General features: G+C 35.1%; 7 protein-coding genes and 1 long non-coding RNA gene across 19 annotated transcripts in view; 3 read left to right on the top strand and 5 right to left on the bottom strand.

Moving 5' to 3' along the window:
- LOC131011757 (uncharacterized) overlaps positions 1-849 on the top strand; it is a 2385-nt gene extending 1536 nt beyond the window's left edge. The window contains exons 4-6 of the long non-coding RNA XR_009097101.1: positions 15-82; positions 157-361; positions 462-849. This is a non-coding gene — a long non-coding RNA (uncharacterized LOC131011757). The remainder of the gene's footprint in view (positions 1-14; positions 83-156; positions 362-461) is intronic.
- Positions 850-13473: 12624 nt separating this feature from the next.
- On the top strand, positions 13474-21074 carry LOC131011755 (putative transcription elongation factor SPT5 homolog 1). Its single transcript, XM_057939591.1, is given in 23 exon segments — positions 13474-14068; positions 15280-15512; positions 15633-15710; positions 15712-15780; positions 15908-16066; positions 16161-16244; positions 16522-16592; positions 16680-17037; positions 17149-17304; positions 17386-17483; positions 17569-17617; positions 17699-17851; positions 17933-18076; positions 18168-18270; positions 18509-18664; positions 18761-18806; positions 18891-18985; positions 19078-19156; positions 19554-19608; positions 19687-19804; positions 19890-20033; positions 20141-20241; positions 20464-21074. Coding segments are annotated over 23 exon segments (3123 nt in total). The 5' UTR covers positions 13474-13740; the 3' UTR covers positions 20710-21074.
- A 1006-nt stretch (positions 21075-22080) lies between these two features.
- On the bottom strand, positions 22081-24384 carry LOC131011754 (alcohol dehydrogenase 3). 2 transcript variants are annotated; one of them, XM_057939590.1, is made up of 9 exons: positions 24100-24384; positions 23787-23923; positions 23656-23702; positions 23237-23562; positions 23076-23158; positions 22903-22978; positions 22649-22806; positions 22411-22572; positions 22081-22338 (listed from the first exon to the last, which is right to left on the bottom strand). In XM_057939590.1, the coding sequence occupies exons 1-9, from the start codon at positions 24134-24136 to the stop codon at positions 22225-22227; spliced, it is 1140 nt and encodes a 379-aa protein (XP_057795573.1). In that variant the 5' UTR covers positions 24137-24384; the 3' UTR covers positions 22081-22224. The 2 variants fall into 2 exon arrangements, with proteins under 2 accessions (XP_057795573.1, XP_057795572.1); XM_057939589.1 differs by having other exon boundaries at positions 22081-22572; positions 24100-24307.
- Positions 24385-28642: 4258 nt separating this feature from the next.
- LOC131011752 (maltose excess protein 1-like, chloroplastic) lies at positions 28643-31908 on the bottom strand. Of its 2 annotated transcripts, none has more exons than XM_057939587.1 (10): positions 31624-31908; positions 30665-31025; positions 30399-30569; positions 30028-30318; positions 29849-29938; positions 29619-29720; positions 29401-29519; positions 29268-29330; positions 29117-29178; positions 28643-29039 (listed from the first exon to the last, which is right to left on the bottom strand). In XM_057939587.1, the coding sequence occupies exons 2-10, from the start codon at positions 30899-30901 to the stop codon at positions 28957-28959; spliced, it is 1218 nt and encodes a 405-aa protein (XP_057795570.1). In that variant the 5' UTR covers positions 30902-31025; positions 31624-31908; the 3' UTR covers positions 28643-28956. The 2 variants fall into 2 exon arrangements, with proteins under 2 accessions (XP_057795570.1, XP_057795571.1); XM_057939588.1 differs by having other exon boundaries at positions 30698-31025; positions 31624-31868.
- Positions 31909-40118: 8210 nt separating this feature from the next.
- On the bottom strand, positions 40119-41423 carry LOC131009623 (protein TRACHEARY ELEMENT DIFFERENTIATION-RELATED 7A-like). The gene is made up of 2 exons (XM_057937037.1): positions 41367-41423; positions 40119-40780 (listed from the first exon to the last, which is right to left on the bottom strand). Exons 1-2 carry the CDS (start codon positions 41421-41423, stop codon positions 40283-40285), a joined length of 555 nt encoding a protein of 184 aa, XP_057793020.1. The 3' UTR covers positions 40119-40282.
- On the bottom strand, positions 41245-44028 carry LOC131011751 (protein trichome berefringence-like 7). The gene is made up of 3 exons (XM_057939586.1): positions 42851-44028; positions 42100-42258; positions 41245-41868 (listed from the first exon to the last, which is right to left on the bottom strand). The coding sequence occupies exons 1-3, from the start codon at positions 43663-43665 to the stop codon at positions 41589-41591; spliced, it is 1254 nt and encodes a 417-aa protein (XP_057795569.1). The 5' UTR covers positions 43666-44028; the 3' UTR covers positions 41245-41588.
- A 14142-nt stretch (positions 44029-58170) lies between these two features.
- On the top strand, positions 58171-62404 carry LOC131011749 (uncharacterized). 10 transcript variants are annotated; one of them, XM_057939577.1, is made up of 6 exons: positions 58171-58369; positions 58830-58923; positions 59853-60055; positions 60140-60607; positions 61474-61718; positions 61796-62404. In XM_057939577.1, exons 4-6 carry the CDS (start codon positions 60159-60161, stop codon positions 62026-62028), a joined length of 927 nt encoding a protein of 308 aa, XP_057795560.1. In that variant the 5' UTR covers positions 58171-58369; positions 58830-58923; positions 59853-60055; positions 60140-60158; the 3' UTR covers positions 62029-62404. The 10 variants fall into 10 exon arrangements, with proteins under 10 accessions (XP_057795560.1, XP_057795558.1, XP_057795559.1 ...); XM_057939582.1 differs by having other exon boundaries at positions 58173-58369; positions 59996-60055; XM_057939583.1 differs by having other exon boundaries at positions 58173-58369; positions 59876-60055.
- Positions 62405-65119: 2715 nt separating this feature from the next.
- Positions 65120-68810, bottom strand: LOC131011747 (serine carboxypeptidase-like 42). The gene is given in 12 exon segments (XM_057939574.1): positions 65120-65487; positions 65556-65673; positions 65749-65841; positions 65926-66059; positions 66130-66408; positions 66483-66568; positions 66730-66787; positions 66789-66823; positions 66984-67076; positions 67183-67290; positions 68010-68348; positions 68425-68810. Coding segments are annotated over 11 exon segments (1404 nt in total). The 5' UTR covers positions 68242-68348; positions 68425-68810; the 3' UTR covers positions 65120-65319.
- Positions 68811-70932: the final 2122 nt, after the last annotated feature.

The raw sequence follows: 70932 nt of genomic DNA, 5'->3' as shown, positions 1-70932 counted from the left end.
TCTTGCTGGTTTAGGATAATGATGATGACTTGCAAAAGAAGGGTCAGCCTTTCCTTAGTTCTTCTCTCCGATCTTACTGAAGGTGCCACCCACCGTTTCTCATCGAGCAACTAACGCCTATTTATTCACCAAATAATCTTATTTCTTCTCATGCAGGCCTTTACCATAACTTTCTTTGGTGTATACGGGGATAAGAGTCAGGCAAGCACATATCACTAAATTTCTGGCTATTTTGACTAGTCGAATTATAGTGCTCCTTCTTTCTCATTTAGCAATGAGTAGGATAATTTTGCAGCTTGCTACAATAGGCTTGGCTGCTGAAGAAAATCCTTTAATTTGGTGTAGTTCTTGGTGGAATCCTGTAAGCTCATTATTTTCCAAGTAAATGATAATCATTTGTTTGGTTTTCTTCTTTTATTGTACAAAATTTTTTATGCCTTCAATATCAATTTTTCTACTAGGCTCCACCTCCTTGTAGAAGGGCTCCGGCAGATTCTGCCATTGCTATTGAGGTGATGTCTACTAAACAAAATGAAAATGCAACAAATGAAGGTCGGTCGCCTTTAACATTTGTACAGAGGCTTGCTGCATCAGTAAATGAAGTTCCTGCAGATCCGAGCATTTCACAGAAACATGTATATTGCACAGAGATGTCAACTGCTCAAACACGAAAACTTATTTTTTTTTATTTTTTTTCTTTCCTTTTATTTCTTTCAAATAAAATACTTCGAATTGTATGTCTCTTAATGTATCTATCATTAGATGTGATATAGGTCAGGATTGTATTTTATAATTTATCATATTTGGCTCATATAATGTATGGTATGACATTTTATATTTATATAAAAATTGTGATAAAAAAATATTGTTCATATATAATATACATTTTACCTACGCTTATTTATAATATTTATAAATAATATTTTTTTTTCTAATATTCAGCTATTTGAAAAATAAATTACCTACACATAATTTATAAGATTTACATAAATGTTTGATGATTTACCCACACATAAATATTGTCACGTGTAAATACCACGTCATTTCCACATCATCATTGCATTATATCGAAAATATCTTTTCCCGCACATAAAAGATATAATTGGTGTAAATACCACGTCATTTCCACATCATCATTGCATTATATCGAAAATGTCTTTTCCCACACATAAAAGATATAATTGGTGACATATGTATGTGTAGGTAAATGTTTGGTGATTTACCCACACATATATACATGTGTGGATAAAACATTTTCTTTACAAAGTTTTATCCACACTTGTTGACATTTGACTTATGTGTGGGTAAATAATTATAGTGACACATAAATATACTTTTAGCCATCAGCCATCTAGAACCATTTGTGGTGGAGCACAATGATGAATCAAAATGATGAGACTAGTATGATTCAGTCACTCAAATTCGTCTAAAATACAACATTACAAAGTAAACATTAATAATAATAAGGGTTAATTGCCTGTAAATCCAGAACGTATTCTCGGAATTGGTTTTTGCTCATATTTTAAAATATCTACTTTTAAATACTTAACCTTTCATTTTTGTCTCGTTTTTGTCCGATCATTGATTTTTTCTTACGCCGGCGCCGAAAATGACACGGTGGCAGCCAAAATTGATGCGGTGGCAGTCGAAAATTGACGCTCAGGCTATTTTTGACATGTGAAAAAAAAACTTAAAAAAAGAAAAGAAAAAAAAAAACAACCCACATCATCATCTCTCCCAACCTCCCACACTCCCAAACCCTAATTCTCATCCGCCCTACCCGCCGCCGCCACCACCGCCGGCAACAGCGACACCCCTCCACTGCCGCACCACCACGCCTCTAAAAAGCAAAATGGCACCAAATAACAGATTCGAAACCACCAAGAAAAAAGCGAGACAAAAAGGAGACAAAGCAAACCCAGTCACATGCACTGTAAAACACCCCTGCATCGTCTCCCCCACCCGTCGCTGCCGCCCCCTGCTACCACCACTACCGACGCGACTTCTACACCTACGGCGGCGAATTCTTCATCCTCCGCCGCCATAGTTCGCAACACCGGCGCCCAATCCCCTCAATCATCCTTCGCGCTCAAATTCACCCCTTCCATTTCCCGCCGCACCCCCTCAATCTCCTACGCGTTTCCCAAGATAGCGGCTACGGCTGTGGACAAGAAAGTCGACGTTTCCTCATCTTACCACCGCCGCATCGAAACAAAACAAAATCAAAACATACACAAAAATCAAAACACACCAAAATCACCATCGACACAGACACACTAAAATCGAGCAAAATCAAGGCGCATATGGCCTGAATTCGGCTTCGTCACTTCGTGAAACTACCGCCCTCGTCTAAAATCCTACGAGGCAATTTCCTTGACCCACACAATTGCTCTTCTCATTGCGATCGTTGTCTGCCTCTCTTCTCAATTTCTCTGAATCACGCATAATCGAGGCAAAAGAGAGAGGCAGGGGGCGGCGGGTGGAGAAGAAATTAGGGTTTGGGGGTTGGGGGGAAGGGGAAGACGATGGGTAAGGGAGGAGGGGAGTTTTTCTTTTTTTAAAAAAAAGTTTTTTCCACATGTCAAAAATAGCCTAGGTGCCTTTTTCCGGCTGTCACCGTGTCATTTCCGGCGCCAGCGTAAGAAAAAATCGATGATCGGACAAAAACGAGACAAAAATAAAAGGTTATGTATTTAAAAGTAGATTTTTTAAATTAGGAGCAAAAACCAATTCCGAGAATACGTTATGGATTTACAGGCAATTAACCCTAATAATAATAATAACAATAATAATAATAATAAATTAAAAATTGAAGTAAAGTTTACATAGGCATATCGATTAAAGTTCGAACCCTTTAAAAAAACGATTTGACTACTCATTCTTGTTTCAAACCTTTATGGTAATTCTTGCTAATTAACCAAACCCATTTTATTTTATAAAATATCTAATTAGTTAAATATAAGTTGTTACAATAATTGGTTATTTCTCTTAATAAAATTCGAACATTATACAATAAGTATTAATAACACATACTTCCTCCGTCTCACAAAAACATGAACAATTGAGAGTGACACGAGTCTTAAGAAATGTTAGTTGAGAGTTATTGTGAGTGAAAAATGGATCTCACTTTATAAAGTGTTGTGAGAGTAATGAATTAATTGAGGAAAAGTAGTGATGGATCATGATGATTTTTTTTGAATAAGTATGAAAATGAGAGATAAAAATAAGGGGATATTGTACAAAAATGAAAATGTTCATATTTTTGTGAGACGCCCCAAACTGGCAAATTGTTCATATTTTTATGAGACGGAGGGAGTAATATATATAAATACTCGATGATTAACCATTATCATCTTAAATCCTCATAGTAATTAATACTCACTAACTCTCCGAACTCATTTCGATTAATAAAGTGGTTATAATAATTTATTATTTGTCTAAATAAAATCCAATCATTATAAAGTAAACATTAGTGATAAATAGTATAAATATAAAACATGTGAGATTTCAATTTAAGTATGTTATCCAATTTGTGAAGTTTCCGACAAAATCAATCGATGAATAGATAGAATGAGGCCAGGGAGATAGAATGAGGCGAGGGTTCACCACTCAAAAACCGATTTAGAATGTATATGCATAAAATTGATTTTACTATTGATTCTTATCTCAAACTTGTATAATACACTCACTAATTACTTGACCCTGATTAAGTATAAGTTGTTACACATATTGGTTATTCATCACAATAACAACCAATAACAACCAAATATTACAAAGTAAACATTAATAATAGGCTAAATAACAAAAGATTGAAAATTGAGGAAATTTTCACAGGCATGTCAATTATTGGTAGGACCGGTTTAGAATTCATATGCTCGTACAGGTCTCAAACTGGATTAAAAAATAATTTGACCATTTGTTCTCATCTCAAACATGTAAGGGTTGTTTGGTTACTCGAGATTAAATTGGTGGTGATCGTCGTCTACCACCAAATAATTCCTGCAATCTTACCAATAATTAAATGAGTATAGCAATAATTAAATGAGTATAGCAATAAGCAGGGTCGAACCACAGAGAACGAGTAAATGCACTCAATTTCCTAAAGATCAAGTTTGGTGTAGCAACCACGCCTTAGATTTGAGAGATAGATAAACTAAGAAAACAATAAATAAACTAAAATAACAAATACGAGATAAATCAAGAATAAAACGGATTCGGTTTCGAATAAATCCACACTAGTCACTACTATGATTATAGACGCAAAGATAAATTAATTCTCATGGACCAACCGGTTATAGGGTACCATGAATGCAGTGGACGTACCTCAATTTCACTTACTTTATCGATAGTCAGCTGTAGACGCCAGACCTAACTATTTCCCTTATTAAACACAACCTAGCTGTAGACGCCAGACCTAAATTTAATGTTTCAATAGTATTAAGATGAAGGAACCCAATTTAGACAAATTACCCAAGAAACACAAGTAATAATTCATCTACCAATTTATTCCCTACTACCGATACGATACCTTCGTCACTAATTAGTCCGATTCCAATAATTACGGATTGAGGGAACTAATTGACACTAATCTGAATTAACCCAAGGTGATCAGACTCAAGAAAAAACCAGATTAAAGCACTCTGCTCAGGAAACAAATCAAAATCCAATTAATTAAATCAACTAAACACACAATTAGATTTCACAGATTTTAGACTAATGTTTTATTATTCTCACCAAATCAAGAAAATTAGCCACTCAAAAAATAAAACACAAACAAATCAAATAAAGAAAACATACTAATAATTAAATAAAGTGAAATAAATAAATTATAATAATATCACCAGCAGTACGTACGATAATTCTAACTCAAACGAAATCCAAACTATGAAAGAAAACTAATTGCTATGCGAAATTATTCTTCCAGCCGCTGATCTCCAATTACCGCCGCCAATCTCCTGTCTCGCATCCTAAGCTATGTATTGTCTCCAGTCCAGCCGCCAATTCTCTATGAATTGCCCAAGTCCTAATTCTCTGGGCTAAACAAATAACCAACTTAGATAAAAGCCCAACTAATGTTCAAGTCATAATCAAAGTTTAATAACTCGCGACACTTTATGGGCTTATAACTCTTATTAATCTAATAAACTAAGAATAAATGAATTATAATCGCTTAAAGCTTTGATTCTTGTACTTTTGCCTTCTCAACAATTGCATAAAAAATTCTTCAATTTCTTCTTTCATCTACTTAACTCAATTGATATCGAATTCTTTAATTCCTACACCAAAAATAACCTAATTGTGTTTATCAAATTCTATTAAAGCACAAAATAATCCAAGAATATGAACAACCAAAATAAACACATCAATTGGCCAAAAATTAATCGAGATGCAATTACCCCATGATTGTCCGGGATTAATGTTGTCATAGAAGGAGGTTAAAACTCATATGTCAAGGCTAGTTCTACATGACACTGTCTCGAAATTAAGTACTCCCTCGGTCCCACTCCAAATGTCTCATTTTCTATTTTGGGCTGTCCCACTCCAAATGTCTCATTTCCTTTTTTGGCAATACACTCTCTCTATACTTAATATTTAAACAATTTCCACCAACTCACTTTATCTACTTTATATCCACTTTATATACTTTATACACATTTCTTAATCTTCGTGCCCAAAAGAAAGGAGACATTTGGAGCAGGATGGAGGGAGTATTTGGTATTGTCTGTCCAACTGAACAACCTATCATGAAACTAATAAATCCTATATAATCTTGTTTAGGGTTGTCGATCAGTACGGTATTGGTAAGCCGTACCGAAATTTTTGGTTTACTAATTTCAAAATTTATCTAGTTTTGAATCACCTAAAATAATTTTGAAAACCAACTATCAAAGTGGTTAACCGTATCGGCATTCTAGTAAACCAAAAAATCTGAAAAGTTTATAAAAAATAAAAAAATCAGCTCTTTTTTTCAATACAAAAAATCTATTTTTTTAATAATCAACACAAAAACAATATCATAAAAAAATCATCAATATATCATCATTAAATTATAAACCATGTAAAATGAAATATCAATAATTCATATAATCAACAAATAAATCCTAATTAACAATCATATAATCAAGTTATCAATCAACAAAACAACAAATCTTAATTAACAATTATACTATCATTCTATCAACACAAATAAATTCCTAGTTCACAATCATACCATTAAATCATCAATCAACAGTCCAAATATTCAACATAACAAATAAATCATTCATCAAACATAGACATAGTTTCATAAATGGTTAATTACGCGAAATTCATGAACTTTGGGCCGATTCCCAAGTTTTCCATGAACTTTTTTTTTATCAAATTTTTCCTGAACTTAACCAATTGATCAATTTTGCCATGGTTTTTACCTCCGGTGATGCTCCGGTCTGAGTTGGCGCCTACGTGGCATTAATAGAAACGACGCTGTTTTATAAGAGGGTATTGAAAGACGTCGTTTTGAGCAGAATTCACGTCAAACGACGTCGCTTTATTCCGTAGGGTTAAATAAGATTAACCCTAACATGATTTCACCGCAATTTTATTACATTCACCATTCGCAAAGCTTGACTGCACCTGTTTGGAGAGAAATTGACTTGGGAAAGACGAGACTTTGCAAGAACGCGTCGAGAAGAAGACCCTTTCCAGGAGATATTGAAGACGATATTTGACGATGTTTTTGCAGAATGGGGGACAGGTATATTCCTTTGCCACTGTATAGAATTTGTGAACCCGAGCTTTTTGCCGCCCTTATTTTACTCTGGTGATGTTAGAACCCTAACTTTTTGCTGCCCTTTAATGTGTATATGTGCATGTGTCTGATTCTTTGAATTTTGAGGTGGATTGCAATAATTTTCTTTTTTCTTTTTTCATTTCCGCAGTGACGAATTTGGGTTGTACATCCACCATGGTGGGAAGTTTGTCAGCTTAGGGGTAGGTAGATTGTACTCTGGTGGTGAGGTTACAGGTAGATTCAGATTAGATAATGATAGGTTTGGTTATCTTGACCTAGAGGACGAAATCAAGAAGCTTAGGTATACATCTTGGAGGTGTTTAGCTTTTAAGGTTCCCAGAACATTAGTTTTCATGGATGTGTTGGAAGATGAACAGGTAATGCAAATGATTAAATGTGTTACTTCTACAATTAAGTCCATAAGTGTATATGTAGATGATGGGGAGAAGGGAAAAATGGGGAAGATGAAGGCTGTCACTCAAACCATAACTAAGACAGTAACCAAGACTGTCACTACCACTAAGAGTAGTAGTGACAAGGGGAATGGCAAGGTGAACCAATCTAAAGGGAAGGAGATGGTTGCTCAAATTAAGGGTCCTATTATGGTGGTGGAGGAGCAGAATGTGGAGACAGAGGCAACAAAGGGTAAGGAAAAACTAGATTTAGTCACACCTATTTTAGGGATGGATGACCTGTATGATACAGATGAAAATGATGATGATTATGTTCAAGAAGAAGAGGAGTGGAATCAAAGGATCCTTTGGGTGATGAAGAACTAGGGTCTGGAGATGAAGAGTATGAACAGGCACGGACAAATGTGAGGGAGAGTATTGGTGTTGTAGGTGATATGGAATCAGTTAAGGGGACTGAAGAAGAGAGGTTATCAGAATATGAGGATTCTGATAAAGAAGGGGATGTCAGTAGTGACTCTGATGGTGAAATTGTTAGGATAAAACACCCTAAACCTGAGTATGATCCGATGGGAGATATTGCAGACTTTAAACTAGTCTTAGGCATGCGCTTTGAGGAATGAGATGCATCAATGGAGACTCTAAAAAGTGAAAATGCATTGGCATATGATGATTTGCTTGCAAGAGACCCTACCAGGTTTTGTAAAGCATTTATCTCTACATGTTCTGTGAGTGATATGGTGGACAACAATGTGTCTGAAACTTTTAATGGCTACATTCTTAGAGCTAGGGGGAAGCATATTATACATATGTTAGGTTGAGGGAGAGACAATATAAGAAGTTAGAGCATGTAAATAGTGTCATTGATTCCATTGCACCTGCTGTTAGGAAGAAGCTTGAGAAATTGAAATCACAAGCTAGATTTTGTACTTCTCACCCTGGTCTAGGAGGTAAGTTTGAAGTCTCAAACAGAGATGATAGGTTTATTGTTTCTCTTTATGAGAGGACATGCAGTTGTAGGGCTTGGGAGATCACATGTATACTTTGTATACATGCTGTGTCTGTGATTCATTTCATGAAGGAGGATCCAGCCGAGTATGTGCACAAATACTTGAGCATAGAAACCTATCCGAAGGCCTACTCATTCCCACTTGAGCCAATCTATGGTGAAAGGCTATGGCCAAAGGCCACTGGATATCCAGTCGAGCCCCCACAAGTGAGGATCATGCCCAACAGGCCAAAGAAGAAGAGGAGAAGAGACAAGGATGAGCAGGATCCCAAGAACCCTTCAAGGTTGAGAAAGACTGGTGCAATCATGACATGTCAAAGATGTTTACAGGTTGGGCATAACTCAAGGGGATGTAAAAATGATAAAGTAGAGAAACATGATGGTGAGAAGAGAAAGCGTGGTAGACCAAGAAAATACCCGCTGCCTGAACCTACAGACCCTACAGAGGCTGCATCAGGAGGAAGGGGCAGGAGCAGGGGCAGGCCCAAGGGCAGTGGAAGTGGGCGGGGTAGGGGAAGTTGCTAGGGCAGAGATATTGCAATGGAGAGACAAGAGGTATGCTCAAATACTACTTAAGTTTCTTTACCTATTTCCCGCGAGTATTTTATCTTTATGTTGATATTCTCAATTCATGTAGGCAAGCAAAGGAATTGGACACTATATTGGTGAAGAAACAGGCAACTCATATGTTGCCATTGGAAGTTATGTGCAGCAGATACCAAGAGGGGGGGGGGAGATATCCATGACATGCCCTACACAAGAATCTCAGACCAACCCTTGAAGAATTGCTGATGAAGTTTCACCATGTTTTTTGTTGTTTTTGCCAAGACATTTACCATGTTTTCTGATGTATTTTGCCAAGACAATAGCTTCTATGAAAACTGAATAGCTTTGATCGATTGTATCTACTTATGAATTATGTTTTTGCAAAGCATCTCAATCAATCAAGTTTGTTTGTTGTGTTATCTGATGAAGTTCAAGAATCCAGATATTTGTTATTTGACTTATAAACAGTGATACATCTTTAAGAGTAGAATCAACAATTATTGCAACAAACTTGATTTTTGATTCAAAGGAGAAATGCATTGCAGTACATAGTCATTACAAAAAGATGTTACAATGTCAACACACATAATCTATCTTAACCAAGAAATGAGTGCATTACAACAAAAACCACTACAACAACACAAGCACAAAGTAACATTTTGTTCTTCAAAAACATGTTGCTCTTACACTTCTCCAATCTGAGGAGTCTCAACTCGTCCTCCAAAGATCTAATTCTCTTCATATCTTCCTCCACATATTTCTGTAGGCGATAGCATTCTCCAATCCAGAAATTTAATTTTTCATCTTCTTCATCTTGCTTTCTAGGGTTTGTTTCAGGATCCACCCACTCAAAGAAACCACATTGTTTCTGCAACAAAAAATATTGATTCTAAGGAAAAATCGAAAATATAAGTAAACAAGATAGAAAATACAACCAAACTCACATCTCTGTTGGCGCACCTTAAGAATCGTCGCCCAGGATTGAGTTGCGTTCTGGAAGTTTTCATCTCCACTGGAATTCGGCACATGCATTCAGGGAATGACAAGGGTGTGGCCATGGAGGAGGGGCCTGAACATGAGGAGCCCGAGCACTGCATCTTCTTCTTTATCCACAAACCATAAGCGAGGCAAATGAGCTCTGATTCTGAATTTGCCCAAATCAATACCTCAATCGGTGATTTAAATTAGAATTATGACAACACGACGTCGTTTTAGGTGTTATTAAAAGTCGTCGTCTCTTGTTGCCGCCGGCGATGCCACGTCAATTTTCAGATAGCTTAACGAGTGCCATGTCAGCACTCTATTTGGGGTTTTCTCAAAACCATGGCAAAATTGATTAATTGGTTAAGTTCAGGGAAAATTTGATAAAAAAAAAGTTCATGGCAAACTTGGAAATCGGCCCAAAGTTCATGATTTTTCGCGTAATTAACCATTTCATAAATCACATATATAATAAAATAATTAAGCTCTGCTATTGTCGTTGCCACCAATACCACTTGTTGTCGACGCATTCCGACAACACTTGCCTCTCCAAAACCCAAGTGAGGTCATCGCTGTAAAATTATAAATAACAAATAAAATAATAAGTTAATAGCAATTTTAAAACTTAATCAAATTGAGTTCATTGGGTTGGTTGTATTTGAGATTTTTTCAGTTTAAATGTTAATAATAATAATAATAATAATAATAATAATTATTATTATTATTATTATTATTATTATTATTATTATTATTGTTGTAATAAATAATTAATACAAATCGGTATTTTACCAATCAATATCGATTTTTGACCGAATTGATTGACACACAAACACACGCACATATTATATAATTTTTAATATTTTTTATTATTAATTCTAATAATAGTATAATATTACTAACTTTAAAGTTAGAAGATAACCTTCACTTTTAGAATGAACAAAAACCCCCTACCTAACCCACCTTACACCAAGTCTTCCTTTCTCTGCACGGCTGCGTCTCACCTTCATTTACACCGAAGTCGGCTCCTCCCTACCTGCGTACGCCGCCGCCGCTTTGAGCTCCATCCCTTGTGTGTGTATGTGTGTGTGTCTGTTATTCTCTGTGTGTGTGTGTGTGTATGTGTATGTGCATGTGTGTGTTTGTTATTTTTGTGTGTGTGTTTGTATTGTATGTATATGCTTGTGTAGTTGTGTGTATCACTGTAACTGGTAAAAACCAATTATTTATGTTGGTTCAGTCAAGGTTTGAATATAAGACAAAAGTCGGATCGATTTAATATTCATTTTTTTGGCCAGTCAGTCGGTCGAATTGACGGATGCACAGCCCCAGCAACAAGTCCATTTTCCACTCCTAACAAATACATGTACGAGAATCAAGGTCAACAACGTGGTTATTTTTGTCATCCCTTACCTTGGACGTCGAAGCTAATATAGGCACAATGTTGTACCAACACGTTTTCTACATTTCATTGCTCATTTTTTGATATTCGCCGTATATCGCACGGGCGTTTATACCAGTAATAAGGTAGAATACTTTCATTTTTTTACATTTTAAAGTTATAAAAATGATTCTCAATAATTTATAAGTTCAAAAAACAAGTTTTTCAATTTCATAAAGTTTTTTTAATGATATATGTAACAATTAATTTACTAATATAACTCTAATTAATATAATTGTTATTGTGAGTATATACATTTTCAATTTATTCTCTCATTTCTCGAATTATTTCACTAATTTATAAACTCAATTATCTACATGATGAGGATGGAATTATGGATTCCGGTTTTTCTAAAGAAAGGCCCAAATAAGATACGACAAGCCCACCCACGGCTCGAAAATGAGCTGTACACAACTAAAATGGAACTATTATATTCGTATTACTTTGATATTATCACAGGTTTAAAAGTTACGTTGGACAGATATGACGCAACTATAAATCCAAGTCTAGCAGAGCTGAGCATTATAATTCAAAGTTGTGTCGAATCTAAAGAAAGAGAGAAACCTGATCCGATGATGCAAGTCAAAGTGGGAGAAGTAATGAAGATACAGAACAGACTATGTAATAAGAGCACCCACAGTGGGTGACTCGATGGGTAAAGCTCGAGTCACCCCACTGTAGAGGCCTTTTACTCAAGTCTTACTCGAATTTTCGGGTAAAGCTCGTTCGCTTTTTTCCTCCATGCGTGTAGTATACGGCAGAAGAAAAAAAATCTGAACATTACCTGGATTGCGACGCCATTGAAGGAGGAGGAAGAAATGAAGATGGAGTGCAACTGCCCAGAAGTAGGAGGATGTGTAGTTTAGGTTTTTAAAATTATAATTGGGCTAAAAATATTTGGGCTTCTATTTTAAATGAGTAGTAACTGAAAATGTTTGGGCTTGTATTTTTTATTGTACTTTTTTCAATTTTTAAATTTATATTTAAATTTTAATAATTTAAATTAATGCAATTCTAATTTGAAGTAATTGTGTTATTTAAATTTGTGCAATTAAAGTTAAATGAAAAATACAAAAATCAAAACTAAAAAGATCAAGTAAGAGAATGAGTCATCTCACTGCGGCCTGGTCTCTCCTTTTATCAAATAAGCTCCTTACTAAACCATTGTAGATGCTTTAAGAACTTAGGTCCAACTATTTGAATTAATGGGCTTTGAATTAAATGGGCCATTGACATTAAGATTTACTTCCTCCGTCCCACGAATCTTGTTACGTTTGGTTTCGGCACGAGAATTAAGAAGTTGTAGATTAGTATTTTAAGTGTGTAGTTAATAAAGTATAAAAGTGATAAAGTAGGAGAGAGAATGTAATAAAAGTGATAAATTAGGAGAGAGAAAGTAATAAAAATGATAAAGTATGAGAGAGAAAGTAATAATGTCAAGATTCATGGGACGATCCAAAAAGAAAAACGTGTCACGATTCGTGGGACGGAGGTAGGGATGGCAATCTACCCGCGGGTAACGGATATCCGCGAAAACCCGAACCTATTAGGGTGAGTTTGGATAGCATTTGATATCCACAGGATAGTTTCGTGGTTGCAATTCACTATCCATTTAGTTCGTGTGTATGGGTTTGGATACTTACTATCCATACCTGCGAAACCCGTTAACCCGCGAAAATACCCGCCAATTACCCGCCAATTATCCGTGAATTACCCGTCAAATATCCACAAAAAATTTCATAAAATATGGGTTTTGAATATATATTTTGAGATTATGGGCTAGCATATTGTATCTGAAAATAGGCCAAATAGAAACTTAACTAAGGCCCAAATTCTAATAGTTTAATTTAAATTTGAATTTTGTTGAGCAATTATAGAATTTTGTTGGATTTTATATTTTAGTTGATGAATTTGAATTTAAACATTGTTCTTAGTGGATTTCAACATATGGATTTGAACTATGTTATTTGTATTGATTTTTTTTTTTCTATTAAATTTGTTGTAAATTTATATTTAAATTTTGTTTCGTGAGTATCCGACGGATAGCGAATAGCGGGTGACGGATACCCGCCGGATAGCGGGTTCGTGGATACCCGACGGGTAGCGGGATATCCGCGGGTAGCGGGTTTGGATCCCATTCCATATCCATGGATAGTTTCGTGGTTAAAAACTATTATCCATTTAGTTCGTGAGTATGAGTATGGATAGTCACTATCCGTATCCGTCGTACCCGATTGTCATTCTTAGATGGAGGAAGTAGTAAAGTTTAGAAGTAGTTTATAAATAGAGAGAAAGCCATAAAGGTAATTAGTTTTAAGAAATGATGGAGTGGGATATCCAAATATGGAATCGCGGTCCATCCGGAATTAAAATGTTACTCCAGTATTCTGAAAAAATGAATATAGGCCTCGTCTGCGAAATTGTCATTTTTATCTCTCATCTACGCTGTGCCTGTTTCTAGGGCTTTTTTTCTCTCACACAGTTCATCAACCTCTCTCGAAAACTTATATATCTCACACCCCCACTCTCTCCAAATCAAATTCCATTCAATCACAAGCTTTCAATCCTCGCTCAATTGCCAATCGCGATGCCGCGCCGGAGAGACGAATACGAGGACGACGGCGAAGACGAGGAGGAGTATGACGCCGTTGATGAAGAGGATGATGAGGCCGACGACTACAACGACGGGGGGAAGGTCAAACGGAAGCGGGGTAGATCAGATTTCATCGACGACGATGCGGATGAAGACCAGGAGGAAGACCAGGAGGAAGAGGACGACGACGATGAGGATTATGGCGGTGGCGGCAGCAGAGGAGGAGGAGGGAAGCGCCAAAGGAAGGCGGCCTCGAATTTTTTTGATTTGGAGGCGCAGGTTGATACCGATGAGGAAGAGGAGGAAGAGGAAGGGGATGACGGTTAGTATGATTCTTCCTTTATTTTTTTGCGTAGGGATAGAGTTCATTGTTAATTTCGTTTTTGTCTCTTTGTTAATCTACCAATTGTGGCTGGAAATTGGAAAATTAAGGAGAGAGGTTGCTTGGCCAAGAACAGGAGTGAACTTTGGGAAGTAGGGTTTTTGTTCCATCTTTGTGCGTAATTTTACGAACTAACACTGGGATATGTAATTCGCTCTCCGAGGAGATAGGACTATGCCTATTCGTATCATGAATACGTAACATAAACGGCAAAAGTGATTTGATTTGAATAGCCGAACAACCAACAACAAAATGCAGCCTTTCACAGTCTGAAACGTTCAATTTTTGTCCCTTTCAATTTCTTGTCATCTAATAGCATGCGTTATAATTTTCTGGTATTTACAATTTCAGAGTGCAGGTTTTGTGAATGCGGAGTGCTTTGACTATTTAGGACTGAATTGCTTGATAGTTGGATTTTTGCTTTTACGTCTATTCAATTTCCTAAAATTTGGGGCCCTTAATTTTATTGTAGGAAACGAGTAGATCCTGTGCTAGTTTTACTGTCTTTCTTCTTGTGATTTTTAGGTTCTTTCTCATTAAAGCTTCACTGTATCTGCATATTGTTTTCTATATCTTTGTGTTGAGGCTCTTGGCACTTGTGTCGGGACATCTGATAATGCATACCATATGTAGCAATATTAAGTTATTGAAATGCTTGATAGTTAGAACCCTATGAGATTGGTATTTAATCTCATATTTAAATGATGGCGTGTTGGGTTTAGTCTTGCTACAACACGTATGATAAAGCTATATGATATTAGATTATTGTCTTTTTCTATGTAGAGTAACATAGTATAATTAGGAGAATAGATATTTCACTTTCTCAAGCTTCATATGAATAAGAATTTGATCACATTATTGGGTTATTCTCTGGACATAGTTGTTCCTTTGTGCTGCGAGTATCCTTCATAATTTCTCAACTTTCTCTGTGCTGTACTTCTCTGAGCATTTGTCCTCACACTTTGTGAATTGTGATCAACACTTGTAAATTTGACTTGGAACTGGAAGTCTCATAAAAATTTCTTGTGTTTTAATTAATCCCTTAGGATTTTTATCACTTCTCTTACTAGTTTATTTGAAATCCTACCATGTGTATTTTTTTTCCCATCATTTTTCTTGCTGAAGTTATTATCATCTGCATGGATATACAGATTTCATTGATCCGGGAGCTGATATACCTGATGAGGATGATAGACGAATCCATCGTCGTCCGCTGCTTTCACGCGAGGATGAGCAAGAAGATGTTGAGGAGATTGAGAGAAGAATTCAGGAAAGATATGCAAGGAGCCTTAATGTTGAATATGACGAGGAGGCAACAGATGTTGAACAGCAAGCTCTACTGCCTTCTGTCAGGGATCCCAAATTATGGATGGTGAAATGTGCGGTATGATAATGGGAGGCTCCATTATATCTGGATTTAGTAAAAAAAAAAAAAGTTAGAAAAGGCAATCTGTGTTCCATTATATCTTTATTGTCTAATTTGATTTACCTTGTGCTCCTGCAGATTGGCCGTGAAAGAGAGGTGGCGGTTTGCCTTATGCAGAAGTGCATTGATAGAGGACCTGAATTGCAAATCAGATCTGTCCGTAGCACTAGATCATCTAAAAAATTATATATACATAGAGGCAGATAAAGAGGCACACGTGAAGGAGGTATATCAGCTAAATTCATTTCTCTCTCTTTTGTCTCTGTAGAAGTCTTGAGTTTGTGATCTTAAATTATTCCAGTTGTTCTAGTTTGGATGTTAAATGAGACTTTTTTTTGCCTGGTCCACTGCAGGCTATTAAGGGTATGCGTAATATATTTTCGGGTAAAATAATGCTAGTCCCTATCAAGGAGATGACAGATGTTCTGTCGGTTGAAAGCAAAGCAATTGATATTTCTAGGGATACCTGGGTCAGAATGAAGATTGGTACTTATAAAGGGGATCTTGCGAAGGTATATATTGTTGTTGGAATCTTTGTTTCCTTTATATGCCATTTTTCTCTTGTTTCTTAGCATATATGTGAGACTTTGCTTTCTAAAATGCAAGGTTGTTGATGTGGACAACGTTCGGCAGAGAGCAACAGTGAAAGTAATTCCTAGGATTGATTTGCAAGCCTTGTCTAACAAGTTGGTATGTATCTGAATTTGCAGTTGGATTTCATTATTGTGTGACTGTGCAAAATTGACTTAAGGTTTTCCTTTATTCTATTCTTCTATGTAAATTAGAGAATTTCCCTTGGCTTTTTGTCAAATATTTAAGAGGTTATTTTTTTTCTCCTTGCAACTGAAACCATTGCACATGTTGGTGATATAAATATCAAGTCTTAAATAACAATTGTCAGAAAATTATTAACAAATAGGTTTTACTAATGACCTTTATGGTAACAAGCATGTTGACCTGATTTCAGGAAGGGAGGGAAGTCCCCAAGAAAAAGGCATTTACTCCCCCTGCGCGGTTTATGAATATTGATGAAGCTAGGTACAGCTGTTAAGTTCTTTTCTTCCATTTATTTCATCCCCAATTCCATTTACACTTTTGTAATGTCATTTAACTTCTTACTTTCAGAGAGCTGCATATACGAGTGGAACGAAGACGAGATCCAGCTACTGGTGATTATTTTGAAAAAATTGAAGGGATGATGTTCAAGGAAGGTTTCTTGTATAAAAATGTCTCGTTAAAATCACTCAGCACTCAGAATGTGCAACCAACCTTTGATGAACTCGAAAAATTTAGGCAACCTGGTGAAACTGGGGATGGGGACATGTCAAGTTTGTCCACACTCTTTGCAAACAGAAAGAAAGGTCATTTTATGAAGGGGGATAGGGTTATAGTTGTCAAGGGAGATCTTAGAAACTTGAAAGGATGGGTGGAGAAAGTCGAGGAAGATACTGTGCATATTAAACCAAATGAAAAGGGCCTTCCGGTAAGTAAATTTAATATTTCCATTCATGCAATAACTCAAATTCCATATCTGGATGTGGATCATGGCAATTATCAAAAAGAAATTTACCATGTTCCACCTGTTAATTTTCAGAAAACTCTTGCTATTAGCGACAAAGAGCTTTGCAAGTACTTTGAACCTGGAAATCATGTAAAGGTCGTGTCTGGTGCTACAGAGGGTGCAACTGGCATGGTGGTTTCAGTTGAAGGCCATGTAGTGAACTTAGTCTCAGACACAACAAAGGAGCTTGTACTACGCCACTATCTTTTCTATTATAAGTTTATTTTTGTTTGATGATGTGCTGATGTCAACTTTTTGCTCCTTCTGTAGATCCGTGTCTTTGCGGACAATGTTGTGGAGAGCTCTGAAGTAACGTCCGGTGTAACTAGGATTGGTGATTATGAGCTTCATGACCTTGTGCTGCTCGAGTAAGTTTTGTATTTATTGTTTCACAGTTTCATTTTTTCGTACTTCCCTTTCTAGGTTTCGCTCATTGAGAATAATTTTGTGCAGTGATAATAGTTTTGGTGTGATTATACGAGTGGAGAGTGAAGCTTTTCAGGTGAATCTCCCAAAACAAGAAGTTAGTGAAAACTGAAAACTATTGGTTCATTGTTCCTAACTTGTATTGGCTGCAATTCAGGTTCTTAAGGGTGTTCCAGAGAGACCTGATGTTGCTCTCGTGAGGTTAAGAGAGATTAAATACAAGGTGGACAAGAAGATTTTTGCTAAAGATAGGTTCAAGAATACACTGTCTGTGAAAGACGTTGTTAAAATTCTTGATGGTCCGTGTAGGGTACGTCGTCTTCAACTTAATTTATTGTTACTTGAGGATGTTTGATTTTTCTTACTCCTGAACTGTTTTGCTACATTCCAGGGAAAACAAGGTCCAGTTGAACATATCTACAAAGGAGTTCTGTTTATTTATGATCGACATCACCTCGAACATGCTGGCTTTATTTGCGTAAAATCTGAGTCTTGTATGATGGTTGGTGGATCACGGGCAAATGGTGAAAGGAATGTATGGATCTTAACAGTCTTCTCAAGTTTCCTTTTGACATGCTGTTTGCTCATTTGCTTGGTTGCATCTATTTGACAATGCCTTTATGCAGGGTAATTCCTTGACATCAAGATTTTCCCAGCTGAGAACTCCACAACGTGTCCCCCCCTCTCCCATGAGACCACCTAGAGGTGGTCATAGTGGTTATAACAATTGTAAGTAATCTTTGCATAAATGTTAAACTATCAGACTCTGTCGGCTTTCCTGTGTTGTGATTATCACCCGTGGTACTTTTAAGGTGCAAAGCTGATAAAATCAACGTGGTTGTCTCAAAATCACATTTTTCACGTGTTAAGTCTTTTCCTGTTGATGGTCACTTATTTATTTAGGCCACAGTTTTCGTGATAAAGTTTATTCCACACTTCTCATGAGTTGATAATTTTGATTGCACAGTTGGAGGAAGAGGAGGTGGAAGAGGTCATGATGCTTTAATTGGAGCCACTGTGAAAATTCGCCTTGGACATTATAAAGGTTGCAAGGGACGTGTTAAAGATGTCAAAGGTTCCACAGTTCGCATTGAATTAGAATCGCAGATGAAGGTTGTTGCAGGCAAGTTTCCCTTTTGGAAAATGGTTTTCCTCTGACCTTTTTTCTTTTTTTTTACTTTACATCATAGTGCTTGATGGTGACCTTGGCCTTTTGCAGTTGATCGTAGTCATATTTCAGATAATGTCAATGTTACGCCATTCAGGTAAGTGTGGAACGCTTTGGATTTTGTAGATCTTTGAATTTTTTAGGTCCTTAGATTTTAAACTTGGATTTGCTCTCTCACCAGGGAAACTACCAGATATGGTATGGGCAGTGAGACCCCAATGCATCCTTCTCGCACTCCTCTGCATCCCTATATGACCCCTATGAGGGACTCTGGAGGTATGTTATATGATAGTTCATTTTTTGGTCCTTATTGCAACTTTAGTGTGGTTGTCAGCTGATGTCTTCTGCTCTTTGTAATTCTTGTGCAGTAACTCCTTACCATGATGGTATGAGGACACCTATGCGTGACCGAGCATGGAATCCTTATACACCGATGAGTCCACCAAGGTACTCTTCCTGAAAGAAGATGCATCTATATCAAAGTATTCATTTGTGAAGTTTGGAATGCAACTAGTTTTATTGCTCCCATCAAGAAATAAGAATTGTTTTCTCTCATGAGGGTTTTAGTAATGCATCTTATTGGAAATCTAAATCTATTGTGGAGTCTAAACCTTGATTAAAGCTTTTTAGCTAATGGTATGCTCTATTGGAAAATCTGAAACTGTATGTTGGGCTTGCTATAACCTGTGTAAACCCTGATTAAAAAGATTTGGGCTTATGCTTTAAAATGAGTATGGTCTTTCAAGGAAATTATACATGCAAAGTTTTCATCTACTTGCTTAATAATTTGAATTGTCCTTGCTCTCAATTTGATGTTAATGGAACTGGAATGGTGAAATGTCAGGGACAATTGGGAAGATGGAAATCCTGGTTCTTGGGGCACTAGTCCCCAATATCAGGTATCTTGGTGCATTTTAATGTTCTCTCAATCCCACTTGCTACTCTCTCATGGTGTAATAATTCTTTAATATTATCAGCCAGGAAGTCCACCTTCACGAGCATACGAAGCACCTACACCTGGTTCTGGTTGGACAAATACCCCAAGTAACAATTACAATGAGGCAGGCACACCAAGAGATAGCGGATCTGCTTATGGTGATTCAATATTACTCTCATCATTTTACAATCATACACATTTGTAGGACTTCTATTTTGACTTGAAATTGTTCTCATTTTTCAGCAAATGCTCCAAGTCCATACTTGCCCTCTACTCCTGGTGGGCAACCTCCTATGACACCAAGTTCTGCATATTTACCAGGGACACCTGGTGGGCAACCGATGACACCTGGAAGTGGTGGCTTGGATATGATGTCACCTGTTGTAGGTCTGTTGTTATCTCTCTCTCTCTCTCTCATGCATAAGTTTTTGCTTATTTATTAAGTTTTTGTAATTGTGTTTTATGTTACAATTTATGGAACTGCTTGATTGCAGGTGCAGACAATGAAGGGCCTTGGTTCCTGCCTGATATTTTGGTCAATGTTCGTAGGCCTGGTGAAGACACTACTCCAGGAGTTATTCGAGAAGTGCTTCCGGTATCTATTCTTTCATTATTTAGCTTGCATTAGCTATGCATTCTTAGATTTTGTTATCTCCGGAATATATGTATAGTTGACATCTGCACGAGGACATGATAATATTCCTTCACTTGTACATGGGTCACGACAAAAAAAATGACACAAAAGATGCTAAATATCTTCTGTTTGTTTGTTTGCCTGCTTGTGTTTACTGATGGTTCTGTTTCTGTTATCTTCTAGGATGGCTCGTCTAAGATAGCTCTTGGATCAAGTGGTAATGGTGATGTGGTCACTGCCCTTCCCAACGAAATTGACGTAGTGCCACCAAGGAAGGCAGACAAGATTAAGATCATGGGAGGTGTCCACCGTGGGGCCACTGGGAAGCTAATTGGTATTGATGGCACTGATGGAATTGTGAAGGTTGACGACACACTAGACGTCAAGATCTTAGATATGGTATTATTGGCAAAACTAGTTCAAGCTTGAAAAATGAAGCCGGTGGTCACCTGAGCTCAAGGTTTTGGCAGATGGCAACGATATTTGAGTTGTTTCTGTCGCAAGTTGAAATCGAAGATGGGCAAGAAATGAAGAAACGCCTTTTTCCTAGGTATATATATGTGCGACTGCTACACATAGGAAAGAATAGGGGAGCTGACAAGTTTTGTGTAGTCATTTGCTTTGTGAATCATTTACCTAAATGGAGCTGCTGTATATTTATGATTTACTACTTACTAGTCTAGTATAGAATTATCTTTTCTCTAAGCTGAATGCTCAATTGTATAAATTGTTGTGTACATTGTCTCACATTTCATTTCGTAGCTTACTTAGGTCGTCAACATTTTGAAGTGCTATCTGCTTTATATTCGAAAAGTTAGGGTGCTCCATTCAATTACGATTTCATAATCATTATTAGAATTTAATTGGGATGGCCTTCCAAAATTAATGCCCCTGTTAGCTGACTGTCCAACGTTGTTTGAATGAGAAGAAAATACCAGGGATGTTGGGTGGAGAACTGACTAAAATTTGTTCTAGTATATATTTTAGATTTGGGCGACCAATGAAAATCATCAATTATATATCATAGGATTTGGTTTACTTTCTTTCTATTTAAAATGTGATATTCAATAATTTCAACCTAATTGTTTTAATTCGAGTATCACCTATCTAATTGTTTTAACTTGAGTATCACCTAACAATATTGGCATTTTTAGATGGAGATGATAATATTGGTTATATTTATGTTAAGGGTCAATGGTAAAAAAAATATTCTCTCCATCTTTCAGAAATATATATAGTTGAACAAGGCACATGTTTTAATAAAAAGTTGTTTGAAGTATTTATAATAGAGAAAAGATTTCACATACTAAATAATACCAAACACTAGATTGATCTATACTAAATTAGTTAATACAGTGTATTAGCCAATATCAAACATGCCCTAAGGATATTGTTAAGTAGATTGTGGGTAAATAGTGCAAGTTAAATTATGAAAATCATGTGTGAGATAGCGTCCAAAAATAAAGTGTGTATGGATTTGTAGACGTATAAAAAAGAAAAAGTATGCATAAATGAGTATCTGATTTGATATAGTAAAAATAAATTATACCTACCTTTATAAAAATATATGAAACTCGCTATTTGTATTGAAAAACATATACCAGTATTTATTTACCTTTATATGAATAAAAAGTAAAAAGTAAAATTACACATTATCTTTCCCACCTCCTTACAGTTGTATCAATCGTGGTTGCCACAGCTATTATCGAAATGCGAGCTCTTGTTTATCTTTACACGGAATTTGTATATGTTAGATCGAATATTGTTACATTGAAACTTGAACATATCAGACAAAAAAGGTAGAAAAACAGCATCATCAATCTGGAAATATTATTTATGTTATTATCCACATGATACAAGCCCAGCAAGAGAGAAAAACAAAGATACATAGATAATGAAGATAGGCAACAATATTTAAAGATGGAAGTTGTATGAGTAGTGTGATCACTCCATTCGAATAACACAACGAAGCCCCTCCCCTTTGAGCATCAGCTCAAACGCCTTGTTGATCTCTGCAAACGGCACCGTGTGTGTTATGAACTTCTCCACTTCCAGTTCCTGCACCAACAAAAGCCATATATTCACACTGAGTGATGATTGAAGATTGAAGATTGAAGATTGAAGACGAACCTTGTTCATGTACATCTCGACAACTGATGGAAGATCAGAGCGAGGTTTGTAGTTGCCGAAGAAGGTTCCTTTAAGAGTCCTCTCGTTCAAGAAGTTGACCGGATGAGTCTTGAACACAGCGTCCTTGTGAGGCACGCCAACAAGAACAGCCACTCCCCATCCCTAATAGCATTACATTAATCATATCATCATATAAATCAAAGGGTGTTGGACTTGGACATATGTATAAACAACTCACATCATGAACACATTCAAACGCTGAGATCATGGCGTTGATGTTTCCGGTGCACTCAACGCTCCGATCCACCCCTCCGTCAGTCATCTCAGCTATCACCTCTTGGACTGGCTTGCTGTAGTCTTTTGGGTTCACAAACTCAGTCACACCAAATTTTTTTGCTGCACAAATGTTGAGCTTATTAGATTAAATTACACTTCATTTTCAGCAACATTAATTGCAGCTTAACATATATGGTAGCAATAGCACTAGCACACCTTCTTCAAACCTAGCAGTGTTCAAGTCCACGCCAATCACTCTCGAAGCACCAGCCAGTCTTGCTCCTTCTGCAGCCTAAAAAATCACAAAAAAGATGTCAAATTTTTGGCATTTTCCTCCCTTTTAAAGGCTCATTAGAAGTCAATTTTAATAAAAAACTCAGAAAACATACACCAAGGCCAACTGCTCCGAGTCCAAAAACAGCAACTGAGGAGCCCTTAAATGGTTTGGCAACATTCAACGTAGCACCAAGGCCTAAAAACACAAGAAATTAATTGCAAAAATCACTTCATCTCTTCACATTGTGCATCAAGATTGAAGCAAAACACATACCTGTGGAGATTCCGCAGCTGAGAACACAAACTTTGTCGAGAGGGGCGAGAGGGTTGATCTTGGCGACGCAGCCAACGTGAAGCACAGTGTACTCACTAAATGTGGATGTGCCAAGAAAATGGTAAATAGGCTTCCCATTGATGGAGAATCTTGATTTCTGATCACCGATCATCACTCCCCTCTCTGTGTTGATCCTCAGGAGGCTGCACATGTTGCTCTCCGTGGATTTGCAGTGAGCACATTCGCCGCATTCTCCGGTGAACACGGGGAGCACGTGATCGCCCGCCGCCACCTCCGTCACGCCCTCTCCCACGCTCTCCACAATCCTACAAACACCATTTTTACTTTCAGTCAAAAAAAGTTGCTTCCAAATTCAAGAAATTATCAAGATCAACAACTGATTAGGAATTTGGACATACCCTGATGCTTCATGTCCCAGAATGCGGGGAAAGACTGAATCTTGAGCCTGAAATAATATTACTCAACAACATATGAGAGAGAGAGAGAGAGAACGAGAGAACGAGAGAGAGGGTGGTTGAATCTGAGTTACCTTGGCTTCCCAGAAGTAGACATCGGTGTGGCAAAGTGAGGTGTAGAGAATCTTAATCCGGACTTCCATTTTCTGCGGCGGCGCCACCTCCACCTCTTCAATCACCAGAGGCTTTCCGGCCTCCCATGCAACAGCAGCTTCACACACACACATACACAAATGTATTGAATTAAATAAATACACGGCCCTTTAGTTCATTATAGTTTCTTGAAGCCAAAAACACAAAATTTATACTTGAAAAGCATCAAAGCTCGCATCTTTACATCTGATTTATTTTGTGATGGATGAAGAAATGAAAGAGCAAAGATCATACCTTTACACTTGATGACTTGACCCGCAGTGGCCGACATCTCAGATAAATGTTTCTTGATCGAAGTTGTGAGAGTAATTTTAATTGCTTAGTAAAGTAGAAATTGAAGATGAGGTTTTGCTTAGTGTTTGTGTTGTTTGATGAGAGGCTGCTATGCAGTGAGGGGGCTATTTATACAAGAAGTTGAAGCCTGCGTAGACGAATGAATTTTTCCCATTGACTTAATTTTATTAAAATTTCATTTGGAGAGAAAGAATACAGTAGGCTAAAATCGAATCCCATGTTTCGTTCCTAGTATTGGTTGGGTTAGTGGTCTGGTTTTTGCCGTTTGTTTCAACTTTTGGCTTCTTGTTTTAATTTTTAATCCCCAATGGGATTATTACTATTATTAATTTTTCTTTGTAACGGGCCCTCACATAAAATGCTTCCATCATTTTCTTTTCATTTCTTAAGTATAAAAGTCTTGATAATTAGTACAAGACTAAGTTAGGAGCATTGAGAACCATCAACGATGCACAAAAAAATCTCCTTCTACATCCGAAGATGCACAAAAAAATCTCCTTCTACATCCGAAAATGACGTTTGAAAAAGATGGGGCTATACACTAAGTCATCATTGAAATAATCTTGAAGAAGTCGTTGATAGCAGCTCACGATTGCATTACACAAGCCCCTCATCGAGACTCGAGAGAGCTATTTCGGGTGCTTAGTTCATGAAATTTTATGCAAAACCTTTTGCATATTGACAATTATTTTCGCAATTCTCTCCGTCTCCCCATCGGATGGAGAAAAAGAGAAGAGCTAAGTCATTTTACTATGTGGAAAAATGAGAGAGGAAGGAGAAATGAAGAAAAAAAAGATAGAGAAAATGATGTAGAAATAGTGTAGCAGAAAATGGGGTATATATAGACGGAGAAAAGAAAAAAAAAATAAAAAAAATGGTTGAACTAGCCATTTTTTTATCCGTTGGGGGTGATTTTTTCAAAAAAAAAAAAAACATTCAATTCAAATGCGTGTACCGGATGAAACAAACGCTTAAACATGAGTCGCACCTCGAGTCTTCCTGACCTGCATCAATTGACTCGAGCCGGCGATGACCCATGCTCGATACAAGTGCTCTAAGTGACTATGAAACCTTGAGATACTTCCTAAACTTTGAAGAACCTCACAATTAACTTGAGATACTTCCTAAACTTTCAAGAACCTCACAATTAAATATAATCTCAATTAATTTCTCCTGTAACGAAACTTAACCTTAGATGCAACTTCTATTTTTCTTTTTTACAACTTTTCCTTTTCAAAATCTTTTGTTATAGTAACATTTTCAAACACACTTGAGATGATCCATCCCACTTTTGGGTGCTCAGGTCCTTTTTTCGCTTCAATTTTCATATAATTTTACTGTCATTAATTAAAGTTAACCAATTCAATTAGGATTCATGATTATTTTTTAACATTTATTTGAACTTTTTTTAATTAATATAGTAATAGATTATTAAAATGGATTATTCTAAAATTAGGGTATTTTAAGCTTTAATTTTTAACAAAAATATCAATTATCAAGATTAGTATTTAATAATAATTTTCATTTTTACAATAAATATTATTAAAATAATTGAAATTAATTATAGAACATGGTGATATAAAAAAATATGGAACAAAAAATCCAGACCATTTTTAAGAAAAATACTCGTTACCCATTGAATTGAGTTTGTCGTTTTTCAGATCTCATGTTACGACGGTCTCAAATTCTATTGATCTCATGCTTCCTTGTGCTATCTAGGGATTTTTTGGTTTCTTTTTCCTTTTTTTCCATCCAATAAAATTTTAATTCAGCAAATTCTGTTATTCTTTATTCTTTTTGGAAGTCTTATATTTATGCAATAAATACAAATCACTGATTATATATTTGAATAGAAATGTCTGAATTAACATAAGAAAAAATATTTGATCTTCCAAAGATATTGAGCATACACATTTTTTTCTTTTGATAGGGATTGAGCTTATACTATATCTTAACGCTGATATATATCAAATATCAATTCAATAGTGTACACGTGAATTTAAGCATTGTGACTGTGAATTCAAAGTAAATAAAATGAGTTAAAATAGAATGTGCAAAAGAAAAAGTGAAAAGTGAGAGAGTGTTGTTGATAAAAAATGGGAAGACAAACACAATGGAAATGGTGGGGCCATGCAAATGCAAATGCAAAACCAGTTGCCATAAACCATTTCAGTGGTTTCTCGTTACTGCCTAAACTCAAACCACCATCAAATATATGCTGCCCGTTGACTGTCGTTTTACCAAATCTGTGGGACCCACCATCTTAAGTCGGTAACCATATTCATTTTTCCACTGCACATATTCTTATATCACAATCAAATTCTAAATAACTATTTCTGCGAATTTACTATTTTAGTTAAACACAACTGTGCGATAATCTCTCTGTTGTCACATGATTTTTGGCCAATTTGGACCAATTGTGTTTTACGAACTTTTAAATTAACAAAATATTTGGTAAGATAAGCTTTTAAATAATTTAGTTGTGAAAATATAATTTATATATTTTTTCAAAAAATAAGTTCATCGCCTCTTTTTTTTTGTTTTGCATAATTTTATAAGTACCAATCAACTAACAAAAATAATAATGCAATGATTTGTTACTTTCAATATACTCCCTCCGTCCCATGAATCTTGACACGTTTAGTTTCGACACGGGAATTAAGGAGTTGTAGATTAATGTTTTAAATGTGTAGTTAATAAAGTATAAAACTGATAAAATAAGAGATATAATGTAATAAAAGTGATAAAGTAAGAAAGAGAAAATAATAATTATTACCTTATTTGAAAATGTGTCAATATTCGTGGGATGGCCTAGAAAGAAAAACGTGTCAAAATTCATGGGACGAAGAGAATATATCGTTACTATTTTATTTCTCTTTAATGATTTTTTCCAACTATAATTTTTTCTCTTTGACTCACAATTCTTTCTCTAGCTAACTTTAAATTTTTTAGACATTATATTTTATACACTCTTGAAATATTTTATACATAGTTGGAGCTTCTAAAGTTTTTAAAATAAGCTTAGCTAACCAAACACTTTGTAATTATATTCCTTTTACTAGGATATGACCCAACTTTCCAAATTGGCCAGATTTGCAACTCATAGCTAAAGCCAAGCCATAACTAATTAAGTTGAAAACTTGTAATGAATTAAGCTAAAAATTGCCAAAATTCGTGCGAATATTTGGATATGTGTTTTTATCTTTATATCTTCTTCAATGTGCTCGTAACTTTGAGGATGATTACTTTCTGTGTATAATATGCTGTTGTAATTATTGAGTAAAAGAGTAAATATCTTTATCACAATATAGAAAGACTCTGGTCTTTCTTTAGTTTGCCTTTTTTTATTTAGAAAAAACATTACAATTGGGTCTCTCTTGATTTAGTATCTGCGGTAAGAATATGATTCTAACTTCTAAATGATAGGATAATCCATTAATGTCATTTGATGTGAGCAATAGATCTTAGTAGCTGTGGTAAGAATATATGATATTGTTGGTTTCCATTTTCTAATTTCTTTCTTTCTTTCTTTTTTCTTTCTTTTTTCCCCCTTTTTTATAGATTATAACTGATTACAAACACGAAAGAGTGGACATCTCACAACGCAATATTTGTTAGATTTATAAATTTTCTTGACATATCATCCACAGATGTAACATGAGCTATTGCATAATATTGCAAAAGAGGATCAATTTGTATTTCACATTTGAAGATCATAGATCCCACTTTTTTTAGTACCACATATCCCACCATTTTTATTTATTTTTTCTTCAATTTCAGTTTCATTTGTTTTGATTTAATTTTTCAAGTCTTAGTTAGGGTTGTTTATATTAAATTAGGACATTTAATTATTTTTAGCATTTATCTTACAAAATTTAGTTAATAATTAATTATTATTGTTCCGTAATTAAGGTATATAATTTTTGCCAATGAGGCCTAGTTCAAGTGGCAAAATTGAGATACCAAAGACTCTCTTTTGTGAGAGATCTTAAGATCAATCTCGTCTGCGTGTTGGTAATTTTTTCACTCTTGTGTAGGTAATGGTCCCGCCTACGTGCGGATAATTTTTCCACCTTTGTGTGTGCAGAGGTCCCGTCTACGTGTAGGTTGCTTATTTGATTGTATAACAGATACCTCTTATAATTCTAAAAAAAAGGTATATAATTTTTTAGACTTCAATTTTTAGTAGTAATAAATATTACACAAAAACTTGGGTACAACCGGATGTACCGTACAATCAGGTTGACTCGCACTTAAAATAGTGTTATTTACATGATTAGGGTGAGGATGCAGATTCAGATCAAAATGCAGATCAGGGTTTAAGTGCGGATGCAACCCGATTGTACGATTCAATTGTACTCAAGACGGCCTCTAAATAATAATTATGATTCATTAATCATGTAGAGGAAAAGAGTGAGACACTGGAAATTGTGGAACAAAGAATCCTAATCCTATATTCGGGCATTCTTCCGAATGAATAAACTGAGCAACAAAAGAAAATCTCTTTATTGCTGCAAAAAATTGTGCGTGGTTTATTCCAATTTGCTCATAAAAAATTTAGAAATTATACTAGTAAGTACTAAGTAGTAAGCACATAGGAAAAGTTTACATTAGAAGATCTCCCATCCCATGCAATCAATCTACCCAACTAAATCATACAGCAAGTAAACTGCAGATGTCTTCTACCTCATTTACTTTGCTGTAAATACATAATTTGGTAGCTCTGTTAATGAGCATATATTCTGCGTCGTCGACAGCCTCGACACACAGCAGCAAATACAGAGATGGAAAAAGGGGTCAATGTCCAAAAATGAGATCCTTCAAAGAAGTGAAGGATGAGGGATGTCCATGGACTTGTGCATCTCTCCAGAAAGTGATTCCTGTAGAAACACAAAATATATGAGAAATTTAGACTATAATATATATGTACACAAATTAAATGAGAACATAAACGTACCTATCCAAGCAAGAAAGCCAAGAGTTGAAGCCAAGAAGAACTCCCAGCTGATACTATTGAAGCTGGAACGATATAGGGAATTTATAAGTTCAACCATAGGAAAAAAACTGCTACAAATCCATAAGGTCACATATCGTTGTGTCGTGTTTACCAGTATAGGCAGACGAGGTTCCCCCATCCGTAGAAAACACACGCCCAAGTCGAACCAGTGAACCTGCCAGAGAGATTAGTCACTTTGGAGGCTCAGTTGATGATGAGAATGAATGCAAGTGACTGTAACATACCACATTAGATCTCGAGTAAGCAATGCTCGTGGGATTAGCAGCCCGTTGCCAATCATGGCCAGCAACATCGTCACAGCTGACAGACCTTTCACGTTTTCAGGATTCAGAAGATTTGTCCACTAAAAAAGGAGGAAGAAGCAGCTCTCTTAACTCCTTAGAGTCACAAGGAAATTAAATTGAATATATATGTGTATGTATCTTGGAAGAAGAAATATAACCATCTGTGCAACAGGCATCCACATAAAGAGAAGAGTGGCTGTCCATCCAGAGACTGATCCAAGAATGTTTATACCTTTCTTCGAGAGTTTTCCCATGCGCGCCTAAAAAGTAAGACGATGCTTAATATCCTTGAGAACTATTCACATAAATATCTTGAGTAGTCAATCTAAATCAACTAAATTTCTTGGAGATTTTGATGATTGATAAACACTAAGCATATCATGCTTACCATAGAAACGGCAAGCACTGCAGTCAAAAGGGCAATGATGCCTGGCAAGACAGTATTTGGAACGAATGGGATGAAAGTCGACCACATGACCTGCACATAACATCGTTAACACCACCCAAAAGATCAAATACTATTTATCCTATGCAGGTGAGCATAAGTAAGCAAGCTAGTTTCCTTACTTGTGGAAGTGCCGATAGTCCTGCTATGGTAATGAATTCTTCCCAAGATTTCCAGATTCCAGTACTAAGCAAATTGAAGTGTTTCATCAAGTTTAAAACGACACCGGTTGCAGTCACTATCGAAGTGACAACAAAATGAGAAAGAGGCATAGCTTCAGCCATAGCTAGCTGCAAGATGACCACATATATGGATACGACTCCTAGCATCTGGATCGCCACTGCTTCAGTTTCCCCCTTCTTGATAAAATATGAGAGCAAAGAAAGATTCCCGAGCAATCCAGTAAGCATACCCTACAAACAAAAGTGATGAAATATAACACTTGTTAGGATCGCTTCTTGAAAATAGTAAAAAAGGCATACGAATCTCTCACCAGCCATGGAACAGCCAAAAGTGCAGATCGATTCCCTGCCATCAGATTCCGATAATTGAGTATGATCTGAGGCAACTGCAATAAGAGAAACGGTAGATTTGCAGCTCCAGCGAATTTTGCTGTTAATGAGTCCCATTCCTCAAAGTTCTTGTGTTTCACTTGCAGTGGCTCCTAAGTTCATCACAATCATTACTCAGCAAGAATTGGAAGCAAAGAGCCGGATCTCTGAGACAAAAATGTATAGATTTTCTACACTAAAAAAATACCCGGCTTATGGAATGTGCACCGTCTGAGCTTACAGCAGAGACTGGTTTGAGCCTAGAGCAAGTGATGGATTGGCGTGAAATGATCCTCTTCTTCAAGTGTAGTTCATAGTTTATGTCTCCTCGAAAATGCAGTTGATCACGCGAAAATAACTCCGGATTAGGGGTTTTGGGACAAGAGTGAGGTTGTCCATAAGTCTGCAGCTTTACCTTATACTTGAGCAATAATGAATCCGCCATTGTAAGCAAAATAGTTGAAGAAATCACATCTCCCTGTTCATATCTACCAAAGAATTGGCGATATCCTTAAACATGCCGTGATGGAGATGGAATGATGCTACACACTCTACTTCTGACCTAAACACTGAACAAAAACAAAATCAAGAATAATGTTACTGCTGTAGAAAATGCATTAATTTGCCTGTAAAAATGGTTCTGAATTGGACGAAAACGAAGCATACATACGCCTAAACGAATATTGGCATTAAAGGAGGAATACAGCACCTCGAATTCCAACAGATAAGTTTAATGTTTGCAATAAATTTCCACATCATTACGCTAATTGGCAACTATCATCTGTTCTAAACATCATATTTAGTAAAACTGGAGTAATCACAAATAGCAATGGGGAAATCTTTGGACAGATTTTATTATCTAAAAATTTCAATTATTCAAGGAACAATTCTGTGTAAGGTTGCTTTGTCTAATTGTATTCATATACATTTACAAATAAAAATTGCACGATTTTAGCATCCAATTCTATTATTTATGCCAAAAAATCACCATACAGAGTCATTTTATTACTCTGATCACTGAAATCTCGCACACTGCAGCTATCTTCTCATTGTAGTAAACATAAAAAACCAATCTTTACTCTAAATTTCAAGAACTCATCACACTTCATCTGGGCATTTTAACAGAAAGGTCTAAAACAAAACACACATAACTGAGCCTGAACTTACCAGTGCAAGAAGCTGCAACAGAGCTGTGAAGTAGCGGAAAATCAAGAATCGATTTGCTTAACCTTCAAATTTGTGAACCCAAAATGAGTGTGTGTTTAGTAGGAGTGAAAAGGTCAATTCAATTGCTTCTTGAAATGGTAAAAATCCGATCCGGTGAGAGTGGGGAGGAGCATATGGGGTGTTAATAAAGGAGGGAACAAACGGTTTGGTACCGCAAAAAATCTCATTGGGATTCATCACAATAACTTCATTTCCACTTACACCAAAATACAACATACATATATACACATCCAAATTCCAAATAATTTGTGTATTTATGAGATCAGACATTTCAGATTTCAATTTCATTATAAGTCCCGAGTTTGTAACACTGCATCTAATCTGTTCAAGTGTAGTTTATTTCTCACTTGTAAATTGTAAGTTAATGTAGTACATATAAATCGAGGTTAAATTAATAGGCATCTTATTTACATGACACATAGAATTAAAATTTATATACTCCAATTTTTGGGACAAAATTAACTTTCTAAGTGGCGAATCCGATTTTTCATTTTTCTATAATAATACTAAGATTTTTCAATAGGGATGTCATGTTTTTTTAGTACCGACGTCCGAATATCTGGCGCTAGAAGTTAAATTTGGAGGGATCGGAAATGACGGCAGCAAATGTTTTTGGGACACGATGGCAAATGGGATTACAATGTGGACAAAAACCATAGATTTCTCGAGAAAATTAGAGGCTAATGATTCCATTCACATGTCATAATCACTCCCATGAAACAAAATTATACTTCTATTTTCTTGTTTTGACATCATACATGCAATAAATAAGTAAATACATATTAAAGCAACATAAGATATAACTGTTGTAATTAATGAGAAAAAATATACTCTACTAATTTTCTGACTAATAATTTATTATGAGAGTCTTGTGTCAGATTGTCTATTGGGTCAAGATTCAACATGCATTCGATACTATTACATTTCAAACCAAACGTGCATCAATAAAATTATAAATATGTATTTATTGAATTTGAATATGAATATAATTTAATGTATCTTGACCCGTTAAAATTATAAATGTTATGTGTATTATTTATGCATTTCATAAGTGTTACTCTAGTATATAATATATAAATATCAACTTTGCCCCAAGAAGATATCAATAACATATTGAAAAAAATATTGAGAATTTTTTTTTTGATAAATTTACAATATTAGATAAAGAAATTAAATAGCCGCACCACAGGAGACTTGAATTCAAGACCTTTGGCCTTAGCCATTAATCCCTTACCGCTTAGCCAACACATGCACATAAAAAAATATACTGAGATAAAAATATGAAACTGCAATACGATGTAGAAAGAAGGTGTGTGTTGTCACAAGTGTTTGTTCCAACATAAGCTAGGGCTTTTCAATCATCCATTGATTTTAATTTTAGATGCCCTCATTTATTCCTTTGATATAGTTGTCAGTTGTCACTCTACACATATATCGTTCTCAAATTTCATTTTCATGCTCATAGCGAAATTTATTTAATTATTTACTTCATTCCACTTCAAATGACCCAATTTTTATTTTGGGTTGTCCCATTTCAAATGACTCAATTCAAATTTAGAAACAAATTAGGTCTTCTTAAGTAAGTGGTACCACCACTTTATACCTTTATCACATAGTATTTCTTAATCTTCTTGCTTAATTTTTTTGGGGCATTTGAAGTGGAACCGAGGGAGTAGTATTTTCTAGAGAATTTTCTGTAATCATAAAATGATAAATTGCAGACTTATGTGTTGGTTAAAGATATTTTTAGATATTATTAATAATATTGATAACGATCGCAAGAAAATTAAAATAATGATCTATTTGTGAGATTTTCAGTGGCATCTAAATCAGTAGTGTTACGGCACGGGCGGTTGGTATTGACCGTATTGTAAATGTGATAGGATTTTTTTGCACATGAAATGCTATTTTGTTTTCTGAAAGTCCATCAAATTAATGCTATTTTAAATGTGAGATTTTCGATTGTCTCTTTATTTCTGTATGTTTACAATTCTCATTTGATCCATTATGCAACTTTAAAATAGTGTTAATTTGTTTTAAATTCACAAACTTTACACATTTTTCGATTTTTTCAAAACAAATAAAAATATAATAGTTTGATTTCAGAGAATTCCCTCAATCACGTCCAAAGAAAATGCCAAAACAATTCGGAATTTCAATTTGTTTGTTTAGGATTTAATTTATCAATTAAATTCACAAATTTTGTTTGTTTAGGATTTAATTTATCAATTAAATTCACAAATTGATACTCCATCCGTCCCACGAATCTTGACACGTTTGGTTTCGGCACGGGAATTAAAGAGTTGTAAATTAGTGTTTTAAGTGTGTAATTAATAAATTATAAAAGTGATAAAGTAGGAAATAGAATGTAATAAAAGTAATAAATTATGAAAGAGAATGTAATAATTATTACCTTATTTGGAAATGTGTCAAGATTCGTGGGACGGTCCAAAAAAAAAAACGTGTCAAGATTCGTGGGACGGAGGGAGTAAAATATAATTGTGATGTTTACGGATGTTTGTATAGTAGTTTGAAATAGTAATTGTTGACCAATGTCCCGTTTTCATTTGTTTAGAATTCTGGAGAGTTAATTTTAATGGAATTGGATTTTTTTTTAATTTATTTAGAATTCTGGAGAGTTAATTTTAATGGAATTGTATTTTTTTTTAATTTAATGGAATTTTTATAATTTGCATTTAGTTTGGGAAAATCGAAAAGTTTATAAATTTAAATCAAATTAAACTTTTAAGATATCCACGTCAGCACAATCTGACGTCACGTCGGTTTCAATTTCATTGGAATTGACTTTTGTGAGAAAGTTTGAAAAGTTTGTGAGTTTAGAACATACTCCCTCCGTCCCACGAATCTTGACACGTTTGCTTTCGACACGAGAATTAAGGAGTTGTAGATTAGTGTTTTAAGTGTATAGTTAATAAAATATAAAAGTGATAAAGTAGGAGAGAGAAGGTAATAATTATTACCTTATTTAGAAATGTGTCAAGATTCGTGGGACGGCTCAAAAGAAATACGTACGTGTTAAAATTCATGGGACGGAGGGAGTATTTTGTTTTGGAAAAAATTAAAAAATGTATAAAGTTTGTGAATTTAAAACAAATTAACCCTTTAAAATATTAATATATTGTAAACATAATATACTTTATTGCTTCTTCTCCTTTTATTTTTTTATTTTTAACTTGATTTCGAAGTATCTCTATATCACTATGTCATAAGTTCCATTCAACCCAATTATATCAAGCACTTTCGAGTCAAAAATTTAGAAAAATCAAGCTCGAGCTACATGATACTTTATTGAGTCACATATAACTTGTGTTGGTGTATTTATTTATGTGGCATATATTAAATTTGAGTTTGCATTGCTTCTTTATTTGTTTATAAGCTATTATGAGTAATGAAGAGCAAATGCAAGGAGACGCGTTGAATTGAAATTAAGAATATTCGAATTCTTATGCATGTGTTAGTTAAGCGGTAACACTACAAAAAAACTCACAGTTAAAGATGAAATTAACAACGGAAACGGATCTGTAGTTAAAAATGCGACTTTAACGACATATTAACGACGGAATTTAGTTCCGTCGTTAATCCATCGTTAACTGGAGTATTTTAATTTAAAGTTAATGTTATTTTTATTATTTCTGTCGTTAATGTAACACCCTAAATATAAACTTTGATCTAATTAAATATAATATAGTATTTTCGTAAAAATATTGACAAACTCAATTAATCTAATTTCAAAACCATGTAGAGAACCTAATAATCGAAAGTAAATCGACCAAATATCATTTTTAGGAAAATACCATACACACTAGACAGAAAACATAACACTAATTTATCAAAGTACCTAACATTATATAAGAAAGTCAAATATGATTCACTAGAAACTCTTAAACTTTACCATCAAAATAAACTAAACTTCAAATCCTAAATTTTTCTTAGCCAACAAAGAGTCTTTAATAATACTATAGAAAGCATGATTAAAATATCCTAAGCACCACACACATCCATCACGCATCTCCTTGCTCCTTGCCTGAAAAGGTTTTAAACAAAGTGGGGTGAGTATTTTAAATATACTCAGTGAGGGGGAATTCATAACTAACTTTTACTTTGTCCAAACGTGAAACATAGCATATGAAATATAAAATCATAACTTCAACCATAAATCAACAACTTGCTCAAATAACAAGAGAGGAAATATGGGACATAACTTCAACCACATTTCAATACAACACTTAAGGAAGTATGAACACATGGGACATATCACTTCAACTGTGCACAGGAAACATAAACTTGGCATATTGCTATATGCTCACATCATAATTTCATTCATAAATCATAGCATATGTAAACACGTTGGACATAAAATAACTTTCTCAATAAATAACTCAAAACATTTTCTTGCGGAATTTAAACTTGAAATAAATGAATTTTCTTTATTTTTACCCACCTCAAATCCTTGGTAGTAAACTTGATTAATGCTTAACTCGGGGATAGAGATCCTAATTGCGCCGCACCTAATCACATAAATACATAATACCATGTAAGGGCCTAAAAAAAATAAAATAAAATAAAATAAATAACATATCTTAACTTAAATAATATCTAACTAATTACCTCAGATAAGTTAAATAAATCTTATACCTAGCCCGCTAACACATACTTAAGCCCAATATTTTAAATACAACAAATTAATACATCCTAAGGCCCAAATAAAAATAATACGTAAATATTTATTATCAACTCAATAATAAAAATCTGATCTAGGCGCAATTTCGAACTTCCTGAAATCCCCTACACATAAAATCAAGAATAAAATATAAAGAGACTATTTTATCGAATTTTAATAAATCATAAAATCATAAATAATAATAATAATAATAATAATAATAATAATAATAATAATAATAATAATAATAATAATAATAATAATAATAATAATAAAATGTGGAATGTTACAGTTAATCCGTCATTAATTAATATTTTAATTTAGAATTAAATTATTTTTATTATTTTCGTCGTAAATCTATCGTTAATTAATATTTAATTTAAAGTTAATTTATTTTTATTATTCTCGTCGTTAATTCATCGTTAATTAATATTTTTTATAAATTTTTAATTATATAAATATTTTTATAATAATTTTTAATTGAAATAATATATTTTTATTATTTCAGTCGTTAATTATATATTTATGTATATTTTTTTAAAAATACTTTTTATTTTTCTATTTATTTTAAAAATAAATTTATTTTTATTTTTGTTTTTTTTCTTTTTTTTGTATTTTTTAATTTTAAAACGATTATTTTTGTAATTTAATAATATTAATTTTTTTTGTTTATTTTAAAATTTATAGTTAATTTGAAATCGATCATTATTAAAAATTAACAAGTTTTAGTTATACATGTCGACATATTTTAAGGTTATGCATAGATGAAATTGTATATTGAAAGTCAATTTAAATGAATTTATAGGTACTATTTATAACAATTGTATGCCTTTTCTACACTGGTAATTACTCGAAAGAAACTTTAAAGTTAATCGTGCTTGTACTAGAGCACTATCAAGATGGGTGACCCACTAGGAAGTATACCAAAGTGTATACGATTGGCTACAAAATACATTACAAAATTGAAAATAAAATTCATTCAATTGAAATTAATAAAATAAAAAATAAAACTAAAATAATAAAAAATTAATTAAAAAATTAAAAAAAATCGTCGATTTAACAACGGAAATTTTCGTCGTGAATTTCCGTCATTAATTGAGTTTGCCACGAAAGAATTACTTTCGGAACGGATCCGTTGTTAATTCGTCGATAATTATAATTAACGACAGAAAATAGTATTTTAGCGACGGAAAATTTCGTCGTTAATTGCGATATTTTTTGTAGTGTAAGGGGTTAATGTCTAAGACCATAAGTTTTGAGTTCGAGTTTATGTGGCGCGGTCTTTAAATTTTTTTATTTAATAATGTTAATTTATATATATAAAAAAAAAAGATTATTCGAATTCCGAATCAATCCATTCCATGTTGATGTGGTCTCCCGTGAAATCAGTTTTGCGAATGACACTAATTCAACATACAAGTAACACTTTAACATTTTCAATGACACTACTTCAACATACAAATGACACTTTAAAATATTACAATGTCATTTGTATGTTGAAGTAGTATCATTGTGAAACTGGTTTCACAGAAGTTTTTGTGTTCTCTGTTAAGCGTTAGTCTGTATCTTTCCTTTGATAAAAGGGCAACTAACAACCAAAACCTAACCTAATTCCGGCTTATATACACTCTTTCATTATTGTGAGTTGTGACATCACATTACCACCACACCTCAAACCAGCTCTGCGGCATCCACATTCAACCCTAGAAAACCTTTCTTCAAATCGACTCTGTTTTGTGATTGTGAAAATTTCTATTTTAGTTTTACAAAAACTAAACCACTAAAGATGTTTATGTTGCTCCCCATGCATAGTTTACACGTTTGATTTCCATCAACAGAACATGTATCATATTTCGCCATCTATCCTTCAAATATCCCACCCATATTCTCCCTTCAAACACATCTCAATTGTCATTTATAATCAATTTTCAATATCTATTTTCGAATTTAGTTACCCCTGCAGAGCATTTTCTTCTTCAAGACTACATTTTGGATTTTTTTCCTCGTGATGTGTTAACCGGCGCTGCCTTCTTCTGTAAGTTCCCTCAGTTTTTGCGTTATCTTCTGCAAACTCAGAAAGATAGCACAAAATCAAGGAAATTAACTTCCCGATGCAAAACTGATTAACACCACCCTTTTTGGAGGAGGAAACATCGAAGATGGAGTCTTATTTGAGGAAGAAGATGATCTATGTAATTAAATTCGAAAAATGGTATTCTAAATTGATTTTAGATGACAATCAGATGTGTTTGAAGTTAGAATATTGATTTGAAGGATAAATGAAGAAACATGATATGAGATTTTCGTTCGGTAAATTTTTGGTGAATCATTCTATTTTACATATAACTCTGTTTTTTGTTGGTAGATTAGTAGGTGAGTTTAGGTTTAATTAGATGAAAATAAGTATGTTTATTTTCACTTGATCTTTTGGAGAAACATATGCAAATCTCAAGGTGGATTTAAAGCAAAATAGCAAAAGAAGAAACATATGTTATGGACTTGATCGTCCAACAACCACTCGTTCGTTCTCTACACATTGCTCTCATTTTTTCTTTTCTTTTTTTCTTTTTTTTTTGCGCATAGTGAGATGTGTTTAATTGTTTAGTATTTTCTGTTGGACTTTTTGTAATCATAAAATGAGAAATTGCAGCTTATTATTATTACTAGTAGTTACGAAAAAAATTAAAAATGCTTCATTTGTGGGATTTTCAGCGGCATCTAAATCACCCTAAATCAGTAGTGATCGGATCGTAAATGTGACGCTTTATTGCACATTAAATGCTATTTTAAGTGATACTTCAAAAAAAAAAGTGATACTTCACTGTCTCTTTATTTCTGTACGCTTACAAGTCTAGTTCGATACATGGTACAATTTTAAAATGTGGAGTATATTGTAAACGTGATATACTTTTTTTTTATGATTGATATATTTTATTTCTTCTTTTATGATATATTTTTTTGAGAAGTTCTTTTATGAAATTTGATTTTGGAGTATCTCTATATCACTATATTAGAGCATGCACATGGGTGACTCGATCAGTGCCTCGAGTCATCCATTATATCGAGTCCCCCACTGCAGCGCCGCATGATTCGAGGGTGCCCCAATTTATCGGGTGAGCCATGATCCTTTTAATAAATGGCGCGTGTCACATACGACAAGCTGGAAAAAATCATCAGCGAGTACGCCAAGAAGAACGAGCTCAAGAGGGAGATCCACGACGATCGGATCTTATTCATGAAGACAGATGACATGGATCTGGAAACGCTCCAAATCCACGAGGCTCGGGTGGCGAAGATCATAGCTAGGATGAAAGAAACGAGAGATCTTTAGGTTTTAATTATGTTTCTAGGTTTTAACTAAGTAATTTTAAATTATGCCTTTAGTTTTTTTTTAAAATGTAATTTTTAGGATTTTAAATTTAATGCAATTTAATTTTGAAGTAAATTATGTTATTTAAATTTGTTCAATTAAATTTAAATGAAAAATACAAAAATCAAATCATCTATCAAGTCACCCAACTGACCTCCTAACTTATTGTGATCCCCCCTTCTATCAAGTCACCCATCAAATCATCCCATTATAGATGCTCTTACAACTTCCATTCAACACAATTACTCCAATATCAAGGACTTTTGAGTCAATAACTCAGAAAAATCAAGCCCAAGCTATATCGAGTCACATGTAATTTCTCTTGATAGTGAATTTATTTATGACATAAATTAAATTTGACTTTGCATTATTGCAGTCCATTACTGGTTCAAATTCTTACTCATTGACTTTAATGAATTAACAACATCAAATTCTCAAATGATTTGTTTAGTTTTCAGCAGCTGCCACATCTTATTACATTCTTTCAAAGCTTGTGTTATAAAAGTTTGAGTTTGATAATTACTAGGATTCGAAGAAGAATCCCAGCCTCAAGGAAGATGATCAGTTGCAGCAATTTCTCCAGATTTTGCATTTGCATGCAAGTGCTTCATTTCCATCTTCTCATTCTTGATGATCTCTTCTTGAGTATGCTTGTCATCTTCTATGGATAAGACGACGAGCTCCGGCCCGTTGGGGCCTTGAATGATGGCCTCTTTCACCTTCAGATGTTCATCAGTACGTATGATATCGGTTTCGTTCACCATCTTCTTATGTTTCCTATTCTTGATCAAGCACCAAAGAGCAAAGCAGCAGAAGGCGGCGAAGAAGAAGCATCCGAACGAGACGAAGATCACTATGACCACAGTAGGAGCATTGTCCGGAGGCGGTGGTGGATGAACATGAGGGGGTGGCGCAATGGGGTGGAACGGAGGTGGTGGAGGAACGACATGAGGCCGTGGCGGATGAGGAATGACGTGAGGTGGTGGTGGAGGAACGACATGAGGCCGTGGCGGAATGAGGAACGACGTGAGGAGGTGGTGGAGGAACTACATGAGGCAGTGGCGGAGGAGCGATGGGGTGAACAAAGGGTAGAGAGGGAGAGGGAAAATATTGGTAGGCAGCCATTTGGAAAGCTAAGGGAGAAAATCAAATTCTTTGTGAATGTGATGAACAATAATTTCTGGCTCCTTATATTCTGTAATGATTTATGTTGCTTATTACAATGCTTCCAAGAATTCAAAAACTTGCCTCCCATTTCAAGATTTGTCTTATTGTATAATAATAAGCGGATGCAAGGTATGATGCATCCACCTCAATTAAGGTTTCACCAATTTCCAACTAGAGTTTATTAATGTCCAATTATAATTTATTAATTACAATTAGAATTTAATTCTAATTAGAGTAGATGTACCGAATGTATTCGAATGCACCATTACTAAAACATGTTCATCAATGTAAACAATCATAACATACTGTTCAATATATTTCAAGAAATCAATGGGTCATTATCTGAAGGAGAATCTCACTACACAAACAATAAAATACTCATATATGTTTTACAGTGTGAAATTTTAATCTGTTTTACATTCTATACACATGATTACAAGAACTTGAAATTAAGTTTCAAGAAACAAAGGCAATCTGCAATATATAACCTGAGGTCAAATACGGGCAAAGCTGTTTCTCCATAGCCAAAAAATAAAGGAACCGGTTACGAAGGCCTAAACCGTGTAGCGAAACCCGAGGAGCAGAGGAAAAAACTCGATAGCATGTGTGATGGAACCACAATCAAAGAGAACATATTTGCAGCAAGGAGAAAGGAACTCACAGGTTAGAAAGTCATGATAGATTTCTTTACTTTGAGAGCAGAAACGAGAAGAGGAGCTCGTTCCATATATCCGGTAACCCAGGCAGGCACCAATGGCTACAGTCAGGAACCGATGGGTTATCACTCCACGAACCCACGTGTGCATCACTCCGAGAGGCACCCATCTGAGTAACATGCAGCAATTTCACAGGGACGGACACATTATTCATAGCTTTGATTATTGCATCAGATACCGGACTCCTCTGTTTTCCTTTAGCTTTGAAAGAAGGCTGCCTTGTTACTTTGCAATTCTGACGGGATCCGCTACTGCTCATATTAGTGAGAAGCAAATAAACAGCAAGTAAATAAATCACACTATATGTTGAATGAAAGAATGAAATTAGAGTGACTCCTGATCAGCGAATAGTTTGTGAAATGTGATCATGGAATGGCAAGAGCTAGTAATACTTTCTGAAGCAGTGATTCCATAGATGAAAAGAGAATCTATTTGGTAACAATCAAACATAATAACATGCTTAAATAGATGTTATGACAAACCTCCAATGAGAAGATTCAAAGGTCCGGAAAAAGACCCGTGTCTTGTTGGGGTTCACTGCCTTCTCTACCCAAGATTTCCAAGTAGCTAATGCAATCTTGAAGCCATTACTTATTGGCATCCCAAGCTTCATCCTTCCACCATTCTGAAAATACCAGCCCCTGTCTGAAAATGCAAATTAGAAATACTTCATAATAATTATTTCAAATAACTAACTGAAAAAACCTAGCATCGAAAAGTTTGAATTCCGTTTTAACCTCTAATCTCAGTTTGCAGCCTTCCTAAAAGTTTCTGAACAAACTTATGATTAGTTGTATGGCATCTTCTGGCAAATACCAACACACAATCTGCTTATGTAATATGTACTCTTCAGATTTAGCAGACACTTTGAAGAATCCTAATCCCTCTATTTGTTCACATACGAGATTATTAAGATGGTAATTACAACATAGTGCACTAAAAACTGCTTAATAACAACTGAGACTTAAAAACATTTACTAGTTGAAGAATGTACCTTCTAGCTCAACAACCTAAAACACTCACGTCGAGTGTGATTTATATTTTTGTACTTAAAACCAGACGAAAGCATAAGCAATGCAGGAGCAGATTCAAAACGAACTACAAGTCAAGTACTAATGCAACAAAATGATAACAACATACACAGCAGGTACCAAATTACAGAATCAAGAGCATTATTTATAAGCTATTCTGAAATGATCAAGAGAAAATGCAATGAGACAGGAATAGGCTTACAGTTCAAAGAGTTTTGTCGGTGTCCACCAATGCCCCGAATTGAAAATAAGAATATCCGAATCAATCCATTCACTGCTAATATCATCCATTTGGTCCAGTCTGAGCACAGCCTTGACTCTCCTCGGAGAATGCTTGGGCGCTGGACCCGGCTGCACCAGGAAAACAGAGCGATAGAACTCGACAGTGAAAGCAAATGTCTCAAACCTAACACTCAAATGCCTAATCTGCTTTGTGATCTCATTCCCATTGGCCTCATACACAAACCTCTTATCCTCAACACCACTCATCAGCATACAAACCATAGACTCCCATTGAGTTCTACTCAGCGAATCCCCAACGAAAACCACCCTCTTCCCACGCAGATACTTCAACACAGCACCCACATCAAATCTTGGAACCTCACAATTCTTAGGCTTCCACCTCCACTTCAGATAATCCGTATCTTTCCTTCCATTACCCACACAATCAAATCCACGTTCGATAAAAGGGCAATCCGATGCATTATACAATGGATAACTATCATCCACCACCCATTTCCCATCAAACACGTTGCATTCGTTGCTAATATTACCATCTCTACTTCGATTAGTATCAACAACACTTTCAGAAGATGGAAACATGTAAAAATAACTGGACCCCATTACCACAATGAAGCATAGAATGGAACCAAACATGAAAATTGCAGTAACAGACTGAAACATCGAGCTTTTGCTGTAATTCCCAGCTAAAATCTTACTAAATTTGACAACCCTCTTCAACATTGGCCTCAAATAGCCACACAAATCCCAGTACAATCTATTTATGACTGCACTCATTTCTAAAACACAAAGAGTAGCATGCAAGATTTAATTTTTACCATCAAGAAATCAACTTTTCTTTCTCCTAAGTCAGACAAAAGCCAGACCCAAGCAAACATGTAAGAATTCTTACAGTTTCTGCAACTGGGCTGCAAAGGATGAAATGGGTGATCCCAGTTGAGGAAAGAAAGCGAGAATGGAGAATAAGGTGAAGGTATTTAGGTAATTTGAGTGGCAGTAGGTGTGAGAAAGAAATCTCAACTAATAAATGGGGTCGGAGTGAGGAAGAAGAGGTTAGATTTGCTGGACTTCGCTCAACTGCAGTCGGTGAAAATTTATTACAAGCAATGGGTGCAAGAGGTGTAGAATCAGATGCACTCGGCCTCATACATAGCGGCTACGCCCCTTATTATGATTGGCTAATGGCTACTCAGGTTTCCTCGTATGTTTCAATATTTAGTAAAGATTCGACGACTTTTATCGAAGATCGGGTGAGGTTATTTACACCGCATAATTCTTAAATTTACAATCTACTTTCAAGACAAAAAGTAGTCAATAAATGTACTAAAATACCCCCTAGAGGTTTACTTGTCTTTCCTATATTTTTATTTTTATTTTTATTTTTACTTTAGGGTTGTTGCCAAAAAATATTTAAAGTTTTTCAATTTTATGATTTATATCATGACTTTTTCTTCTTGTTAAAAAATACATGAATTTAAGATTTATTCTGAATCGTTCCATGGTAGACAATTTCACCCAAATTCAATCTAATGTCGTAGTGAAAAAATAGGAGTAACAAATTATGGAATTATTCAGATTGGGTTTGAGCAAAATTATGATATTCCACTCTATTTTTGGTTTGTGGCTTTGTTTAAACCCTCTAATAAGTGGATTACTTAAATAGATTTGGGCGAAATTATCCGTCATGGAATGATTCAGAATCAATATTAAATTCATGTATTTTTTAACAAAAAATAAAAATTATTATATGTAAATCATAAAATTAGCAAACTTTGGGTATTTTTTTGGTAATAACCCATTTATTTTAAGCTGAAGTTACTTTTCTTAAATCACCTGTTATTTGAAGGATAATTATCAATTAATTTGCAGGTTTTTACTTATTTTATATATTAAAACTATTTTGGATATATTGTAATACTTGTCTTCATCTCTAAATTCATTGAAAAATTAAGACCCTCGATTTTTTCTGGTCTCACATAGGACAAGTGCTACTACCCGATTTTAATATGCTGTCCGTATCATTATAAATGGCTAAAAAAATTCGTCACAAAAATTAAAGAAAATATATAAATGTGTTGTTAGTGGTAAGACTTATATTTTAAAAAAATTAAATTTTTTTTATTTATAAAAATATGTCAGTTATACTGAAACAATCCAAAATGAAATACAGATCACTTTTAGTGGTACCGAGAAAATAATTTTTATCCGAGTAATAATAAATTGAAAAATACCAACTTCTTAGTGATACGAGTGTGTTAATATTGGAAAGACAGAACCGATCACCTACCCACCGTGGGCAAGCATAACGTGCCCACCATTGATGTGGCAATTTTAATTAGGAAAGATAACTAATAAATCTTACTCTAATTAAAATTATCTTACTATAATTACAATTGCCACATCATGGTGGGCATGTTATACATGCCCACGGTGGGTAGGTGATCGGTTCTGTAGGTTCCAATGTCCTTTCTTTCCACTTGTGCAATATCTTTGTTAGAGCACTCCCAGCGGATCATCTAAATGCATCACTAACTCTAAATTTAGACTAAAACAATTAAAAATGAGATAAAAAAAATGCATCCAGCAGATCCCCTAAATTGGATGAGGCCCACAAAAAATTTGACACCTACCTAAATTCAGTCTTAAGCTTATAATTAGTAGGGTCCAACACATAATTATTATTTTTATGTAGAAAATAGGAGATCTGGTGTATGCATTTATAAAATCGAGATCCTAAAATTAAATAGGAAAGTTTTAAGGAGGAATATAGGAGCATAATTTTGAGATTTGTGCTGGGAGTGCTCATATTGAGGAATAAGATCTTATTACTCTCTCTCTTCAATAATAGAAACAAATTAATCTAACCTCATTTCTAAACGCACTAAAACACTTGATGACTAACACGTTGGATTTGAAAAAACAGATATTCAGATAACCTTAAAAAACTCATCTAATCCAAGATTAGGTATCAAGTGGAGAACTGCATAATTTTCCAACAAAGATTTATTTCTGGGTTTTAATGTCAAATGCAATCAATAATATCCAAAGTAACAGTCTGTGAACCATAACGTTTTTATTCCCCCAAAATATTTGTCCGCTCTAGAATTATTAGGGTTTTAATTTCTGTGTGTATTAGGTTATTAGGGTTTTTTAATTTCTGATATATTATTAAATTTTAAAATAAAATACAAACGATGAATTTATTAATTTAATTCTTTTGATAATAAATATACCAAAATTATCAAAGTCGACTATTAAAGTTTTAGACGGATCCAATCTTGCCAATCAGAACCGATCACCTACCCACCGTGGGCATGTATAACATGCCCACCATGATGTGGCAATTGTAATTATAGTAAGATAATTTTAATTAGAGTAAGATTTATTAGTTATCTTTCCTAATTAAAATTGTCACATCAATGGTGGGCACGTTATGCTTGCCTACGGTGGGTAGGTGATCGGTTCTGTTGGAACCTATATAACCTCTTTTTATTTATCATGATTTATGACCTCTATTATTAATCATTCTTGATTATCTGACGTGGATTAAAATGTAGTAGTGTATTAAAAGCCAACAAAAACTAAAGCCCAAACACTCAGAATAAGAAAAAAGGGCCCAGCCCAAGCCCATTCTCTACACACTTCCGAAAACCTAATCTAGGGATGGTAATGCATCTGTGGTCCTGTCCAAATCCACAAATTCAGATCATTTTTTCCAAATCTAAACCTTATAAAAATTGGACATGATAAATTTGAATCGGATTAGGGATGGCAATGGATTCAAGACTCGGTTCAGATTCGCGGATTCATATCATTTTTTTTTGGATTTGGGCCTTATAAAAGTTGGACCCGACGGATATGGAGTACTCTTTCAATTTCCGAATTCGGATCTGGAGTAGTAAATTTAAAACTCAGATCCAGACCCGGATATATTTAAATTTATATTACTTTTATTTTTAATTCTATCAAACCCAAAATCTAAATACTAAACCCAATCTTCTATATATATATATATATATATATATATATATATATATATATATTAAAGCAAAATAAACTCTATCCTACGTGGCTTCGTATAATCACTCTATTCGAATTTTCCTCAATTTTCATTCATTTTTATATTTTCTGAATTTTTAATCAATAATTTTCGATATCAATCATTTGCAATATCTAATAAATTTAGTTTGCCTGTCTTAAATTAAACTAAATTAACTCTATCCTCAACTCAACCATGAAAAATTCGAAAGTATCTTAAATTAAGGGGGGTGTATTCGTTCTGGAATTTGATGGATTTCTATGGATTTTAAAAGTCTGGGTGTATTCGTTCAAGACTTTTAAAAGTCTGCAGAAATCTGGGTGTATTCGTTCAAGACTTTTAAAAGTCCATATAAATCTGGGTGTATTCGTTCCAGACTTTTTAAAATCCATACAAATCTAGGTGTATTCGTTATTCCATTGACTTAAAATCCGGAATGACTTTCATGGATTTCATCCAAAAAATACACACTGACGAAATCCGGCCAAGAACCACGAGAATTGAAATCCATGAAGTTTTAAGCGAGCGCTTAGTTCTAGCGCCCGCGGCCAAGAAGCCAGCGAGCGCTGGAACTCAACCATTGTTGAGAGTGTCCAGCCCACGCTGGATTTCAGCAACCGTGGGATCCATCAAAGAATGTGGTAAATTACACGCTGGATTTCAGCAACCGTGGGATCCATCAAAGAATGTGGTAAATTATTTGTGTATAACGTGTGAAGCACTTGGTTTGCATGGGGCTCTGCTATCAAAGAACATTATTCAATTGTACTAATGAAAAAGTTTAATACACAAGTACGTAAAGACAGTATCATACACAAAATAAGAAAAAAAATATTAATATTTTGCAGTAAACATAATATGACCTTATTAATATTTGGTTGTATATCATTAAATACTGACTATTGGAGCCATATATTGACTTGGCCTGAAAGTGGCACCAATGTATCTATGATTTATGGTTTGTAGAATTGATTTAGAAATTATATTGTTCTAATGCTTTTTATTAAATAGATTTGCAGTTGACAGATGACCAATTCGAAAGTATCTTCAATTAAACTAAATAAACTCTATCCTCAACTCAACCATGAAAAATTCGAAACTATCTTAAATAAAATATATATAAACAATTTTTTATATCTAGTAAATAATATATAACTCCAAAATAAACTATATCCTAAGTGGCTTCGTATAATCACTCCATTCGAATTTTTCTCAATTGGAACATTGAATCTGAATCAATATATTACTCATCAGAACAAAAAAAATTATGCATTAATTTCAAAGAACATTATTCAATTGTACTAATTAATGAAAAAGTTTAATACACAAGTACGTAAAGATTGTATCATACACAAAATAAGAAAAAGAAAATATTAATATTTTGCAGTAAACATAATATGATCTTATTAATATTTGGTTGTATATCATTAAATACTAACTATTGGAGTCATATATTGACTTGACGTGAAAGTGGCACCAATGTATCTATGATTTATGGTTTATAGTTTTGATTTAGATATTATATTTGTTCTAATGATTTTTATTAAACAGATTTGCAATTGACAGATGACCAATTAAAAAATTTAGCATGCTTATAGCTAATTCCACCAATTTAGTCAATTTTCTTGGCATGCCGTCACCGAACGAAACTGTCATATCTAATTCAGAAAATCTACTGATATTAGAAGAGATGTCTTGCAACATAGAAGAAATGAAAGAAGAGCACGCTAAGCTATATCCCTCTTTGACAGATGAGCAAAGAATGGTTTATGAAACAATAATGACGGCGGTTGATAAAGGCGAGGGACGATTTTTCTTTCTATATAGATATGGTGGTACATGAAAGACATATATTTGGAACACCTTAAAATCTAAATAAAAGATTATATGCATGCTTATGTGAAATTTTCTACATTGATAATAACTTACTATTTAATATTTGTTGTTAATGTTTATTTTGAAATGTTCTGAGTTTTTGTTGAGATAGATAATTAATTATCGTGATAATTTATATTTGATTATTTAGATATTTGATAAATTTAAATATAGTCGAGTAATGAACGAATATTACTATTATGAATTTAAAATGAGAACAAATAGTAATTTTTTTAAATTAAATTTGAGACGAATGCAATTATATAAACGAATTTCATAATCTAAAGATTATATAATTATCAAATTTATATTTAAAAGTTAAAATTATTAATAAAATTTTATATAATAATTAATTATGGTCGAATTTCGACGGGCAACAAACTAGTCAATATGTTTCTAAAAATCCACCGCCTGAGCCACTTTCCCACAGGCGCCGACAGCATGAAGGCGACGCCGACCACCGCGTTGTGAAGGCCACTGCGTGAAACTCTCCAGTCCACCGCCTGAAGCTCCCCTCAACGTGAATTCCATTTGCACTTCCTCACTCCTCCTCTCTTTGTTTCGAACTTCCAAGGTTTGCTTGTTTCCCGTCTAGTGGTTGATTAATTCCATTCAAAAAATCTGTGCAGAATTTTCGAATGCCCCATTCCATATTTCCATTCTATTTCTGATTTGGTTCCTAGTGACATTAAAGAATATGCTTTTTTTTTATCAGGGAAAAGAAGGAATTTATTAAAAATAAGGGGGTATCAGGAATACCCAAAGACGAAAGGATACAAAGAAAAAAGCAGAAACTACAACAACAAACAGGGGATTCATCTCAGAACTCTCAAAACAATCTAACCATGTAATTTTGCCTCTGTAAACCATCGCCTAAAATCTGAAGTGAAACGCTGCAATTTAAAAGCCTCCATCCACCCCCAAATCCTTGTTTTGATCTCCGCAACCAACTTCTCTTTCCTCCACACGCCTTGGTTGAACTTACAAACATTCCTCTCTTTCCAGATGCACCAAATCGTGCATAACCAAACCACAAGAAGAAATTGGGTGTCATCCTTGTTTCCAAGATTTATAAAGGCCAACAGATGCTCCTTAGCCTTATGATTCATTGTTGTCTGTTTGCCAATCCACCGCAAAATCTCTTTCCAAACTTCATCGGCTTTATAACACTCAAAAAATGTATGATTAATGGTTTCATCTTTCTCTTTGCAGAAGCCGCACAAAGTATCTGCATTTTGAAAACCGACCTGACGTTTTTGGAGTTCATCGCAAGTAGGTAGTCTTCCTTTCAAAATCCGCCAAGCTGTGGTTCTAGTCTTGAATGGGACTAAGGCCTTCCAAATTAGCGACCAGATGTTGTCTTCTTGAGGACGTACTGTAGGATTTTTCTCATAGCATAGAACCTTGTACGCCGTTTTGACGGAGAAACTACCATTGGGAGATGGTTTCCATCTCCAACCATCTTTGGCAGCAACATTTACGCGAGCTCTGTTGATGAGAGAATGCATATTGTTGGCCTGTTCAAGGTCTCTTCCCGAGAGTTCACGGTCCCAGGAGAGCTTCCATTCCCACTTCTCGTCGACCCAATCTCCCATGCTCTTGATGGTGCCTCCTTGATTGTTACTAAGATAAAATAATCTAGGAAACATCACCGAGAGGCTCTTGTCTCCGATCCACCAATGGTGCCAAAAAAGTATCGTATCTCCCTCCCCAATTTCCATTTCTAAATTCTCTCTAAACCATTTTCCATTTTCTCCCCAGCTTAAACTCAAAACATTTTTCCACCATCCCGGTCTAATCTTTCTATTTCCCACACCCCTTAGTCCTTCGCTTTGCCAACAGACTTCCCCCTGAGTTGCTCGAATCACCCGTGCCCATAATAGATCTTTCTCAGTTAGGAACCTCCACATCCATTTTGACATGAGCACAATGTTAAACCAATCAAGGTTTTTGATACCCAAACCTCCGAGTCGATTTTCCTTGGACATCTCCTCCCAACTCACCCAATGAATTTTTCTAGACTCCAGGCCTTCCCCCACAGGAATTTACTCAAAAAGGACCGGATTTCAGCCAACACACATTTGGGAACCTTAGAGAACGATAATTGAAAGATAGGGATTGAAAAAAGGACTGACCGAACCAAAGTTAGTCTTCCTGCAAAGGATAGTTTCTTGTTATTCCATCCGCCGATTTTCTTTTTGATTTTGTTCACCAAGTATCTCCACTCCGTCGCCCTGTTAAGTTGCATCCCAATTTTGATGCCCAAGTAGTTAGTAGGGAAAGATCCTACTTTACACTCCAAAGTTTCAGCCAATTCAACACATTGAGCTTGAACAGTACAAACTCCCAAAATGCAGCTTTTGTCGAAATTCACAGTCAAACCTGAAACAAGTTCAAAAAGTTTAAGGATACTCTTGAAGGCCCAGGCATGTTCTTTCGTGGCCGGAGCCACGAACATGGTATCATCCGCATATTGCAGATGAGTGATCTCCACCTCTCCCCTGCCAAGTTTCACCGGTTCCAACAGTTCTTTTTGAACTGCTCTCTCGACTAGAAGGTTTAAACCTTCAGCTGCGATAAGGAACAAAAAAGGAGAAAGAGGATCTCCTTGTCTGAGGCCTCTTTCCAATTGAAACTTTCCCGATGGGCTACCATTCACCAGAACATTGGTAGTTGCTGAACTCAGATAGCCTGCGACCCATTTCCTCCATTTAGGGCTAAAGTTCATTTTCTCCATCATTTTGTCGAGAAAGGCCCAATCAACTGTATCATATGCTTTTGCAAAATCAACTTTAAACAGAAAAGTGCCTTTCTTCTTTCTCTTGGCCTCCGCAATGATTTCGTTCAAAACGACAACTCCATCAAGAACATTTCTACCTTCAACAAAGGCACTTTGGCATTCGGAGATGACATGCTTCAGTACCTGTTTCAATCTCGAAGAGAGAACTTTTGCAATTACCTTATATAAGCAGTTGATAAGAGAGATCGGTCTAAAGTCTTTGAGACCCGACGTCGCTTCTTTCTTTGGTATTAAAACAACAAAGGATGGGTTGCTTCCTCTAGTCAACTTACCATAGGAATGAAACTCCTTGAACACTTTGATAATATCTTCCTTGATAATCTCCCAGCAAGACTTCATAAAATGAAAATTAAAACCGTCGGGTCCGGGGCTTTTCCCGCTATCACAATTCCACACTGCAGTTTTGATCTCCTCTTCCGTGAAAGGGCTGTCAAGCCACCCTCTTGCTTCATCAGAAATTTTCTTTTGAACAAAATCCTCGGGGATGTCTGGACTTACTCTAATTGTCCTCCGAAATTGTGACTGAAAGTGAGATCTTACCTTTCTTTTCACCGCATTTGGCTCATCAATCCAGGAATTATCAACAAGAATCCCCGAAACCTCATTTTTCATTCTTCTGCCTGTAATTGCCTTGTGGAAAATTCCACTGTTGACATCTCCATTCTTTAACCATTGCATTCTCGATTTCTGGGTGAGCAGACAATCCTTGTTGTTCATCTGAAAAAGCAATCTTGCCTCTGCTTCACTTCTCTTGGTAGCCTCTTCTTCCTCCAAGCCCACATTATCATCAATGGTGTCCCAATTTTGTATTTCATCGCGTAGCCTCGAGATATTATCCTCAATCTGCCCAAAAGTGGTTTTGTTCCAAATCTTGAGATCTTCCTTAAGCCTCTTAAGTTTTTCTTTGAAGACGAAACAACTCCATCCGTTAATGCCACATCGTTGCCACGACTCTTTAACCACTCTCTCAAAATCATTATGCTGTGACCAAGCATTGATAAACCGAAAAGGCTTCGGTCCCCAATCCACCGCCTTAGTTTCCAAAAAAATCGGGCAGTGATCTGAGATCGTTCTTTGGAGACCTCTGGCTCTTGATTGAGGCCAGATATTCAACCATTTTTCGTTCACCAAGAACCTATCGAGTTTTGATTTACACTGGCCCTGTGGTTGATACCACGTGAACTTCCTCCCCTGCAGCCGGACCTCAACCAGATTGGAATTCCTGACAAAATAATCAAAACCCTGCATGTCTCTATTGGAGAATTGACTTCCCCTCCCCACCCTTTCGGAACAATTTCGGACTGAGTTAAAATCCCCTGCTATACAGATACAATAATCTTTGAATTGCTCAGTCACGAGACCAATTCTATCCCAAAGCACCTCCCTATCTCTCAAATTTTGGGAAGCATAGACATTAATAAAACAGCAATTGATATTACCTGAGCTCCATTTTCCATTCACGACCAGAGCACCCAGGATATCCCAGTGACTATAACTGGAAAACCGTGTTTTATTCCACATGGTCAGAATCCCCCCTGACCTTCCTTCAGCTTGGCGTTCAGCATACCCGTAACATTCTGACCCCCAAATGCATTTGAGATCCAAATCGCAAAACCTTTCAGTTTTTGTTTCTTGTATCAAGCAAAAATCCAACTCCAATCTAATCTTGGTTTCTCTGATCTCCCTCTTCTTAACCTTACTCCCCAGACCACGGATATTGTAAGAAAGAATCTTCATAAAAAATTTGTTTTATTATTCTCCTCTGCGCCTTCTGAATCTTTGCCTCCATTGAGTTGCTTAATCATCTCAGTGTCATCGCAGCTGCTGGACAAACCAATTTTCTTTCCGAACTCCCAGATTCTGGTGCCTTCATCTAAAAGGTCTTGATTGGTTTGTGTCTCACTGTCCTTCAGTTGATTTTCTGGTTGGTTCTCGGCCGATCCCCTTTCATCCTCATCAGCAACCTCTGAGATTAAAGGAACCTCCCCTTTCTCTATCATTCTCTTTCGCTCATGCATCCTTGCAGAAAGTTTCTTGGGTCTTTGGTGTAGGAATCTATTCATTCCCAATTTCACTGGAAGATCGCCCCCAATTCTTTTTTTTTTTGCACCGATTTTTTCCAGCCAACTTTCTTTTGCTTTTCTGGTAAAAGACGAAAATCTGAGTTGCTTTCAACCCCCTTAGTCTCGCTGGGGTTTCGATTAGAGAGTAAAGATTTTGAGTTTGAAACATAATTCGGCCCATTACTCATTGATCCATCGCTCTCACTAATCCCTTCTGAACCTTGTTCCAACCCTTCATTTTCAAAAAATTTGTGGCCCAAAAATGAAGGCCCAAGTTCTGCATTTGAGCTCATTGGCGTGGAATCCACTTCCCAAGGGTTTGAGATTGGGGCCCCGTTGAAGCAGCCAGCTGGGCCTTCGATTTGAGTTTTAGGAATAAATTCACGCCTCGGACTTCCACCATCAGCAGCCCTAGTTTCATCTAGAGACTGACATCCCATTAATTGTTTGGGGATACCGTTGGAAAATTCAATATCGATATGCGGGAAAACGGCTGCACGCTGATCAGGAATCGAGGAGACTTCCACGCGGTTTGAATTTTGGTTCAAGGATTTTTCCGAAATGTCGCCGACCTGAGCTTCTGCCGGAGCATCTGAAACTAAAACTTTGTCCTCGTCTTCCTCCTCTGACCCGAAATCTTTTTCAGACCCTGAACTTTCACTGTGTAACAAAGGTTTTTCTGTAATAAAAATATTCTCCACCTCCTCCACTCTGATCTTAAAGTGAGCGTTGCCGATTTTACATTCGACGATCTTGTCAAGTGAGGCCAAACCTGTCGAAATTTGTATCAGCGCATGATCTAGTCTACTCTTGGAAGTAGTAGTTTCATGAATCTTCAAAACCATCCCCATGTGCGCTCCAACGGTTTCGAAGAACCTTGTATTCCATGCTTGGAGAGGGACACCATACCATTTTGTCCAAACTGATCTTTGTGTGTAGACGTCGACGTACACCCAAGGTCTAACCCATTCGAACCAAAAATGCGACCATTCATCAAGGTCTTTCAGAGTATCTTGGACTGATTTCTGGTTAAGGCTTTGAATAAGGACAAGATTACCTCCGAAACTGGAGATGCCCAGTAAGCCTGCACTCTCTCCCTTAATTTCATCTCCATACTCATCCCAGTCGAAGTCAGTTTTCACGTAACCAGTGTAAGAATTTCTAAGCCATGCTGTCTCTTCTTCTGTTGGTTGAAACCCAATAACTTCGTCTTTCGGTACATTCGAGTTGCTCCCAATCCCTCCAATGACCTCCGCGAATGTCTTCCCACATTCTCTCTTCGAAATCTGGCTGTTGTAGGCATCACAGACCCTTGGCGAAGGCCTCTGCTTCTCCGGATAATCTACTTTCTCGAGGGTTTCTCTCGGACCCTCACGGTTTGGTCTCTCAAATCTTGGTTTATATGCTCGCAGCTTGTAATTTCCGATCCAAATGTTATTCAACTGTTCAAGGATTTTATCCACCTCCTTATCTTTTTCAAATCGCACAAAACCGAAAGATTTTCCATTCCTATCTTTCTTTCTGGGTCGGAAAATGTCAAGAACTTTCCCTATCTTTTTAAATCTATTTTCCAGTGTCTCCCACCATGTTCCTTCCGGAAAATTTTTGAAGAAAAAAGTTTCTCCTTGATCATGATCCGCTGCTTTGCTGTTGAGCCTGAGATCTTTGAGAGGTGGATGTCTGTCGAAGTGGTTCCTCCCTGTTCCTTTCCTTCTCACCACCCTCCATCCGTCTTCGTCGGCTGTCGTCCTCTCCCTTTCTCTCATCTCTTAATAACAAGGATTTAAATTGCTGTGCAAAAAAATATGCTATTTATTGTTAGATTGATTATTGTTGAATTGTGTTAAAAGTAATAGCAAGCAGGAGGTTTAAGAAGTGAGAAATGATTTCATTTGATTGAATGATAATTAACAACTGATTTACACATATTTATATTACTGCAGACTACTAATTGACTAACTAATACAAGCTGACTCAGCAAACTAATTAACAAGAAGTTAACTAATCATCTAACAACTAAGCAAACAAGTATACTTCAATAATTGGAATCCAATCGTGGGTTTTGTTGAATAATATGCTTAGTTTTATTGGAGTCCAGTTGTGATTTACATAATATGCTAATTGATTTGAATTGTTGCTGAATTGTGTGTTGTTGATAAAATTAAAGGCATCGAGGTCGAGGCAGATATGTGTATATATACACATCTGCTATTGTTGAATTGTGAGTTGTTGATTTAAATAAGAGTAATGCTAAACAGCCACATTGTGGTCACCTACAATTTATCTAAATAAAAAATAATTTAATTTATTTAACTTATTTTTTAAAATAAAAATATGATTTAGTTATTTTATCATATTCGCTACATTGTAATTTTTTGGTAACTTTTTTATTTTTATTAAAAAATAAATTAAAAATAAAAAATGTAAAAAAAAAGTACAATGTAGAGAATATAGTAAAATAATTAAATTCTATTTTTATTTTAAGAAATAAATAAAATAAAATAAAATTTTCCTTATTATACTAATGTGTGGGTGGCCACGATGTGGCTGCATAGATTTATTATTTAAATAATATGCTAAAGTGGTGAAGTTGACTTATGTTTTAGCTAGTAATTATGCATAAAGATATGAGAGTTAGATACTAGATAGACACATTGATGAGAGTTAAAAGCAATATGGGCCATATTGCATGATTCGCATCTGACCTGTTCTTCATTTCAATGCATTTTTATTTTCCTACTTCATTTTCGAATTTTACCCATGTGGCTCAGCTTGGTTTTATGTTAATATGCAATTATGAGTCAGTTTGCATCTGAACTGAATCTGGATCTATGTAAAAAAATTCGAATTTGGATTTGGACCGAATAGGATTCGGTCTAGATTCGGCCCATTGCCATCTCTAAATCGGATTTAAATTTTCCGACCCTAATCTAAAATAAAAAGTTTAAGACCCAAATTCCATCCATAAACTAGTACAACTTCTCATGCAATGCACGGACCACGATATATTTATTTATTTTTAAAATTATAATTATGTAAAAATATCAAAATATCAATATTTATGAATAAGATTAATTGATAACAAAAAAAATATGTTAATTTTAAATATTAGTATTTGACTTAAAATAGTTTATAATAACAATATTATCAACTTAATGAGTATAATATTAAAATTAATGAGTATTGTAAAATAATAATTAAATATGTAGTACAATAATAATAATAATAACTATTTTTTATTTACAAATTCATATTAAAATTAATACAAATTTCCTGCTCCTTAATTGTATTTAATTTAAAATAAGCAATCATGTAAATTTTTTTTGTCCCAAAAAAATGACATCAACTTATTTTTTCACCAATAAATAAAAAAATAAAAAAGAGAGTGTTTTGGTGAAAAAATTGAGTTGAGAGAAAATTTAGAGGTAAAAAACTCATCTTATACTATATTATATATAAATTAAAATTTTTATTATATCTTTATTTGTGCATGAATTAAATATAATAACAATAAAATATAAAAATTTATTAATTTTAAAATTCAAGGAAGCATATAGAATAATAACCGAATATTAGTATATAATATTGCTATTTTTTTTTTTTTTTGACTTGGGAAGTTGGGGAAGGAGGAGCAGTGAGATTTGAATCCGGGACCTCACTGTTCATACACATGAGATTGCATAGCTTGGTGTCCCCTTAGGGACATATATTATTACTATTAGTCCTAATATAAATTGGAGTTTGAATGTCCGTGTATTTAACTAAATCTATACTATTTTAAAAATGGGGTTTCCAATTTGAAATCAATTTAAAAATTGAGTAACAATTTTGTAGTTTTAATAAAATTGAATGTTTATGTTTAAATTATATATTTTTATTTTTATTTTCTTTAACTTCTTATTTGTTGTTACATTTCTTTTCAAAATTGTGAAATTCGATTAATTATAAAATATTATATATGCATATCAAATTAAAGATCACGATAAGAGGTTTAATATAATATATTTTATGAAAATATTTGATTAAAAATGTAAAAATTAAATTTGTTTAAATACTAAAGTTTTATAAATTTCTCTCTCCTCTCTCATCTATTTTGAATAAATATATTTTTAATTATTTTTAATTAGTATTTTATTTTTAATTTTTTAACTTATTTTTTATTTTTGTATTTCATAATATCAAATTTTATAATTGTGAATTCTTTTTTAATTTTTAATTCAAATATATTAATTATAATTAAATTTTTATTATATTTATAAATATAATAATTGAATTAGTATTAAGTTTATATAAATATAAAAATAAAAAATATTTTCTCGTGCATTGCACGGGATGCAAATGTTAGTTATTAGCATATATTAGGGAAAGATGAGCATTATAATAGAATATGGAGTATAATATAATATTTTTTTTGGGCTTAGGATTTTTGACAACATGAAAAATTGGAATTGGGCTGGATTAAGTAAATTAAAGCTGGTTATGCTAAAAATCAATTCTTTTCTGGAAACACTGTACGCTAGAAATTTTATAGGAATATTTTGTTATTTTCACCTCTCTCACACCAGAAAACCCTCGCCCTCTCCGCCTCTCTCTCGCTCTCTCCCTCACTTTCTGCGTTTCTCGTAGCCTTGCATCTCTCTCGCCTCTCACTCGGCGCCGCACAGAATTTCCCACCTTGCCTTCTCCGGCAGCAGCTGTAGCACGGTACGTCCCCCTTTTTCGTCGCTCCCTCCGCCTCGCCTCTCACTCGCCACCGCAAGGACCGACCGGTCCCGTCTTCTCTGCCAGCAGCTGCAAAATGGAAAATCAGCAGTAGCGCAGCAAGCCTCGAGAAGTTCACCTCTACAGTTGCATCAGTTCGCCTCTCTGACAAGTCAAAAAAAAAAAATTGAGATAGGAAAATTTGTTGGGCATCTTGTTGGTATAGAAATTGGTCGATTATTTTTCGGCAAATTTGTGATTTTTGTGGTGTAAGATGTGGAAGTGGAAAAAACTGCATAATTTATCAGTAAAAATAACTTCCTAAAATGGCGCCAAAAAATTTACGTTAGAAACTGTGTTTTCATATATAGATAGATAGATTCAAATAATATATATAGTATTATTTTTATTTTTATCCAACCCTAATATTGAGATTTCCGCCACCCATACTCTTCCTCCTCAGGACGTTAGCTACACTGTTCTTCCTCAAAATTCCGGCTAGTCGTCACGGGCACCCTTCACCGCCGGCTACCCAGGACGTCAGCCACGCCGTTCTGGTTTGTCTTCAGTTATTTGGGATCTATATTCTTCTTGTTATGGTTCTCCATTTGCGTGAATTAATTGCGTGGTGCATAATCAGTCAATAGCTTGTAATTTGCGTGGGCAATAATCAGTCACTAGTTATTTCATCCATATGCGTGAATTTGCTAAGAAGAAATATTCTCCATTGTAATTTGTAGATAGAGAGAATTCTTGCATAAATAACTAAAGTAAGAAAGGTGAAAGTGTTAAAGAGAGAAATAAACATAAAGCCTAGCTAACTAAAACATGTTCTGTAACCCGAGTGCACCATCGTTCAAGTCTGAATAATGTTCTAATAATTGTTCTATGCTTACTTTGTGTTTCCTTACTCTTATTTCTGCAGAAGTTTCTAATCAACTTATGCTTTAATGTTGGAAATAAAAAATGAGAAGATTAGAAACAGCAATGAAGCCTGTTTCTTTGTATCTCTGGCGTTTTCTTGTTGCTTTCAGTTGAAATAGAGTAGGATATTAGTCATCACAATCTTAGATTACTTAGATTAGCGGACAAGATTGATTCATGATGTTACGATGTTATTCTTTTCATTTTTGTGGGATTAATTAGTAAAAAATATTAATGTAATTTGCAATTTAATTGTAACCGATTCTTCCCTATAACTGTGAAACAGAATGTTGATGATGCTGACACAAAATTTAGTATTTGATGAAACCGAATATGAAGAATGTGTTGTATATGAACATGTTGAATTTTTGGTCAGGAAATGTTTGTCCAAACTTGTTAATGACTGATTGTAGTTGGATCATATTTCACAATCAAAGAAAAAGTGGATGTAAATTCTTCCAAGGTTTCATAACTTGTAATTATTGTGTTCTTTCTTATTTTAACTGCTTATAATGTTTTATATGGATTATGGTGTAATTATTTTTTTTTTTTAAATAATTAGATTAGGTCATAATCTAATTCCAGGAGGGAAAGAATTTGTTCCTTCTCCGGCTTAGATAGTCATAGTCGTCTCTCTATCATCATTATTGTGAAATCACCACTACATCGCTCTCACAAACTAAGCACATCATAGCGCGCACACAGGTCGAAGCAGCACTGCGGTATAGAGTTGCTGCGCTATAGGGTTGCATCCACATTCTGCGTGTAAGTATGAATTCTGAAACCTAGAAAACCTTTCTTAAAATCGACTTTGTTTTGTGCTTGTGAAAATCTCTAATTTCGTTTTAGGAAAACTAAGCCACCAAAGATGTTGCCAACTGATTCTACCAAAACGTTATCATTCAAACGCTGCATAAAGGACGGGGACTTGGTTATCCTGTATGAGCGACACGATGTGATGAAGGCTGTAAAAGTTTCGGAAAAGGGGGTTTTACAGAACCGTTTTGGTATGTTTAAGCATTCTGATTGGATTGGGAAACCATTCGGCTCCAAGATCTTCAGCAGTAAAGGAGGATTTGTTTATTTATTAGCTCCGACTCCTGAGTTGTGGACTTTGGTTTTGAGCCATAGGACGCAGATTTTATATATTGCGGATATAAGCTTTGTTATTATGTACTTGGAGATTGTTCCTGGATGTGTGGTGCTTGAATCTGGCACTGGAAGTGGATCCTTGTCTACTTCTCTTGCACGTGCTGTTGCTCCCCATGGGCATGTTTACACGTTTGATTTCCATCAAGAGAGGGCTGCTTCGGCCAGGTGACTAGTTTCTGGATTCTTTCTTTCTTTTCAAGCTTTTGATGTTTATGTTAGTTGGTCTGTGAAAGGAAGTTTTTCCTATCATTTGTCATTGTTGGTTTCTGTATTTGATGAAAACTGAGATGCTTGGAATTTTATGATGACATGTGTATCTGTTCATTTTGTCATTAATATGGTCATTTTGTGTTCACTCTCATCCAGATCAAAATTCTTCCCGGTTCGCATGTTTTGAAAGATAATAATCACTGATTAAATGCATGAATCAAAGAAGTGGGTGGTTTGATAAGGCGCAAAGGTAAAATGATTGTAGTTTTGATAGACAATAGACATTTGTGTTGTATGGGCCGAGTTCAGCCTCTCCCATCCTGCGGAATGAGTAAGTTAGGAATCTTGGATATGAAACTTTTTTGTACATTTGTAATGTTCCACAATCAACTATTGAAGAGGATTAGATTCTTCGTTATGTTCTCAATTGAAAGAAAAATAGTTTTGAGGAAGACATCAATGGAAACTTGAAATGTCATCTTTCATCATTCATTAAAGAATTAGTTATCCAACCTTATCATGCCATTCAACTGTTTTTTCTAGTTATCACTTTTTGTTGTAGTAGTCTAGTCTTGATATATCGGGATCGCCTTGTGCAGGGTAGTGACAAAATGTCTAAATGTGTAAGCTGAAACAGTTTGCTATGTAATAAATGATTATGTTGTTCACTTGTTTGTTTAAAATATTACTACTTTACTCTTTCATGGTAATGAGATGTGTATGTGTTCATTTTATGCTTGAAAGTTTTTCCTATCACATTAATATTGTCATTTTGTCAATGTGGATTTTATGCCCATCTTATGTGTAAATGATTCCTTCAGGGAGGATTTTGAACGCACAGGATTGAGTAGTTTGGTGACAGTTGGTGTGAGAGACATTCAGGGTGAGGGTTTCCCAGATGAATTCTTGGGCAGGGTGGATTCAGTTTTCCTCGACCTGCCTCAGCCATGGTTAGCGATTCCTTCTGCTGCAAAAATGTTGCAGCAAGATGGGGTCTTGTGTTCCTTCTCTCCCTGTATCGAGCAAGTGCAGAGATCTTGTGAGACGCTTAAATCCTCCTTTACCGGTAGACTTCAACTTGAAACCACCCTCTAAATTTTTACTTATCAATTATTGTCATAATGTATATGTTGGATGTTGCAGATATAAGAACGTTTGAGATACTCCTCCACACATATGAAGTTCGAGAAGGACACTTGGCAAGTTGGCAGGACGGTGATGGGGTTTTGGCATCTCTTAAGGGTTGCAAGAAGAGACAGCGTTCAACAAATGGACAGGAAAATTCTCGACCTCAGACTGTCATGGCTCGACGAATGGGTGAGACTAGAGGGCATACTGGTTACTTGACTTTTGCCAGACTCAATTGCGTCAGGTAGTGCTGATAGCTGCAGTTATACTTTTTGTTGTGCCAAATTCTAGTCTATGCTTTGAATTCTATAGCATTTAGTTTATAGCCTAGATGAGAGATTAGGAGCACAAGAGCAGTGGGTTATTGAATATACACTCATAGGTGGTTGCTTGTAGCAATTTTAAGCAGCAATGCTAGTGTCTGTAGCAGCTGCGTTGGTTGGAGTCGAAATTCAGCAGCTGTGTTGTTGCACTGAACTGCTCAATAACTCTAGTTCAATGTCATAGTTTTTTCCTCAAAAAAAATTCAGGAAAAATGTAGCGGTTTGAAATTGTTGATTCCTTGATAGTTATTTGAATATTATGATTCTTATAATAGGCATATGATTTTGAGGTATTTATCAATATGGTGCCGAATGAATTTTCCCGAATAATTCTTTTCACCAAAAATATTTTATGCAATCCGACATTGATCAATGATCACCAAAAAATATTATAAAATGTCATAAGCCAACATATTGTTCGAAGGATTGTGGTGGAGGAGTGGATGGTGCTGGCGGCTGATTGACATAAACAACCATCACAAATTAGTTTAAGTATAAAAATACATAAAACTAGCAACATGCTGGCATTAAAAACAAATGGATTAATTAGTTTGAAGATCTTCAAGATACGAATTTAGTAGGCATAATCGTCTAATGCTCTACATGTGAATCAAGAAAGACAATATTAGCCTTTAAAAGGCAACATACAATAGACATGAAAAGAAGATAATACCCCCAACTTAGAATCACTTATAAATAGATTGTATTCACATTGTTCGCGAGCACGTTATAAATTTATTCATTTCTATACTCATAATATTCAGCAATATGATTTATTTGTTTGTTCTTCACCATCTGATCACTACTCTCTAACATTCTACCTTAATTCTTTAACATCATTCAATATCGTCACCACAAACGTCATTTTCACTGGCGATTCTCGCGTTTGATGGAAGATTCGACTATGTGCTTGGGCTTCAGAGATTATCTCATAATCCTTCAAGCTACACCACCCCTCAATTGGCTGAAATTTTGACTCATATTATAAATTGAACAATAAAGTTAAGTTTAAATTATATTTGTAATTTATATAAATTCGAACTAAAAAAACACCGAGAGGTATAATATAAATGTGGCAAATGACAAAAAGAAGTTAAAAGTTAGTTTTAAGTAAAAAAAAGTTAAAAGTTGAGAGTTAGGATAGTTAACGAAATAAAAGTGGCAAATGACAAAAATAAAAAAATTTAGAAAAAACCCAGGAACAATATTCACCAAAAAAGAAAGAAAAAACGAGCAAAACTTCGAAACAATTATCATCGTCCATAGTAAAAAGATCATGATCTTCCATAAATTAAAAGATGTACACGATTTATAAATCTAACAAGATGTCACTAGCCTTTTTTTTAATAGTCAACTAGCATTTGCCCACCTGTGTGATGCACGGCCATTATATTATATTAAAAAATAATACAAAAAATTAAAATGTACAAATACATAAATGTAAAATTATGAATGGTAAAAAATAATGTAATTTTAAAAAATTATATTAAAACGTCTAAATACACATAGTGGTTTTAAGAAAGAATAATTTTATAAAATTTATTATTATTTCATTATTTAATTAAATAGGGGCTAAAGAAAAATGAATTATGTATCAAATTGTACTCCTACAAAACAAAATCATAGAAGTAGGCAGTCTTGTTCAAAAGATAAAATAAATAGGAATATACGTAGCCCGCACTTCGTCATATCTACGCACTCGTCATATCTAACCATTCCTTGCAATTGTAGAAAATTAATAAATTTATCTCCCCTATTTAAATTGATTGCAGAATTAAACTGTAATAATATTTTAAAAAAAGTAGTCAAGTTAAAATATGAAATAAGTAACTTATTTAAATCTTTTAATCATAATTCTGAAAAACTAATATTTAAGTATTCATTTTAATTAAGTAAGAAAATATCAGCTATATTTTGTAACTTGATGATCTCTACTTTATTTTAATATCATGTTGGGACATTTAAGAATATTACTCCATCGTGTGAAAAAAAAATATTTTAAGTGCATTATTTGAATTTTTAATCTATAAACCTTGTTTATTATTTACAATTGTCATTACCTAATATGGGAGAGGGCTACCGTGAAAGCACTTCTTAAAATAAGAAATAAGAACCAAGAAAAATGTATGAATTTTATGTAGAATAAGTATGAATTCGATGTATAAAAGTATAAATTGCGAAAAATAAATTTTTGTTACTTTTGGAATTCGAACTCAGGACCATTAATTCATGCAACAAAATGATGAATCAACCGTAGATCTTGATGATCTAAGGGCTGAAAATGATTCTTATTTTATATCTTAAGAAGTATATTTATTTTAGCCCTTAACTACACACACATATATATATATATATATATATATATATATATAGTTAAATTATGTTTGGTTATTTTTTTTCTTTTCACAATTGTGAAAAAAAAATTAATAATGAATTTATAATTTAGACGTTAATATTTGTGGGCTTATATAACTTATTTTCAACTTTATGAATTATTATATATATTCCTTACCTAAAAACAAATAAATTTAAATTTTCAACTTTGTTAATTTGAGAGGATTGAGTCGCATTTCTTTGTCTTTGAAAATATAGCATAACGTTGAGCAAAATAATTGTTCAGAAGAGAAAAAATAGCAAAACATAAAACAATACTACTATATTTTCGCTTTTTTTAAATGGAACACAAAGCTTATGATGAATATAAATTTAATATTATATATTCACAATTTTTAAGATTTGTTGTGAGATGATAAAAAAGTAGTGGGACACAAACGGCAGTTTTTTTTTTTATGTTCTCTTGCTCTTAAATTAACTTTTAATTACAAAATCGCCATTGAAATTGATTACAGATCAATTTGAAATTGATTTTAAATTGAAAACTCCCTTTTTTAATATAGTATAGAAGTATGGATTCTCACTTTCAAGTTTAAATTTCTATAACATTACTTATTAGGTTATAACCAACCACAATCTGATCTTCAATGAACAACCAAAACTGTCTTGCAGCATAAGGCAATTCTAAAATGATTTACATTCATTCCACAAAAAAAATGAATACATCATCATTTCTGTGATTTTTCTTTGCTTTTCCATATTGTTACAACTAAGAAATGGCCTTTTTGCCTTGGGCAGAAATCAAACTCAAACATAAACAACTCTGAATCAAATCCAAAACACACACCTGAAAAAGAAACATCAAACTCACTTTGATCATCATTATTCATCAATGGAAGGCCTCGTGTTGTTTGGCAGTCTCCTGCCTCGAACAAACGAGCTGAAGAGATGCAGAGCCCTTGATGGCTGTGCATAAGGCACCATATGAGCAGCACCTCTAACCGTTGCAAAAGTCAGCAAGTTTCCATACTCAGTCACCCAACCTCCCACCTGCATTCACCAAAGTTAAAGGCGTATCCGAGAAAGGGACAGGCGAAATTGGAGGCAAATATAGGTACCTGTCCTTTATGGAACCAAGCTCCATACGGGACTGTGATCTTGAACGCGAGATCATGAGCAAGCTCACGCACTAATGTACGTGAACCAAGTAAAGGTACAACCGAATCTTGATCCCCACTGCAATTCGGATGGATGTGCAAAGTTTTTATCAGTTGTTGAGTGTGAAACTTGTTGAGGCGAGGAATAGTTTACCTAAAAATCCAAACTGGAATGTGATTTCGAATGATCCTCTTTAGCAAAGGAAGAATGTCAATGTTACCGTCTACCTCGTTGTAATTCAGAAGGCTGCATAGTTTTTTAAGCAAATGAAAAGTCAGTTGATAGTTTGGCAAATTTTAGTTGCAAAGATAGAGGCATTGATAGACTTACCCACTGCACATTGACCAACTATACGGTAGATTGGTTCGATTTGCATGTAGAGCCTTTTGAACCTCGGGAAGATTGAAGTAGAAGCGCCTTTCGTAGCTCATGCAGACATCTACACCAACACTGATCTTGGTAGCCTGCAATGGCATATAGTGTTATTTGTCTTGTTGTTTAAGTCCTAAATAAATAAAAAGATTCAAATTTTACCAGTTTTTTTAGTCGCAGTTCTTGCTCAACAATGGATGGGTAGCACACATCCAGAATAACATCATAATTGTTAACATATTCACCAACAATCTCATTTGCCTCGGATATGGCCTCGTTGCAGGATTTAGACACATTGTGCGGACTAGCAAATGTATAATCATCGAAATCACAGTCGCTCATAATGGCAAGTCCAACTTCATCCGAAATCATTCCATGCGACCAGAAGAACTCGTATGTTGCTGGTACATCACGATCAAGCCTCAGAAGCGGGTTGCCAATCTGGCCAAAGAAAAGGAGAATTAGTATGTTTTCATTGAAAGATGCAAATCCAACAAAAGCATATATTTTCTTACAGCAACACCCTTAATGTTGAACTTGAAGTCTTTAGAGTGCTCGTTATGGTCCAGCAGAGCAATAGCTAATTGCGGTATGTAATGCCCTATACGAACAAACAAAGATACAATTTCATTTAATAACGATATCTTAGAAAAAGCTGCCAAGATAACATTGAATAAATACTAATTTGATGCTTTCCTTCAACACTTTTATATGGAACTTTCCTTTGGTAACTTTGGTAACTAATTATGGTAGAATTCTTACCGGCATAACTTTCACCGGTGAGAAATAAATCTCTGGTTCTGAATGTAGGAAACTTCCTTGTACCATCCCATCATGAACAGGTGCATATCCATTGCTGCCATAGAACATAAAATTTGGCTCGAGTTATCCCATCCTACTCACTCATGCAATTCTACTTAAACATATCATAAATATGCGGACATGTAGGGCGTTTATAAACAGATTTAAGAGTAGGCAGATGATCTTATAAGCCATCAAATCAAAATACTTGTTACCTGTGGATGCATCACCACAATTGTAGTCGGAGCTGGTGTTTGAATACGACCACCCTACACCGGCTGGAGACTCAACAAACAGAAGATTCGATGCTATACAAACAAGAAACAGAATTTGTTGGTAAACTATAAAACTTGTGAACTAAATCCCACAAGTTTTGTCATTTAAGAAAAGGAAATACTTAATCAGCCGCTCTACCTTTGTTCCACGATCTTGAGTTTATTCGGAGGCTGCGGCCATCCCCTATAGGAAAGAAAGGACCTAACTCCGTGAACGCACCTCCTCCCATTGATGAGCAACCCGGACCTTAACACAACAACACAGATGCTGCTAAACTCAGAAACCGAATTATTGTCTTCTTCAATTTGAGTTTAAAGTACTGATCACTGCCCAAAATGTCTTGAAACAGTTTTTAACTTCACTTTATTCTTTATATCTTATAAATATACTTCCAACTTCTATGTAGAACCTCAAGATTCACTAAGTAATTTGAACTGTTGTAACATCATATTCCTTCATAAGAACAAAAAACTATTCCTCGAGAATGCTTTGCGGTCCTTTAGATACTACACCCGATGCACTGCATTAGACGCATTTTTCACCAAAAACCAACAAACACACAATCAGACACCTTCCTACATCTAGAGCACTTGGTGTGTTTTTCACCAAAAATTAACACACACACACACATATACACGCACAATGCACTGCAATAAGTTTAGGGTGGAAGACAATAATTCTTCATTGTGAGTTATTCTATACCATCATAGCCAATAATAAGCACAGTCTGTCTATCAACCAAAACTAGACATGAACACATAGAAATATGAACTTAATTCATCATCTTCAACTCAAGATTTTCAATAAAACAGAATCGGAAAATAAAGGAAAAACTATACTAACATATTCACTCCTGCAAACATGACACTAATGCCAGGAACGTCCTAATACGAATATCAAATCTTGAAAATTCAGATATCAGCAAAAAAGATTTCAAAATAAGAGATAGTAAATGCAAAATGTACCTCCATTGAGCCATAAAGTTAAGGGCTTGTGATCAGGTTCATCAGCAGCTTCCACAAAATAGTAAAACAAACTCCTCCCCTTTTTCACATCGACGTCGACATAGCCTGCATACTGCCTAAACTTCACCGCCGGCTGACCTGGCAATTTCACCACTAGATCCTCCTCCGGGAAGCCATAAACACCCCCAACCACCAATCCCGCCACCACCGCCAGCCACCACCGCAGTCCCATCTCAGAAAATCAAATCAAGAAACCGCCTTTCTTCTGCAAAAAGATGCAGACTTTGAGAAATGGACTTGGTCAGTGTGCCCAAGATTTGGCGTGGGAAAGAAGTTGAGCTGTATAATAAATAAATGAATTCTGTTAAGAAAGAGGGCACGTGAATTCTGGGGTGCCTTTATCAAAAGTGCAGACCTGAAATTCTTCAGAGGTAAAATGGCTCTCTTTTTTTCTTTCTTTCTTTCCTATATATAGATACAGCGGGGTGTATGCATATTGATATTGCGTGTGTGACTTACGAGAAATGTGAGCGTCTGCGACGCATTGAGGCGAGGATATTTGGATTGGTGTAATGGGTTTTTGTTCTTATCTCATCGTATCAGAAGTTTGTTATGGAAAGAGAGAGAGGGTGAAATTGAATGATCAGAGCCCAGAGGCAGAGAGACGTTGGAAAGCAGCAGAAGCAGAGCAGCAGAAGAAGCCTCACTCACTCACTGTGTGTAGAAAAGGGGCCATCAATGAGCTACGGCTCAAGTGAAATGGGGGGGGCCACTTCCTTTGTAATTCTAGATTTGAATTTAATAACACTTAGATGTTAGTGACGTCGATCATATTATGCTCCTCTCTTCCAATTAGATTAAACAATCATGGATAAAGATAAGGAATTAAATTTGATTAAAAGAATTACTATTAAAAAACAAAGTTAAAACAAAATATAATAAAACAAAAAAAGAATCAGTTCCATTAACCTTTCAGCTCAGTCCACCCCAACCTTGACACTTTAGCCATGTCAAGCAACAATTTTGGTGGATCAACCCCATGAGCGCCAATCTTGGCGAAATTAGCTCCTTAGAATCTCACCTTTGACAAGTCAGCATTGCCAACTTACGAGTCAGTTCCGTCGAGCATCAATTTTGACTAATCAGCTTTGTCAAGCATTAAAGGAAGTAGGGAAAGATGATGATGCTCACATTTTGCCAAGAGAAGAAGAAAGTATGAAAATTGACAAGAAAAATAAGAGGTGTGAAATTAAAGTAGAAAGTAAGGGGTATTTATAGATAATAAAAGGAATTAAAAAAAAAAAAAAGTGGAGGGAAAGAGTCGTTGTTGAACGGTAATTTAAAAAAATTAAGGGTTAATAGCCAGAAAATACACGAAGTTTCACCAAATTTGCATTTTGCACATAACCTTTAAAATTAGCTCCAGAATACACGAACTATTGATTTTATTGAAATTTGCACACGGCGAGAACTCCAGCCATAATTAAAGTTGACCGGCATTGACGTGGACTATACGCGTGGCATTTTTATTGTAGGTGGCAATACGCGTGGCATTTTAATTGATCTGGCAATACACATGTCATTTTTATTAAAAAAGAAATTTTAAAAAAAAATAAAAAATCATCGCTCTCTTAGAAATCACAGCCGCATCCACTCCTTGCTCAAGCTTCTCCACCACCGCCGGCCAGCTCTTCCACCAAAATCAAGCGTCGGACCTCAGGCGCAGCAACAAAACCCAACTCAATGGCGGCGGATCTGGAACCCTCCGCTGCTTCCTGGAAAAAGGCGACAGATCTGAAAACAAGTCTCTATCTCTCTCTCTCTCATGTTTTTTGTTTTCGACCATTTGTCCACTACACCACCGCCTCTCTCCTTTTTACCTCTGACCTCGCGCCGGAGTTGCAGGAATCAAGAGAGGGAAAAGGAGAGAGAAGGAAAGGGAGATCGTTGACTGAGATAGAGGGGTGGTTGTGGTTCTGGATTTGGGGATTTTGCAGAGTTCGCGGCAATTGTAGAGGATTTGGGGGTTTTACAGAGTTGGCGGTGAATTGAAGGTGTAGGGCTCGGTGGTCGGCGACATTCGTGAACGGTGGTGGTGAAGCGCAGCGGTTGGAGAAAAGGCCGCGCTGGTGCAGTGGAGGTGGAGGTGGTGCTCGACGTCTGGAAAAGGCGACAGATCTGGAGCTCAGGGTGCGTCGGGGTGGGGCAGAAGGTGGCGCTAGAGTGATGAGAGAGGTGGGCGCGGTGGTCGACGGACTGCGCACTGGCTGGAGACGGTGGAGAACAGAGGTTGACTAAGGCAAACGGCTGCGTTCCATTTTTTAATTTTTTTTTTAATTTAAAAGAGCTTAACAAAACGACGTCGTTTTACTACATCGAAAAATCATCCACGTCAACAAAATCCGACAGCCACGTCACCACCGATCAAGGTGTTAGTCAACGTGGGTGCAATTTGCGATTAAATTAAAAAGTGATGTATTCTGGGGCTATTTTTGAAGGTCATGTGCAATATGTAAATTCGGTGAAAGTTCGTGTATTTTTCGACTATTAACCCAAAAAATAATAATACTTCCTCCGTCCCTCGAACATCTCCTCTCTTTCTATTTTGGGTTGTCTCCAAAACATCTTTCTAACCTACTTTTGATTGCATTCATTATTACTCTTACAATCTTCATTTTTATGGGATTCATTCTCCACTCATTAAATACACAACTAATTTTTATTAAAATTCGTGCCACTTTCCTTTAGAAATATGTTTGAGGGACACAGGGATTAATTTTGCAGTCAACAATCAATTTTTCAAACTTTTTTTAATTTTTTTAAAAATGCACGCGATCATATTTCCTCCTCTTCGTGCCCGACATCATGGAGCACGCTCAACATGAGCCCATAGGGCACCCCAGTGTGCACGGCTACGCAACTT

Source organism: Salvia miltiorrhiza, chromosome 2 (genome assembly GCF_028751815.1).
Source record: "Salvia miltiorrhiza cultivar Shanhuang (shh) chromosome 2, IMPLAD_Smil_shh, whole genome shotgun sequence".
Classification (NCBI taxonomy): domain Eukaryota; kingdom Viridiplantae; phylum Streptophyta; class Magnoliopsida; order Lamiales; family Lamiaceae; genus Salvia; species Salvia miltiorrhiza.
This window is presented reverse-complemented; position numbering and strand designations above follow the sequence as displayed.

Excerpts from the sequence above, each read along its gene's own strand:
- LOC131011751 (XM_057939586.1), bottom strand. The coding sequence starts at position 43,665 with ATGAGTGCAGTCATAAATAGATTGTACTGGGATTTGTGTGGCTATTTG. Across the intron at positions 42,259-42,850 it reads CCGACAAAACTCTTTGAACT|GGGCTGGTATTTTCAGAATG; the intron begins GTAAGCCTATTC and ends ATTTTCAGACAG. Across the intron at positions 41,869-42,099 it reads TTTGAATCTTCTCATTGGAG|TAGCGGATCCCGTCAGAATT; the intron begins GTTTGTCATAAC and ends TAATATGAGCAG.
- LOC131011749 (XM_057939577.1), top strand. The coding sequence starts at position 60,159 with ATGTTGCCAACTGATTCTACCAAAACGTTATCATTCAAACGCTGCATA. Across the intron at positions 60,608-61,473 it reads GAGAGGGCTGCTTCGGCCAG|GGAGGATTTTGAACGCACAG; the intron begins GTGACTAGTTTC and ends TGATTCCTTCAG. Across the intron at positions 61,719-61,795 it reads GCTTAAATCCTCCTTTACCG|ATATAAGAACGTTTGAGATA; the intron begins GTAGACTTCAAC and ends TGGATGTTGCAG.
- LOC131009623 (XM_057937037.1), bottom strand. The coding sequence starts at position 41,423 with ATGGAGAAACAGCTTTGCCCGTATTTGACCTCAGGTTATATATTGCAG. Across the intron at positions 40,781-41,366 it reads ATATATTGCAGATTGCCTTT|TTCCTCCACCACCTCCTCAC; the intron begins GTTTCTTGAAAC and ends TGCCTCATGTAG.
- LOC131011752 (XM_057939587.1), bottom strand. The coding sequence starts at position 30,901 with ATGGCGGATTCATTATTGCTCAAGTATAAGGTAAAGCTGCAGACTTAT. Across the intron at positions 30,319-30,398 it reads TTTTGGCTGTTCCATGGCTG|GGTATGCTTACTGGATTGCT; the intron begins GTGAGAGATTCG and ends TTTTGTTTGTAG. Across the intron at positions 29,939-30,027 it reads GACTATCGGCACTTCCACAA|GTCATGTGGTCGACTTTCAT; the intron begins GTAAGGAAACTA and ends TGTTATGTGCAG.
- LOC131011754 (XM_057939589.1), bottom strand. The coding sequence starts at position 24,136 with ATGTCGGCCACTGCGGGTCAAGTCATCAAGTGTAAAG. Across the intron at positions 22,979-23,075 it reads TCGGAGCAGTTGGCCTTGGT|GCTGCAGAAGGAGCAAGACT; the intron begins GTATGTTTTCTG and ends GTGATTTTTTAG. Across the intron at positions 22,807-22,902 it reads CACTGCTAGGTTTGAAGAAG|CAAAAAAATTTGGTGTGACT; the intron begins GTGTGCTAGTGC and ends ACATTTGTGCAG.